Source organism: Hemiscyllium ocellatum, chromosome 34 (genome assembly GCF_020745735.1).
Source record: "Hemiscyllium ocellatum isolate sHemOce1 chromosome 34, sHemOce1.pat.X.cur, whole genome shotgun sequence".
NCBI classification, from domain to species: Eukaryota; Metazoa; Chordata; class Chondrichthyes; order Orectolobiformes; family Hemiscylliidae; genus Hemiscyllium; species Hemiscyllium ocellatum.
Window position 1 is genome coordinate 22,633,577 of NC_083434.1, and position 72,089 is coordinate 22,705,665.

Sequence of the window (72,089 nt, forward strand, 5' to 3'; positions counted from 1 at the left end):
CTGCTGTTCCTGTGTGCTAGCTTTCCATGGATTATGCACAAGTAGCCCCAAGTCCTTTTGAGTAGCACCTTCATACTGATTGATTGTTTGATTGATTGATTTATTTGTTGTCATATGTACCAAAGTGCAGTGAAAAGTTTTGTATACGAGCAGCACATGAAGAGCATAATAGGCAAGGATATATAGACTAAAAAGACTTAAACAAAAGCACACAAGTTCAATTGTACAGGGCATGCCCTACGTGACACCACTGTTAGCAAGGTCAGCATTATTTGAGGCTTGAGATAATACTGAAAACATTTGGCAGCTTTGGAGATACTTCTTCTCTAGCTTGGCTGATCTTGGGCTAAAGATTCCCAGAGTCAGTGAGAATTTAGCAATTCTTCAAGTAAGCTTTGAGAACATTCTGGAAGTATCCATAACTAATCCAGTAAGAACAGACACCAAACTCCATTAAGGAACGAATCATAGAATCCCTGTTGTGTGGAAGCAGACCATTCGGCCCATTGAGTCCACACTGACCCTCTGAAGAACATTCCACCCAGATCCACCTCCCTATCCTATCCCTGTAACCCTACATTTCCCATGGCTAATCCACTTAGGCTGCATATCTTTAGAGACAAAATTGGAGCACCCAGAGGAAACCCACGCAGACACGGGAGCATGTGCAAACTCCACAGAGTCACCTGAGGCTGGAATTGAATGTGGATCCCTGGTGCTGTGAGGCAGCAGTGCTAGCCAATGTGTCATCCCATGTTGTGAAGTAGTCTCATTGGGCAATATTTATAAAGGGGACAGGGGTCTAATCTGCTGGCTGGAGAGCAGGTGAGAGCTCTTCAGTACCTCTTTCAGGGATTGCCCATTGAATAAGACACTTGACAGGTCAATGAGATTGAGGGCCAGGGTCAGATTGCCACTCACCAAGCTGACATCGTTATTGAGTGGCAGCATCACAGGTGAGACCTTTGACACCAGTCACACAACCTGTGATCCTGGATAAACCCAGGCCAGAGATGAATGACTTGGGAAGGCTGTGAGGAGGGGAGAGTGTGTCACGGCTTGGTTATGAGATGATGGTGGTGTGGTTGACGCTGCAAGTTTAAGGGGTGTAGCTCTCAGCAAACCCGTCACTGTCCAATGCTGGAATTCTCAATCAGACATTGAAAGCTTTCTGAAGGAGGGTTGTCCCTCCAAACCAGCAAGCAAATATGTCTGGTTTTGCTTCCTGCGCATGCCCCACACACTCACAGTCATACAGCATAGAAACAGTCCCTTCAGCCCACCATGTCCATGTTGATCAAGAAACACCAAACTACACTAATTACATTTACCTGCAATTTATCCGTAGCACTCAATGCCCTGGCATTTTAAGTGCTCAGTCAGATGCTTCATGAATATTATGAGAGTATTTACCTCCACCACCCTCTAAGGCAGTGTGTTCCATATTTCTACCACTCTCTGGATCAAACAATTTTTCCTTGGATCTCCTCTAAACCACTTGCTCCTCACTTTAAACTTATGCCCTTTGGTCTTGGACCTGTTTACCCTGGGGAAAACGTTCTCATGATCTAATCTATTTATGCCTCTCCTAATTTTGTATACTGTTGGTTCTGCTACAACAATGCAAATTGGCTTTAACGTGATTGAAGAATTTAGACCTGTTATTTATAGAAAGTGAACTTTCCTTATCTGCATTGGCTATAACACAATTCTGGCTTCATTAGTTTAAGTGGCATGGCTATTGTACGATTTTCTTATAACGTGAGATTGCATGAGAACAAACTTACCGCATTATGTCAGAGTCGATTGAATCTCAATCAAGTTCCCCTGTCCCACCTCTACACTCAGTCTCCTCTGCTCGAAGGAAACCAAACCCAGCCAATCCGGGCTCCCCTCAGAACTGAGACTTTTCATCCCAGGCAACATTGTGTTGAATCCCTCTGCACACTCTCTAGTGACGAGAAGGTATTGATAAGGTGGGAGCAAGAGAGGCGAGTGAAATTGTGTCATCTCTCGACAATGGCCAGTCCTGCACCCATCATCAGTCCTGCACCCATCACCTATCACCAGCTAATACCAGCGGTGACACAGAAGGAAGCGGGTCCATGGACTTCCCAGCACAGACATGGTCAGAGTGAAGGTAGGGCAATGATGAGGTCCCCAAATGACAACTTCCCACCTGTTTAAATGCATCCATGCCACTAGAATTGTCACGAGGCGGGTATTAAATTCCACCAAATGTGTACATTTGCCTTCTCAGGAATGTTAGTAACAAACCACCCAGTTTTGCCACCTCTTGCCACCTGGATGAATACTGCTTGTGTTCTTGAGAAACAGAAACAGGGTGGCATTGTGCCTTAGTGGTCAGTGGCATAGTGGCTCAGTGGTTAGCACTGCTGCCTCACAGTGCCAGGGGTTGAGGTTCAATTCCAGCCTCGGGTGACTATCTGTATGGAGTTTGTATATTCTCCCAGTGTCTGCGTGGTTTTCCTCCCACAATCAAAAGATATGCAGGTTAGGTGAATTGGCCATGCTAAATTGCCTGTCGTGCTCAGAGGTACAGGTTAGGTGCATTAATCAGGAATGGGTTGGGAGGGTCAGTGTGGACTTGTTAGGCCAAATGGCCTGTTTCCACACTGTAGGGATTCTATGATTACCACAGATAATCTGCCTTAATTATTGAAGAGGATATTTGCTAAAAACATGTGGAATTTCAATGGTGTTAAGTATATTTAGAATTCTGTTTTACATGGAGTCATAGTATCATACAACAAGTAAACAGATCCTTTGGTCCAACCAGTCCATGGTAAACATAATCCCCAACCAAACTAATCCCATCTACCTGCTCCTGGCCCAGAACCCTCCAAACCTTTCCTATGTATGTACTTACCCAAGTGTCTTCTAAACATTGTAACTTTAACACAGCAATGTTGCTTATTCTCACATCCCTGTAGGTAGAAGAGCAGGTTAATTATATTGTTAGGAAGGCATATGGCACACTTGCCTGTATCAGTTGAGAAATATATTATGATAACAGGAAATTATGTTCGAGCTGCACAAGACTTTAGTTCAGTCACAGATGGAGTACTATGTGCAGTTCCTTCATAGGAAGGATGTGATTATACTGGAGAGGGTACTGAGGAGATTCACCAGTATCAGGCCTGGGATGGAGCACTTTAGTTTTGAAGAGAGGCTAGATAATAGAGGCTAGATTTTTTTTGAGGAGGGAACGTTGAGGGGGTCTTGAAAGAGGTGTATAATATTACGAAGGGCATAGATGGAATGGATGGTTGGAAGCAGCTGGTTCTTAGTTGAAGGATCAATAACAAGAGGGTATAACTTTTGCTGAAAGGCAGCAAGTTCCAAGGGGACTTGAGGAAAAGCATTTTCATCCAGACAATTAGAATGTTAAATATCATTTATTGAAAAAAATTGGAAACGGTGGAAGTCTGGAAAGCGCTACCTGGGAGGGTAGCTGAGGCAAGTAACTTTACAACCTTTAAAAAGAACTTGGATGTGCACTTGAAATATCGTAACATTCAAGTCAAATGGGCCTTGTGTTGGAAAGAGGGAACATTGTCCATTTAATGTAACTTTGGCAGTACAGATTCGGCAAGTCAAAGGACCACTTCTGTCTTGTGTGAAAAATGTGTTGCTTTATTGTTGGGGCAAATGTGAAACCAGTAGCTGTTTTCATTTAGAGCTACAAACTAGTGCAATGGGTCAGACGGGATGGGCACATAGCAGGTTCCATATTGCTGACAAAGCTGTTGCTAAACCAACCAATGGGAGGTGCACCGGTTGGTCTGAGGTAACATAGCCCCTCAGTTTTTCTTCCATCCCTGAAAATTGGCCATTTCAAAGAATTGTATCTAATGTATGGAAAGGAAAGTATGGTGAAGGAAGCAAAGAAATAAACTACTGTGAGTCCATAATATGAAGCTCGCCAAGGTCAGCTGATTAGCCTTAAACAATTCTATCATTTGGCGTAGGTCAACATTTGCAATGTATCTGCAGAGTCTAGTGTAGCAGTCCTAGGTGACTTAATCACATTTGACATATTTATTGACAAAACCTAAATGTCAATACACCTTGGCTTCCTTTAGTCAGTTGGTATTCCAGAAGTGGATTTTTAACTCCCAAAGCCTGCTCGTGATTTTAGATGGACATGGATTATCAACATTAGTATGGTGCTGGAAAAGCACAGCAGGTCAGGCAACATCCAAGGAGCAGGAAAATCGATGTTTCGAACAAAAGCCCTTCATCAGGGAATGTTGAAGGGGTCTTGAAAGGAGGTGTATAATATTATGAAGGGCATAGATGGAATAGATGGTTGGAAGCAGCTGGTTCTTAGTTGAAGGATCAATAACAAGAGGGTATAACTTTTGTTGAAAGGCAGCAAGTTCCAAGGGTACTTGAGGAAAAGTCTTCTCACCCAGACAATTAGAATATTAAATATCGTTTATTGAAGCGATCGTTTTTTGCCCGAAACGTCAATTTTCCTGCTCCTCGGATGCTGCCTGACCTGCTGTGCTTTTCCAGCACCACTCTAATCTTGACTGTAATCTCCAGCATCTGCAGTACCCACCTCCACCTATGGATTATCAACAGCTGGAGAAATAGGAAAATAACTCAGATTATGTGCTGACAGTTATATAGGATGATAAAGTCCTGTTGGTATCCTAAAGTAAATTAACTTTTACTTGTTAGAAGTTAATTGATGGCCCCACGGTTCGGTTACATTATGTTAATAAAACAAGTCACACTGACTCTTTGAAGAATTCAATGTTTCATTCTCATTTGAAAAGGAGTTAATTATTCAAAAAACTGAAAAATCTGTGAATGCTGAAAATTAAAAACAAAAACAGAAATTGCTGGGAAAACTCAGGAGGTCTGGTGGCATCCGTGGAGAGAAAACAGAGTCAATGTTTTGGCTCCAGTGATGCTTCTTCAGAACTGATGATAGCTAGGAAAGGGTTGGTATATATGTGCTGAAAGTGGTTGGGGGTAGGGAAGAGGAGTAAATGACATGCGGAGATGGAACCTAAAGAGAGAGAAAAACAGTTGGACAGACAAAGGAGTGGGTAAAGCTCAGCCTGGGAGAATGAATAGCTGCTGATGGGGTCTATTAGTGACTGGCAATGGGTTGAACGTGGTAGCAGCCCATGTGACAACAAGGCTTGGTTGTGTTTGGGTTGGGGTAAGGAGATGCGAGAATGTGCTGAGGCCCTAAAACTGGTGAACTCAATATTGAGTGCAGACGGCTGCAGAGTTCCCAAGTGGTAAATGAAGTGTTGTTCTTCCAGCTCGGTACTGAGCTTTGCTGGAACACTGCAACAAGCCTGAGACAGAGATGTTGGTCACAGGACACGGTAGTGTGTTGAAGTGACAGGCAACTGGAAGCTCAGGACTGAACATAGGTGTTTTGCAAAGTGATCGCCTAGTCTGTGCTTCATTTCCCCAGTATAAAAGAGATCACATTTCAAGCAGTTAATACAATAGATTAGATTAGATTAGATTACATTACATTACAGTGTGGAAACAGGCCCTTCGGCCCAACAAGTTCACACCGACCCGCTAAAGCGTAACCCACCCATACCCCTACATTTACCCCTTACCTAACACTACGGGCAATTTAGCATGGCCAATTCACATGACCTGCACATCTTTGGACTGTGGGAAGAAACCAGAGCATCCGGAGGAAACCCACACAGACACGGGGAGAACGTGCAAACTCCACACAGTCAGTCTCCTGAGGCGGGAATTGAACCCGGGTCTCGGGCGCTGTGTGGCAGCAGTGCTTCACTAGATTAAGTGAAGTGCAGGTAATGCACTTTTATATCTGGAAGGTGAGGAACTGAGGAGGGAGGACCTAAACAGGCATGTGTTACTCCTTCTGTCATTGCAGGGGAAGGTGCCATGAGGGTGTGGGGATGTACTGGCAGTGAAGATGTCCCAGAGGGAACCTTCTCCTAGCTGCTATCAGTTCTGAAGAAGGGTCACACATTTATTTTTAACATTTAATGTGATAACGGACACAGATTTTGTGATGGTTTATAAAGCAGTTTTTCCAAATGGTTCTTGTTTATAGTTCCCTCAGCCAACTGAGAAGTTAGAAAATTAGCTAACCACTGTTTAAAAGATCAGGAGGTTTATTGTTATGACGTGTAGGGTGGAGACCTCATTGGCACATTTGATAAAATGCAGATGAAAATTCAAATAAATCCCATCTCCATATTCGCCTGTGTAATAAAGAGAAGGGAAAGCTCTGCAGTTTATAAACTGCTTTTTTGGCAAAGCAAAATGAATGGAAAGATGTTTGAGCCTTGAATTAATTGATTCCTTGCTGAAAGGATAAAGATTGCATTTAATAAAAAACACCCAACCCTTTTGAGTTTCTATAATTAACATTTGTGCATTTGTTTGTTCTAAAGTTTATGAAGAGTGTAGATGTTAAATTTAGATGGAATAATAAGTTGAAGCTTATGATGTTCAAATGAAGCCACTCAATCAGCTACTTTGTCAGAGATGTAAATTCAATGTTATGGATCTTAATTTCAATACAAGTAAAATCAGGTAGAGGTTATCGGATAGAAAACAAAAGTATTCATTCATCGCAAATGCAGACCAGCCAACTGTTCAACCACTGAACATATTCAAAAATGAAGAAGTCAATCTCAAGGTGTTTAAGAAATGGCTATAGGTGGCAGTTGTGGGAGAAAAGTGTTTGAAAGAAACCACAGGGACAGTGGATATACGCAAAAGCTATCAAAGGATTAGGGAAGTAAGAGTTCATCAGGCTCATTTAAAAGGGACAGCAATGAGTAAAAAGGTGATAACAATTTTAACTGTTATTTCAGTAATGGGGAAGTTACATTTCATGTATGAAAGCTTTACAATAAACACTTTAGGAGCTATCAGGAATTATCACAATCAGGAGCTAATTGATGCCATGCTGATATTTCAGAATAGACTGACTACCCTGTAAAAGTAAAGATTAGAGTGAAGCTGATAAAGCACAACAGGTCAGGCAGTATCCGAGGAGCAGGAAAAATTGATGTTTCAGATAAAAGCCCTTCATCAGGAATGGTTGCTTGACCTGCTGTGCTTTTCTAGCACCACTCTAATCTTGACTCTAATATCCAGCATCTGCTATACCCACTTCTGCCTACACTGTAAAAGTAATATGAGCTGGGAAGAGATCTTATTCTGCAGTAGTTACAACTGACATTTGTACAAAGTACCAAAATGAAATAGTCACCAACATATTAGAGATCTCCAATATGATATTTTCAGAGCGCATTAAGTCATTGTTATGGAGAAAGTACTTTCCAACATATTGCTGATAATGTTGGTGAAATTTCCAGAATTCCATAGAAATATACAGTATAGCAAAGGCTCTTTGGCCTATCGAGTCTGTATTGCCAAAAGGTACACTATTGCACACACTGGTCTTACTTTCTAGCACCAGACCCATAGTCTTGAATGTTATGACACTTCAAAAGTCCTTTTTGTTAAGTGAGTGTCGATTGAAGGACATAGCGTATTAAAATTGTGCTGGGCATTTTGTCCACTTGAAAGGTTTCATGCACCCATATAACAGCAAAGGGAGTTTTGACAGAAATGAAAGGCACCCATGTTTTATCTGTATGTTCAATTCTCATTCTGTACTATGTTCTATGTTCTATGTTCTCCAATGAATCACCATTGACCAGCTAATGGTGCCCATGTCACAAGTGTGAATATAAAAATCAATTACTGTTTCTTCCCAAGAACTGAAAGCAAAAGGGCGAGTGTTTAAAAGTGAAAAGAATAAGGTGTCTAATGCTAGGGTAGAGGGAAGGAAAAGAATTGGAGGACAAAGAATAAGTAGTTTCAGCATGTACAGAGTGCCCAAAACTGAGTGAAAAAAAGAGTAGAAAACCAGAGTCTCCAAGCAATGTAAGCAACCAAGGTAGTTTCAATTTTGGAATTGGATCTGGCAGATTAACAGAAAAGATTGGACAAATTAGAAATCTTACAAATGTATTATAATTTAGAGAAAATAATATTTGTATTACTCTGACCTTTTTCATTGGAGAAAAGGAGGAGGAAAGGGGACCTAATTGAAGTATACAAGATAATGAGAGGCATAGATAGAGTCAATAGCCAGAGATTATTTCCCAGGGCAGAAATGACTAACTCGAGGGGTCATAGTTTTAAGCTGGTTGGAGGAAAGTATAGAGGGGATGTCAGAGGCGGGTTCTTTACACAGAGAGTTGTGAGAGCATGGAATGCGTTGCCAGCAGCAGTTGTGGAGGCAGGGTCATTGGTGACATTTAAGAGACTGCTGGACATGCATATGGTCACAGAAACTTGAGGGTGCATACATGAGGATCAGTGGTCAGCACAACATCGTGGGCTGAAGGGCCTGTTCTGTGCTGTACTATGTTCTATGTTCTAACATGCGAAACTAGTGGAGAATTATGCAATTTAGTAGCAAGAAAGGCTCTGACCGTGACATCTTAGGTTTAGCAGGGTAGAAAGATAGCAAGTTGTAGAATCCAATTGACCAATGGAGACAGAAAGTGGAGGCGCTGGTGGCGATTGGAGAAGCCACAACTTCAAAAGTTGAAAAGGAGACTTTGGGGAAGTGCATGTGACCACAATTCTCTTGCAAATCACCTTTACTGTCATTGAGTACCAAGCACAAATGGTGACTGTTTGCTAAATAGTAGAATTGGATAAAGCCCCTTCAGCTCTTCAGATACCTATTATTTCGGAATACCATGTTTGATTGCCTGGTAACGTAAAGACTGAGCAAACATATTCAGGTGGACATGGCAAGAAGCTGACCATCAAACTTTCATTCCTTATACAGCTGTGAAGGTGGCTTTAGAGATTTCTGAAATGAGTCAGGACAGATGGATGGATATAGGTCATGGATGGAAAAAAAGAGATGGTGTTGTAAACCCTGCGGAGACTGACAACTTCCAAAACAAAATTCAAACTTCCAGTGACTAGCTGAAAGGATGACATGCTAAGGTTTTGTGTTTTAAGCCTTAAGGGTTTCATTGGAGGTTTCTCTTCAGAAGCCCAAGGGAGTTTTCACCTGTTATTTTACAAAACATGCTTCATTTGTCACCTACCATGCTCGGATAGTGCCCCTCCTGTCTGATGCTACTCTGATTCTACTACTGTCTGTAGCCAGAATAGTTCACCATGCTAGAATGTTCCAGAATAGATCAGCATCCATGTTTAGCTATTTTTTAAATGGCCTCTGCACCCAAACAAGCACTGTAAGTCAGGTGCTGCTCAGAAAACTTCCTGCTATTTCACCCAAATATCACAGATAAGGAGAATTATCTGCCCTGTTTTGCTGACAGGGATATGGAGGCACTGTTGATCATGAGAAAGGATGTCCTTATCCCCGAGAAACTATCAGAGGAGTCCTTGCTGCCACACCATGGCAGGCTGGTCCGAGGTTGCCACCTGGGTGAATGCAAAATGGGGCACCAGTTTCATCCAGTCTGCTGTGTCCAAGGAAAATGCCAGGAGTATGGTGTGTGGGGCTGATAATACTTGTTTGTGTGCACAATGGTCTTTTAACAATGGCATACGCGCAAGTGATGCTGGTCAATTCTGGGCTATCCCAATATTGACAAGTTGTTCCTGATGTGATTAATTGGGATGAAATTGGATATGAAAAATTACAAAGAGGTGAGGAGGTCATTAATGAGATGTGTTTGGTAAGAAAATGTGTTCTCATCTGTGATGAGATAATCTGTGGATCTCACAGCGAAAAGACCCCCAAAAAGCTCAGTGCAACTTGTTCTTTGCCAAAAAATGGAAGCTTTAGCCCTCCATCAGTCCAGAAACTCCCATCTGTACTCTTGCATGTTGAACCCAAAAGATGCACAACCACTATTTCTCTGCTGTCTTCCTCCTGTGTTGCTACAGATTGCATTCTCTCTGAAGTTCGAAGGTATTTGGACACGTAATTAAGATCACTGGTACTGCATCAGGCTATTACATAGAAACACAGAAAATTAGAGCAGGAGTAAACCACTTGGCCTTTTGAACTTGCTCTGCCTTTCATTATAATAATGGCTGATCATCTAACTCATTGGCCTTTTACCACTATTGCTTCATATCCTTGATCTCAGATGCTAGATCCAATTCCGTGACATCAGGCAATGTTTCTGCCTCTGTTGCTTTGCCGTGATTGGAGGCAATGGGGATGGGCATGAATAGTGGCTGGACAGTGATGTCTGTAAATCATAGATAAATTAAAGAAAGACTGAATCAGTCAAGGCATTGAAGATGACATTGGAGTATTATCTAAAAGAGAGAATCTGCAGGGTTATGGGAGATGAGAGCGGATATGTACATTGTGATTTGCTTCTTCAGAGATCCAGCAAAACCATGATGGATCAGATGACCCCTTTCTGTAATGTGACAAATCTCTGATTCTGTGCTTAGGGAAAATGATTTGGAGGAGAAATAACTGAATTAAAAAGGTTTGTTGCAAAGGTTAGACTGTGATGAAACTTCTTAGGTGAGATGTTCTGTTTTTAAGGATTTTGATTTCAGTTTCTGAGTGTGTATTACAATCGTGGGAAAGCTTCCTGTTCTGTGAGTGAAAATCTGTCTGAAATGAATTTGATACCGTTAGTTTCATTTGTGTATCCTGAGTTCTTGTATTGTCAGTGTAAACATCAGTTAGTGTTTCATTTTATCCATTGTAGTTGACAACATGTGTACTGTTTTGTTAACTGTTTGGCCTAAGTATGCATACACATATTATTTTTGGAAAAATTCGATCATGATTTGTGTCTGATCTTCCGATGAAGTTAGACAGGATAAGATCAAGTAAAGCAGAAGCACCAACATGGGATGGATTCCCCAAATCAACTAATTCTCTGCTCTGTGTCATTATGGAATTTGATGAACTCATTGAAGCTATGACCTTGACTTTTGACAGAATTGAGAGGGTCTCCAAGGCAGGGAAAATGCTGGAAGATGTTGGAAACCAAAGTCCCACCTTGGACCCATTTCTCATTTTTGTGGAGTCAGGATTAGTGTTCATCTGTGTGCAGTTCCTGAGTCAGCTAGTCATTCAAATTATCATTTATCTCCACTAAAGTCAGATTTTGGAGCTCCTCGTATCTGGAGCCAGGAATGTTGGGATTAGACCAGATAAGGGCTAGGTATTTCTTAATGGCATTACTTTGGGATAGCCAGGGTTCATCTTTAGAGAGTTGACATCCGTGCAGATATGATCACAGAATATCTTGGAGCTGGGAATCAGGAATCCTTCAGGCCATGGTCAGCTTCCCTTTGGGATTGCTAACTATGCAGAAGACAGCGTGTAAAAGGTCTCAGACCTATCAAGACATGTCAAGAATATCAGCAAGTGTCAAGATCTCTTAAATGTATTGACAAGTGACATGTGTCAAACCACCAAGAAGTGTCAACCAGGGTCAAAATGTGAATTTATGAATAAGGTTGCTTTCCTTATCATTGTGTTCTCTGCATTATAGAATGTTAAGTAACAGGATTACTTCTCTTCCATGTACATGGACTCTTATGGATTGACAATGATTTAGCATCGTAATCAATGGGGAAAAGGTGATTGGTGGGAATAGGCTCTAAGGTGGCAAAGGGTATGAATGTTTTCACTTTTGCAGAGAGTAAGATACTGCTTTGGATCAGGTACTGGAACACCCTTGGTGGAGCTAAGCCACCCTTTGGGAAAGATAAACACACTTTTGGGTTTGTGAACAACTATGCATGTGTATAAACACATTGAACTAGCTAGATATCAAGAAACTGTCCAAAAATAGAGTTGAAATAAACTGTTTCAGAGTGCTTGTTTGTGTAAACCCATTGTAGAATCTATACTGCAGAATTAATTTCACTGATAATCATGTTCACAAAGGGATACCTTATGATGACTAGGTCCAGTTGCTTGAATGGAAATATTCATTGCCATAAGGCTTTAAGCATTTAAGTGAAATATTTGTTTTAAAAAGAGATTAGTTGATGTAATTTCAATTTGTTGGTTTGTTTTCTTTTAAATTGAGAGTAGTTTTTCAATACTGACATCATCAATATGCTGATAAACTTATCATGACACCTTCTGACGTTGGATAATAGTGAGATGGTATGCAGAGGGAAGGGTAAAGGGTGATGCATGGGACATCATTTCGCACTGAATTGGCGGAGGAGCTATAAAAGGCCATTAGGATCATTGGAAGGGTAAGAGATGAGAGATGAATTGATTACCATGAAAGTACCATGCAACATTTAAGATGGAGGTCAGCATAAAGAGGTAAATGGATACAAGGTGCCATGGGGAATAAGTTGAAATTGGATGGGACAGGGATAGTGAGGAGAGAGAGTGAGAGAGACAGTGGAAAATGGCATTAGAATAGTTTGGCAGTCATTTTTGACTGGTGCAGATGTGACGGGCCGAAGGATCTTTTTCTGTGCTGTAGATCTCTATGACTCTATGAACATTGGTTCTCATTAGATTTATCCAGTCTATATGCTGTTTGAAATTATCCATGATTACTGCACTCCCATTGCTACACATACCTCTGATTTCCTCATTTATACCATGCCTTAAACCATTGTTTGGTGGAGTATAAATCACTGCTCCCAAAGTTGGCTTCACCTTTCTGTTTCATAACTTCATAAAAACAGGTTCTACATCCCATTTTTCCAATCAGAGGTTGTCTCTCACTAATACACTAATCCATCGCTTATTATCAAAACTACCCTCACTCCTTTTTCTTTTTGACAGGCTCCTATTAATGTTGACCATTCCTTAATGTTTAGTTCCCAGTCTTGGCCATAATGACAATGATATCTCATTGATTTGTAGATATTTAGAATAAAGCAGGAGACTGTTCGGTCCATCATGTCTGTACCAGCCAACAGAGATCGGAGTACACTCATCCCAATTTCCTCTTCTTGGACCATAGCTCTGGGAAGTTATTGCAACACAAGTGAATATCTAAATGCTGTTTAAATGTTACATGAATTTCTGATTCAAATACTTGCTTAAGCAATAAGTTTCAGACTTCCTCCATCATCGAAACCTTCAAAAAACTCTTAGCCTTCTATGTCTTACCTTAAATCTACGCCTCCTTGTATTGATCTTTCGACTAATGAAATAAATCAACTTCCTCGCTATCCTTCTATGCCCTTCATAATTTTATCCACTTCTATCTTAGAGTCACTGAGTCATACAACTGTACACCATGGAAACAGACCCTTTGGTCCAATTCGTCCGTGTCGACCAGATAGCCCAACCTAATCGAGTCCTTTTTGCCAGCACTTGCCAGCACCAAATCTCTAAACCCTTCCTCTTTATATATGCATTCAGATGCTTTTTAAATATTGTAATTGTACCAGCCTCCACCACTTCCTCTGGCAGCATATCCCATACGTGTACCACCCTCTGTGTGAAAATGTTGCCTTTTATGTCCATTTTATATCTTTCCCCTCTCACCTTAAACCTATGCACTCTAATTCTGGACACCCCACCCCAACAAAAATACTTTGTTTATTTACCCTATCTATGCCCCTCATGATTTTATAAACCTGTATAAGGTCACCCCTCTGCCTCCGATGCTCCAGGCAAAACAGCCCCAGCCTATTCAGCCTCTCCCGATATCTCATACCCTCCAATCCCGGCAATATCTTTGTAAATCTTTTCTGAATCCTTTCAAGTTTCACAGGTCCCCTCCTCAACCTTCATTGCTCCAAGGAAACAACCCCAGCCAATCTAATCTTTCTTCATAATGTCTAACCCAGGCAGCATCCTGTTAAATCTGCTCTGCATCCTCTCTAGTGCAATTACAATCTTCCTACAATGTGTTGCCCAGAACTGTACATAGTTTTCCAGTTGCGGCTGAATGGTATTTTGTACAGTTTCAGCATAAGCTCCCTGCCCTTGTATTCTGTGCTTTAGCCAATAAATACAAGTATCCCGTATACCTTCTTAACCACCTTATCTACCTGCCATGCTACCTTCAGGTATCTGTGCAGATGCACACCGAGGTCTCTCCTGATTTTCAGTAGCTTCCAGGGTCCTACCATTAATAGTACATACCTTTAGACCTCCTCAAATGCATTACCTCACACTTTATTCAGGTTGAATTCCATTTGCTACTGCTCTGTCCACTTGACATTCTAGTGATATCGTCCTTCACTTTGCAGCTAATCTCCTCAATTCATACTCTTTCATTCCAATAATATTATCAATTCACTATTTATTGAGAATACTGGATGGAGTGCTGTTAATTCTATCTTTTTAATACTATTCTATAATATGATGCTGGTTGATTTAAGATTTTTCTCTCCAGCTCCCCACTTTTAGTTACAGCTTTTCTACTTATCATAACTAATTCCGTTTTTGCTCTACCTGAATTCCCTCTGAGGTTCCTATCACTCTGACAAACTGGTTGAAACCCTCTTCAACAACACTAGCAAATCACCCCATGTAGATATTACTGATGAAGGGCTTTTGCCCGAAACGTCGATTTCGCTGCTCGTTGGATGCGGCCTGAACTGCTATGCTCTTCCAGCACCACTGATCCAGAATCTGGTTTCCAGTATCTGCAGTCATTGTTTTTACCATGTAGATATTAATCACAGCCCTCTTAAAGTGTAAACTGTCCTCCTTGCCTCAGAACTGGTCTCAGCACCTCAGAAATCTGAAGCCCTCACTCCTGCAAACGTTTCAAGCCATGTGTTCCTTTTCTCAATCTTCCTATTTCAATGCTCACTAACACGTAGTACAGGGAGCAATCCTTAGAGTCATAAAGATGTACAGTATGGAAACAGACCCTTTGGTCCAACTTGTCCATGCCGACCAGATATCCCAACCCAATCTAGTCCCACTTGCCAGCACCCAGCCCATATCCCTCCAAACCCTTCCAATTCATATACCCATCCAGATGCCTTTTAAATGTTGCAAATATACCATTCTCCACCACTTCCTCTGGCAGCTCATTCCATACGTGTACTACCCTCTGCACGAAAAAGTTGCCACTTTTATACTTCTCCCCCTCACCCTAAACCTATGCTCTGTAGGTCTAGACTCCCCCACCCCAGGGAAAAAACTTTGCCTATTGATCATATCCATGCCCCTCATGATTTTATAAACCTCTATAAGGTCATCCCTCATCCCCCAACACTCCAGGGAAATCAGATCCAGTCTATTCAACCTCTTCCTGTAGCTCAAATCCTCCAACCCTGGCAACATCCTTGTAAATTTTTTCTGAACCCTTTCAAGTTTCACAAGGAGACCAGAACTGCACGCAATATTCCAAAACTGGCCTAACCAATGCCCTGTACAGCCGCAACATGATCTCCCAATTCCGATACTCAATACTTTGTCCAATAAAGGAAAACATACCAAATGCCTTCTTCACTATTTTATCTCCTGCAACTCCACTTTCAAGGAGCTATGAACCTGCACTCCAAGGTCTCTTTATTCAGTAACACTCCCCAGGATCTTATCATTAAGTGTATAAATACTGCTAAGATTTGCTTTCCCAAAATATAACACCTTATTTATCTGAATTAAACTCCATCTGCCAATTCTCAGCCCATTTATCCATCTGATCAAGATCCCGTTGTAATCTGAGGTAACCTTCTTCACTGTTCACTACACACCTACTAACTATACCTCCTGTGTTCATATCCAAATCATTTATATAAATAACAAAAAATAGTGGACCCAGCACCGATCCTTGTGGCACTCCACTGGTCACAGGCCTCCAGACTGAAAAACAACCCTCCACCACACCCCTCTGTCTTCTACCTTTGAGCCAGCTCTGTATCCAAATGGCTAATTCTCCCTGTATTCCATGAGATCTAACCTTGTCAACCAGTTTCCCATCGGGAACCTTGTCGAACGCCTTATTGAATTCCATATAGATCACATCTACTGCTCTGCTCTCATCAATCATTTTTGTTGTTTCTTCAAAAAACACAATCAAGTGCATGAATCACAATTTCCCATGCACAAAGCCATGTTGACTATTCCTAATCAGTCCTTGCCTTTCCAAATATGTGAAAATCCTGTCCCTCAGGATTCCCTCCAACAAATTGCCCACCACCGACATCAGGCTCATTGGTCTATAGTTCCCTGGCTTGTCCTTATCACCCTTCTTAAACAGTGGTAACACTTTAGCTCGCCTCCAGTCTTCTGACACCTCACCTGTGACTATCGATGATATAAATATCTCAGCAAGGGGCCCAGCAATCACCTCCTTAGCTTCCCATAGAGTTGTCCAACTTTATGCATTTCAAGACATTCAGCACTTCCTCCTCTGTAATATGGACATTTTTAGAGCTTTTGCTTTTCAATCTCTCTAAACTCTATTTTCAGGACGTCATCCCCTCAAAGAGCCATGGAGATGTATTGCACTAAAACAGACTTTACAGTCCAACACGTCCATGCCAAACAGATACCCTAAATTAATCTCATCACATTTGCCAGCATTTGGCTCATATTCCTTCCTATTCATGTACCTATCCAGATACTTTTTAAATGTTGTAAGTGAACCAGCCTCCACCACCTCCTCTGGCAGCTCATTCCATACATGAACCATCCTCTGCATGAAAACGTTGCCCCTTAGACCCCTTTTACATGTTCCCCTCTCACCCTAAACCTATGCCCTGTAGTTTTGGACTTCCTACCCTGGGGAAAAGGCCATGACTATTTACCTAATCCATTGCCTTCTTGATTTTATAAACTTTTAAAAGCCATCTACCATTGGTGCTGATTTCAATGTGGACCAGAACTTTGGTTCTTTATCCCCCCCCAGACAAATGACACATGAGGCAGGTAAACCATGCACTTATGCCTGTTTCTATGGCTATCTGGTCCTGGAACAGGTTGCCAAACTCTGTCCAAAGGCTAGTGCTTTCCTCACCAGAATCTCTGTCACTCTTACAGCCAGCCACAGGCAAAGTGGAAGAGCTTACAAATTAATCTGCTGAGCAACATTATGAATACACCTTTTATGGCCATCAAGGCCTAGAGTGGGACTCGAACCTGGAGCTTCTGTTTCAGTGTAGACAGGCAGGAGGCTTGAAGCACACAGCAAGCCAGGCAGCATCAGGGGGTGCAGAAGTTGATGTTTCAAGTTCTACCCTTCTTCAGGACTAGGAGTGGGTGTGGGGAACTGCAGGGAGGTGAAGTGGGGATATGTGAAGACAGGTAGTGGGTACGACCTGGTTGGTCAGTGGGAGAAATGAATCCGGTTGATGGCAGGGAGCGTGTTAGGAAGGGGAAAGGCTGGGAAGGGAGTCGGGGGATGGGGAGGGAGATTATTTGAAATCGAACTCTGGGCTGTACGTTGCCCAGGTGGAAGATAAGATGCTGTTTCTCCAATAGGAGCTATGGTTTGTTTTGTCAATGGAGGAGGCCAAGGATGGTCATTTTGGAAAAGGAGTGGTTGGGGGAATTGAAATAGACAGTGACTGGGAGATCTAGTCGGCCCCTGTGGACCCAGCTGCGATGCTTGGGGAACCGTTTCCTAAGCTTACGTTCAGTCACCCCAATGTAGAGAAGACCACACCGGGAGCATCTGGTGCAGTAATCTAGGTTGGAGGAGAGGCAGGTCTCACCTGGAAGGACTGTTTGGGCCCTAGATGAAGGTGGTGGGAATGGTTTCCAGCAGGTTTTGCATTTTTGCTGGTTGCAGGGGAAGGTACCTGGGGGTTGAGATGCCACCCAATGCCTCCTGTTTAAAATATTAATCCAAATTAAATTGGATTTATTTGAGGTTGATTCACCAATTTAGTTTGGAAAACTCAACTTCCCTTCCAACCAATGTGAAATTCTGGCTGTTGTAAATTGTGGGAGATTTTCTCCTTCCAGATAGGGTGGCTAATGTTGTGCCACTGTTTAAGAAAGATGGTAAGGACAAGGCAGGAAACGAGAGACCAGTGAGCCTGATGTCAGAGGTTGGCAAGTTGTTGGAGAGAATCCTGAGAGACAGGATGTACATGTATTTGGAAAGGCAAGGACTGATTAGGAATAGTCAACATGGCTTTATGTGTGTGAAATCTTGTCTCACAAAACTGATTGAGTTTTTTCAAAAAGTGACAAACAGAATTGATGAGGGCAGAGTGGTAGATGTGATCTATTTGGACTTCAGTAATGCATTTGACAAGGTTCCCCCCTGGGAGACTGGTGAACAAGGTTAGATCTCATGGAATACAAGGAGAACTCGCCATTTGGATACAGAAGTGACTCAAAAGTCGAAGACAGAAGGTAGTGGTGGAAGGTTGTTTTTCAGATTGGAGGCTTGTGACCAGTGGAGTGGCACAAAAATCTGTGCTGGGTTAACTACTTTTCATCGTTTATATAAATGATTTGGATGGGAGCATAAGAGGTACAGTTAGTAAGTTTGCAAATGACACCAAAATTGGAGCTGTAGTGGACAGCGAAGAAGGTTATCTTAGACAGCAACAGGATCTTGGTCAGATGGGCCAATGGGCTGAGAAGAGGTAGATGGAGTTTAATTTAGATAAATGTGAGGTGCTGCACTTTCGGAAAGCAAATCTTAGCAGGAGTTATGCACTTAATGGTAAGGTCCTCGGGAGTGTTGCTGAACAAAGAGACCTTGGAGTGCAGGTTCATAGCTCCTTGAAAGTGGAGTCACAGATAGATAGGATAGTGAAGAAAGCTGTTGCAGCTGTACAGGGTATTATTTAGGCCACTGTTGGAATATTGTGTGCAATTCTGGTCTCCTTCCTATCGGAATGATGTTGTGAAACTTGAAAGGGTTCAGAAAAGATTTACAAAGATGTTGCCAGGGTTGGAGGATTTGAGCTATAGGGAGAGGTTAAAAAAGCAGGGATTGTTTTCCCTGGAGTGTTGGAGACTGAAGGGTGACCTTATAGAGGTTATAAAAATCATGAGAGGCATGGATAGGATAAATAGACAAAGTCTTTTCCCTGGGTGAGTCCAGAACTAGATGGCATAGGTTTAAGAGACCTAAGAGGCTCACTCAGAGGGTGGTACGTGTGTGGAATGAGCTGCCAGAGGAAGTGGTGGAGGCTAGCATAATTGCCACATTTAAGAGGCATCTGTATAGGTTTATGAATAGGAAGGGTTTGGAGGGATATGGGCCACATGCTGGCAGGTGGGACTAGATTGGGTTGGGATATCTGGTCGGCATGGACAAGTTGGACTGAAGGGTCTTTTTCCGTGTTGTACATCTCTATGACTCTATAACTCTATATGAGTTTCTCAGATGAATAACTGGTGTTTTTGAATTTCTGACCAATTTAGAAGTATCTGCGTAATTTACACCTTTGTCATAGATTTGTTCCTGTTTATGATGTCTTACGACATGGGATAAACCCTCCTGCTTCATTTAAAACCAGCAACACAGAAAATATTTATCCCATGCTGTAATCTGTAAAAATTGAGTGGCCAAAAACTATTTAAAGTAAAAATGAACAACTTTATTTCTTAAAGTATAACAGAGAATAATTAATTAACCACTATTTACAATTTATTTCTCTATTATATCTTTAAGCTTCCCTTCTATAATACTAGTCTGATAAATCTCCCAATTAAAATTTACAAAACAACCCTTCTTATCTCAAAGGCTGAAAGGTCTTGTCTTCAGATCTTTCTTGGTCTTCTTTTCTCCTTGTTAGGAATTTCTGCATTACAGGTTAATGATTGAAAAGCTGTCTGTTTACGTGCTGGGTTGAGGCAGTTCTCCTCTCAACTGTTCAATTTTCCCCCGGTCTTATACCCCAGGGCATTGGATTGTGTCATTGGCTTTTAAGATTTTCAACATACTCAATTAAAACTTGATTGGAAATTGGTATTTTTATCAGGGAATCATTTAAATTGATTGGCCGAATTCAAACTTGTTTTTGTCTCCAGGCAACAAACTGCTCGAGTTGTTCAGCCCAGTGTAAAATATATTGTTGCCTTATTGAGAACATTAAGTCCTTTAAAAGTGCACCCACATCTTTATGATGGGTGTGATACAGATGTACATCTAGAAGTTGGATCTTATTGTTCTAATCAATCTTCTCATTGTGAATGCAGTTGTTGTCAATTCCATTGACACAAGATGCTCATAGATGAGGTTCTGTTAAAATGGAAAAAGAACATTAAAGTTTCCTGCAACCCTATTTTGACCTTAATTCTGTCACTATCTGGAAGAAGGGAATGCAGAAACAAAGCACAAGTATCAAGGGTTCATTGTTGGAATTAAGTGATGTAGGCATTAATCATCACAGTGCTGAAAATTAGAATATTTATTGAATGTTGGATCAGTTTACATATAAATTGCCAGGAGTCATTATTGTGATGGAACCCAACTGGTCCTGGGATGATAAACATGGTGTTACACCCAGTTCTGATGCTGGTTCAGTGAGTTGTGTTGGTAAGTTATGTTTGAACATGCATGATGTATTCAAAGCTACAATTACAACTGGACAATATGTTTGGGCTGGAACTATCAACATTTTGGGCATTATCACTGACTAGAAATTCAACTGGTCTCACTGCATAAACACAATGGCTACAAGACCTACAAAGACTAGGAATACTACAGCAACTTTTATTCCTGAATGTTCATCATCTACATATCACAAGGCAGGGGTGTGATGGAATATTCCCCATTTGCTTGGATAAATGCAGCTCCAACAACACTCAAGATGCTTCACACCATCCAGGACAAAACAGCCCAATTGATTGGCACTATATCCAGAAGCATCCACTCCCTCCAGCACTGACACTCATTAGTAGCAGTTTGTACTATGTACAAGATGCACTGCAGAAATTCACCACAGATCCTCAGACAGCGCCTTCCAAATTCATGACCACTTCTATCTAGAAGGAGAAGGGCAGCAGATACAAGGGACCACCACCACTTTCAAGTTCCCCTCAAGCCACTCACTATACTGACCTGGAAATATATCAGTGTTCCTTCACTGTTGCTGGGTCAAAATCCTGGCACTCCCTCCCAAAGGCATTGTGAGTCAACCTACAACAAGTAGACTGCAGCAGTTCAAGATGGCAGCTCTCCATCATCTTCTCCTGGGTAACTAGGAATGGACAATAAATGTTGGCCAACCATGATGCCCACATCCCACAAATGGATAAAAAAGCTGAAGAGTATAAAGTTTTGGCTAAGTATCAATTTCTTTGAGTTTCATGGAGAGTTTCTTTCCACAAAACCAAATGAGTTTTCTCAAGCCATCATCCTAAACTTGCCTCATTAACTTCCTAGCTGATAGCTCTGACAAACCCCTTATCCGATACAAGCATGACTTTCCCACTTGACATACTTGGAAGAACTCACCGCTACCCAAATATCCTGGAAAGGATTGGCAGGTGCCATCTTTAAAAAACAGCTGTGCAACCAAATGCTGTCATATCCAGTTTATGATGTTTGTTCACTCATGGCAGATAAGGAGAATTTTGCCGGCTGTTTTGAGTATAGGTACATATGAATGTCTTTGTGCATGGGGTAGGGTGAGGATGGCTATTAAGATCCTGAAGACTGACAGAAGAGGCCATGATACAAGACCCTGCCAGCCCAGTCGGACATTGTTCCCCAGGTCACAATGCTCTCTGCCATTTGGAGGAACATCCAGCAGTAGGAAGAGGCCAATGACTTACTCCTCAGTGGGGTCAATACAACCATTTTTTCTTTCCCTCTGTTCCCTCACACTCATCCTATTTCTGCTACAGCATGTATTCCCACTGAGGTTCATGCTCTACCAATTTTACCAATCCTGGCAGCATCTCACCTAAATCACTTTCACCCAGCCCTGGCTGCCCAGCCCAGTGTCTGCACTGCCCCTTCATGTATATGCAGCAGCACTAAAGCTATGTCAGCGGCTTCCATCTCTCTTAATGCTTCCCTTTCTCTCCTTCCAGGAGAGAACAGCCTACAACAGGGCAGAAAGAGCCAGGGCAGATCCTTGGCTGCCTAAAATTCAGCTCCTCACCCCTAACAAGGAGACAATCCTAGTCCTGACAGTCCCAAGTGGCTGACTGAATGTCCTCATGCCCCAGGAGTGTGTATTGGATCTTGCTTTTAACTTATTATGCTGGGACACCCTGGCTGAAGGTATTTCTCTTGACTTGACTGATGACAACTGATAATTATGACAAGCTGCATGGCTTTATGTCTGGGCTAAATGGAAAGGAAAAGCACAAGTACTATGAGCTTAATAGTTCTGGCTGACGTACAATATCCGTAGACATGGTGTGTATGTAGTTGCTGTCCGTAAATGTTCCCTGAGATGCTAATACTGGGTGTCCAAGGTGGAGGTCCTTCCCCATAAGCAGTGAGCTGGAATTGTCAGTTACCTTCTCTAGTCAAGAATTCTTCGCATCGAGTTTCTTTGAGGAATAGGGGGGCTGCATATCAATGAGGCAAGATGTGCAGCCATTAGGCTGACAACAAGCAATAATCCCCCCTTTAATTACTGCCTAGTAAAAATCTCATTTCGATACCTGGGCCCCTGGAGGTAATATGATTGTTGCTTCTGACAAAGATGATGTGAAACTTGAAAGGGTTCAGAAAAGATTTACAAGGATGTTGCCAGTGTTGGAGGATTTGTGCTATAAGGAGAGGTTGAATAGGCTTGGGCTGTTTTCCCCGGAGCGTCAGAGGCAGAGGGGTGACATTATAGAAGTTTATAAAATCATGAGGGTTTGGATAGGATAAATAGACAAAGTCTTTTCCCTGGGGTGGGGAATCCAGAACTAGAGGGCATAGGTTTAGGGTGAGAGTGAAAAGATATAAAAGAGACCTAAGGGGCAACTTTTTCACTCAGAAGGTGGTACGTGTATGGAATGAGCTGCCAGAGGAAGTAGTGGAGGCTGGTATAAATGTAAGATTTAAAAGGGATCTGGATGGGTATATGAAGAAGAGGGTTTTGGAGGGATAAGGGCCAGGTGCTGGCAGGTGGGACTGGATTGGGTTTAGATATCTAGTCGGCATGGAAGAGTTGGACCGAAGGGTCTGTTTCCATGCTGTACATCTCTATGACTCTATTGAGGTAGGCCTTACTTGATTTCTCAAATGTTTCTTCCAGATTTCTCATCATAACCCACATAACCTACAGGTCCCAGTAAGATTCTGCTCAAAAAGTCACTGAAGAGATCAAATGGGCTACATAACCATTGGAAGAAGTTGAAGAGATAATTACCTTCTTAAATCAGTTTTTACATAATTATCATTCATGGGATGTAAGCATCATCGACTGAGCCAGCATTTTGTTACACATCCTGATATGCCTTTGAGAAGATGGTGATGAACTGCCTTCTTGAGTCATTGCAGTACATTTGGGGCAGGGTCACCTATAATGCTGCTAGGGAAGGAGTCCCCAGAATTTTGACTCAGAGACATTGAAGGAATGGTGATGTATTTCCAAGTGACTTGGAGGAGAGGTGGTGGCATTCCCAGGTCTCTGATGGCCTTATCCTTCTGGATATTAATGGTTATGGGTTTTGAAGGTGCTTTCTGAGGAGCCTCGGTGAATTTCTGCATTATATCTTGTGGATCACACTGCTGTAACTGAGTGCCACTGGCGGTAGCAGTGAATGTTTGTGAAACTCAATCTAGTGGGCTGCTTTGTCCTGGGTAGTGTCAAGCTCCTTGTGTGTTGTTACAGCTGGACCCATCCAGGCAATTATTTCATCACATCCTGACCTGTGCCTTCTGGATGTTGGCTAGACAAAGGGGAGACAGAAGATGAGTCAGTCACTGCAGGGCTTCCAGCCTGTGACTCACTCCTGTTAGCTACAATATTTACATGGCTAGTCCAATTCCATTCCTGTTCAATGATAACCCCAGATAGCGTTCCTTCTAATTTTCATTCCAGCAGCGGCTTTTGGAATCAGATGTCAATGTGATGAAGCCAATTGTCATGGTGGAACCTTGGCGCGGCTATGTGTATGCTGTTTAGATGGAACATTGCCTCTAGGATGTTGATGTTGATGTGTTGTATATCACTGACTGTGTTGTGTATCTTCTGAGGTTTTTGAGGTTTAGTGGTAGTATGTGTAAAATGTTGAGATCAAAGGTGGTATAACTGTTTTGAGTACACTGCAATAATCTTACAATGAATCAGAAACTCACAAAATGAATTGTATAATCGTGCTGGAATTGTATGGTATGATTTGACTGAGTATTTATGTTACTTCGTGCAACATGAGGTTAATTCTGTGGTTATTACAATGGATATCTGTGTAAATTATCAACATTAAATGGAAGAGAAAGAATTCCCAACGTCCTTATCCTCTTGCATGTAAGTGACAGTGGGTGACTGGATTTCCATGCAAGTCCTTACCTCTGAGATTTATGGTAAAAACATCTCAACAGAAGTAGATTTAATATGTCGCCTTGCTGCTTTGCTCACATTTCTTTCCTAAGTCTGTTGCATTGTCCAGTGATACCCAACGCATAAAGTTGGAGGAATGACACTGCACATTCTGCTTAAGTTCTGTACATTCTTCAACACTGAGTTCAACAACATCAGATCCAAGTCTAATCTTCATTACATTTTGCAGAGTCTGTTTTCTACGATTGCATTTTCATCCTAGCTGATCTGTATTCAGCTATTAACATTTACTGTGGCTCTCTCTCTCTCTCTTCACCACATGTCTTTCTGCTTCCTTTACCTTTTGTTCTGTGATATCTGTGATCTTTAATTTCCCTTACCTTCTAACCAGCCCTGACTCTCTTCTGTTTCACTTGCTGCTCCTTTTCTACAGTGTAAAACACATTTAATTTCCACCTCGTTCCCTTTCCAAAGAACATTGGAGTCAAACTTTCTCTGTCCACAAATCCAACTGAGTTCCTGAATTTCTCCAGCACTTGCAGTTTTTAGTTCAGAAGAAGTGGGATTGGGGCTGGTGGATGTTATGACCTTCCATTTGGAATGTATCTACGGGACATGGTAAATATAAACGAAAGTGAGGACTGCAGATGCTGGAGATTACAGTCAAGAGTGTGGTGCTGGAAAAGCACAGCAGGTCAGGCAGCATCCGAGGGGCAGGAGAATCAATGTTTTGGGCAAAAGCCCTTCATCAGGAAGGGTTTTGCCTGAACGGTTGATTCTCCTGCTTCTCGGATGCTGCCTGACCTGCTGTGCTTTTTCAACACCACACTTTCAACATAGTAAATATGTTTAGCTCATGTGAATCATAAGACCAAAGACTTCAAAGGCTCAAAAGGATGGCCTCCCATGCTTTTTCAGTAACAAAGGATAGGGCAAATGCATCCACATTCACAAACTAAGTGAAATGTCTTGCTTAGAACAAGAAAAACATTGAATCCAAAGTAAAACATTTCTGGTTAAAGGAGGCTATATCAACCAAATGTTCATATGATAATCCGAAATAGCACTATTCTCCATACTCCATGTTTTTTTGTAGGCATTTAACCACTAATTGTTAAAGCAAAACCAATTGGATTTACTACTGTTGAATATAATGTTCAGGCAACAGCAATAATTTGGTTTTATGTAGCATCCTTAATAGGGTAAAATGTCCCAGTACAGTTCACAGGAATGTAATTAGGGGAAAACAATCAATACAAATATAAAGAATGAAACATAGGTCAAATCACCAAAGGTCTGGGCACAGATGTAATTTTAAGGATCGAAAAAGGAGGAATGAGAGAGTCAGCGAAGTTTCGATTGGAGCCTCAAAGCTGAGGGCCAAGGCAGCCAAAGATATTGTCATAAAGAAAGTTGAGGAGGTACAACAAGCCAGAATGGGAAAAACACATTGATTGTGGAGCATTGTCAGCTTGGAGAGGTCTGCAGAGATAAAGAAGTCAAGGAAATAAAGATGTTTGAACAGAGGATGAGAGTTTCAGAGTCAGGGCACTCACCCTGGAAGCCAATGCTCTCTAGAAACAAAGAATGCAGCCACTTGGAGCAGAGGGGCGATGGACAATTGACACTTGGTATGAAGGTGGGATAGAGAAAGAAGAATTCTGGAAGAACATAAATTTGTACAGTATAATGGGTGAGAGCTCAGCCAGGACAGTATTTTAATAGTTGACTCCGGTGATAACCGAGGCATTGATGGCAGAGACCGGCACTAGATTTTCTGTTGTGTTTAATAATCATAAGTTGAGCATGGCAATTTTGCATTGTTCCATGTATGTCATTGTCGTGTCTCTCGGTGACATAACATTATTGTATAATGTCAGGAGAAGCATAATATCTTCAACAATTTCCTGACTTTTAGAACTTATTATTATATTTCTTCCTAATATTATTCTGTACCCAGGACAAAAGAGGACTTGATGCATACAAACATGCTATCATGTCAATTTGATCCAATTTACTATTGAAGTGGGACTATCTTCTGTACAAAGCGGAAATAATTTCATAATGTCATAACAAATCATGATGTTACATAGCTGCTAAGTCACTTGAGACATGGGAAAGTGATTCATTACAGAATTTGGAATTAGCCAGTTTTCCAGCAAGGTCAAACAAGCATCTCCAAACAGCAAAAGCGACAGTATTAAATTTTGAGACCTTTCAAACTCCTCATTTTTGCCTTCATCAGGTGCAGTAGTTGAACCACACTTCCCTCAGTCCGACATACTCGGATACATTAGAGAGTGACACCTAGAAAATGCACAACAGCCATGGCCGTGACTCACATAATGACGTATAGTGATGAGGACTCTAGGTGTTTGGCAGGCAAATTACAGACGCACCTATAAAACATGCAGGAAGCATTTTATAGATTTATAAGTAGTAGAAATGCCATTCAGTTGAATTCATCCAAATATTTCCTGTGCAACATGTATGCCCTCACAGTCAATTACAAGAAAATCCACCCTCAATAATTATTATTCTAAAGAGAATTTGCCCTTCTTTGACCAAGAAGAGATCTGTAAACACTTCAGGAGGAGAAACATTGTCTCTGAAGGTAGATGTATACCATGAAACATACAGAAAAGGAGGAGGTAGCTGACAAAAATAAATAATTGCCTAACTAGTGTTAAATTTTACTGTTTGAAGAAATAGATATGATCCATATTTAAGTTTATCAGTAGATCGTTAAAAAAACATAAGAAATGTAGAATTAACATTCATTTTAAAATGTTAATTAATAATAAAATAAATTAAAATGAAAACTTACTTTCATAGTTGCTACACTGAAATTACATTATTTCATATTAAAACATATAGTAAGTATATTGAATTTATTAAATTTATTGCCAGAAGGAGATCAAAAAGCGATTATTCAATAATTAATTTGTGATACTTCTTTGGTGATAGCTCTTACACATTCCAGTAATGTCAGATTCCAAATAGTATGCTTTGCTTTGCTCACATTAATCATATCAAGTCTCTGTTTCAGTGCAGCACGACTGAGGTCACTCTGACCTGTCAGTATAGATTTCATCTACTCAAACCACTGCTGCTTTTTGATTCATGTGTTTTGGGTGATTATGACAAGACATCAAGAAAGTGAAGAAGTTAAGCTACAAGAAAGCAACTTTCAAATTTCACAAATCAATCCTATAGAATTAGGATAGCAGAAGATGCCCCTCTCACCTTGAAACACAGAAAATCTTCGGAAAATCTAGCCTGATAGAGAATCATGTTTGTGGCAGCTATTGAGGCAAATTTATGATTTTATTTTACAGCTCTCTCCAACTGATTGAGGAGCATTTAACACTAATATTGAATGCAACAGGAGAAAAAGAATTTAATTGTTGAACACGGACAACCACAGCAGCCACAAAATCTCCCTCCAATCCCAACAATTGTCATGAAAATACAATCTCAATCTAGAAATGGAAGTGTAAAGCCAAAATAAATAAACTTTAAATGTGCCTTCATAACTCATATTCTTCCATATTGTTTAATCATGCTGCAACCTGAATGAAAGGTAATCTTTCAACATAGTGTACTCAAATATGCACAAGGGGAGAGTTTATTTTCTGTATTCAAACAGCTGTCATCCTAAAATGAGACAAAACTAACAGAATGAAGTGGATAATCAGAGGGATTTACTTGATGATAAATAAATTAAATCATTTCATTTGTTCATAGGAGGTTGTTGTCAGAAATACATGCAATTCAACTCATTGATTTTAGAGATGAATTATTGGTCTTTTAGAAGATCTAGTGTTCAATCTTGGTTTTCAAAGGCTTTGGTTTGGTTTTCAAGGGCTTTCTAAAATGGCTTTAGAAAGGGCTTCTCAAGGGCTTTCATATGGTTTCTGTCTCCTGTTTACTGTCAAAATTATTGAGCGAAATATGCACACAAGCATATTACTGCAATTGCTGGTATGTAAAATAAAAATAGGAAGTGTTGAGCATCTGTGGAGAGAGAAGCAGATTTATTCAGTGAATTTTTCAGGGGCTTGCCGTGGACCATAGTGAAAAATATGACAGAATCCAGCCTGGCCTATCTTCACATTGGGAGCAAATCCCTGCATCTGTAAGATTAGTCGCAGGTGTCAAGGATAAACTCCCACAAGGCAGCAGTGAGTTACCTTTATAAAGGGGGATTGTTGCTCAGTAATGACCTTATTAGGTGCAGATCTCACCTCACCAATATGCTCTTTCCTATCTTCCCACTCATGACAAGCAAACTAGATGCCTCGAATTCTCGACAGTGGCTATGAAGAACCTTTATGTGGGTCACCATCTAACAGCATCACAGAGCATGATCCATGCACACCTCCCCCCGCCCCCCCCCCGCCCCACTCCACCTCATTCACGAACATTGGCATTTGATAATTGCTAAACACTCACGAAACTCACAGCACATCTCCAATCCATATGAAGGTTGCTTTGGAAGCACTTCAAGAGGCAGCAGCAACTGTATATGGTAGGGCTCATGCAAAGGCACTTAACCTGCAGGGACAGGCAGCTAGCTCACAGAATGGACCAGGGCAGCATCTCATTGCTGCTCACTTGCTTTCTTAATGCTCACTCACTTTGAGCTTACCTGCATGCTCACAACATTGTTGCTTTGCTGTGCACTGTCTGTGCCTAAAGGCTTTCATGTACAGCAGTACAGACATGTTGTTTTTCAGCGATATGTGGTAGAGATCTATCGCGTGTCTGTGGTGGGCGGAAGCTGGTGCCAAGATCTTGCGTATAATACATTTGACCTGAAGGACCAACCAAGCCCTCATCCATAGAATTCTAGGACATCAATTTGTGAACTATTATCAGACCATGTATCTGACATGACTTTGGCTAACCCTCTCTAATGTAATCAGATGAATCCCTTGATTGACTTTGACTAACTGCCAGATTCACTGTAGTTACCCCTTATTTTACCAAGGACTCTTCTCCTTTGACTTTCACACACTCTTACTTAGTTGCATCACATGCAGTGTGTTTACTGCATAGACTGCAGGCAGTGCTGCAGGTCAGACTTCAATGTAACCTGGTGCTGTACAGAGACAAGTCCACTCTCTGTCTAACTGATACATTTGCTGTTCAGTGCTCCCCACCATCCCAAGCCGCCTGCCTCTCTGACTGCACCAAAAGCCATTGCAAACCACAGGTACTAGCAGCCTGCAACTGAGCACTACTGTCAACATGTACTGAGAAAGCAATGTGACCCACACAGAGGCTGGATGCAATTAAATAAATGCTGAAGTTGGTGAACATTAAGAAAGCAAAGTAAGAGGCAAAAGCTGGGTGTCTCCATATCAACATAAAGAATTCCATGTTCACGGATGAGTTGAGTTGCTATCCCTACGCAGAAAGTATCCTAAAGAAACACACAAGTTATAGGCATCTCAAAATAGAGTATTGAAAGCATGTAGTGGAGCCCGAGTTGGTGCAAAAGCAGGTATGACAATATGGTGAGGCTGGCAGTTTGCTGATGCTGAGTTGTGTGGATGAAGAGTCAAGGGTGATGTTGGTCATGGGCAGAGCAAGATAGAGCAGGTATATGACGGTTGGCACAGGCATCCACCCACTCAGTTTCACCTTGTGAGTTTGTGCATTATCTGGTTCCCAGGAAAGAAGACAACTGCACACTGACGTAAAAAGGATGAATCAGGGTAGTAACGATATGCGAATGCACGGACATAAAGATGTTCACCACTCAAGGGCAAGATTCTGAAGTTGCTATTCAAAGTTTGAGGAAAGCAATAAGCAATGTTTTTCTCCACATCAATAATCTGATTAAGTTTATTTTCCACACTATTTTGTCACCTTCCTCCCCATTACACCTGTCGTAAGGGGGTTGGTTTAGCTCATTTGGTTGGATAGTTGGCTTGTGAAGCAATATGATGCCAACAGCAGCAATTCCATTCCCATTAATGGCTGAGGTTACCATGAAAGACTCTCCTTCTCAACCTCTTGCCTCCCTAAGGTATAGTGTCCTTCAGGTTAAACCACCATCAGTCACCTCTAATGAAAGAACAGTCTGATGGTCTGGTAAGACCATGCTGATTTGACCTGACTCCTATCACATCAGGGAGGGGCAAGTCCTGCCCAGAGTGTTTTATAACTGCTATTCTGAAATCCTACCAAAATGGATTCTGTGTTGAACAACAAGTTATTTCTTCTGACTTGTATTTTGTTTCACTCATTTGTGTTGGCAACGGGAGGTTCTTGTGTTGTGGGGGCGCATTTCATTCACTGCCAAAACTCCAGAGGCTGCCAAACACAATGAATATTACTGTTTGACAGGGAGTATCAGTTTCCATGTAGAATAGCAGCCATTTTATTGGACAAATGGAATGTCAGCAAGGAACTATTTCAACCTTTAGGATCCAGACAGTGATTCAGTACTAACTTCTGCCATTCAGCAAACCTGTGGCCACACTGTGCCTGTCACTAATAATCAATCTAATGAATAACACACTGTGATGTGAGAAGGCACAATTTAGGCACACTCCACATGCATGCAGAGAGTGCTATCTCAGCTACAACAGCTGACTTTAATCATAATTATTCATCTCTTTGAAATGAGTGAATATTTTCTGGGGTTCTGCCCTTATTCCTAATTTTAGTTCAACAGATGTTCAGAACTTTCCACTTAAACTTGTCTCTAATATGATGTCTTCAGTGACTTTTAAATTATTCAGAGGTTTTATCGCCATTTTGATACAAATGTGTTTTTTTGTTCTGATTTCGAGGCTGTGTGTGATGTTATGATCTTGATTAATGGAAATGCTAGATAAGTCAGGTCTCAGAGTGAAATCTGACTTGATAGATCATAAGTTTTACCTTAGCAATTTGGCTACCATGGTAGTCAGTCACTAAATATATTCATCCAACTCTGCCAATATACTTTTAACAAAAGAAGATAAGCTTATTACACAAAAGAAAAAGAAGTCTATACATAGATGCAAATTTGGGGGAAAAAAACCTGAACAAAAACAGCAAAAAGAAAGATTTGACCTTTCTGTCTCTAAGACACAAATGTAAGCTAATTCACTGACTTTTCTAAGGAAGGCTCAAGGTTTTAGTTAAAAGCCCCCAACTACTTGGACTGCTAAAACAGCTTAATACTTCTTTCCAACTCTAATTGCCAACACTAAACTGCCTTCTTCTGGTTTGGATTTTTTTTCTGGCTTCTGTCCTCTGTTGTAGTAAAATGAATAAAACTCAAATTTAGATGCAAGTCAATCAAATTTATTAAATCAAAAGCTTTTGTGAAGGGAAGTGTGATTCTTAACCTCACCACAGGACCTGACCATGTCATCCCTCTCCAAACAACAGGTACAACAGTTTTTATAGTCTGGATGACGTGTACAACAAAAGTCCGTGAAAGGCGGTTTTTGTGTTCTGCACATGTGCATGCAGAGATCACTGGTTCCGGAGACAGCATAGCATGACGTTGTGTTCTCTAAGTGTTTCTTCTTTAGTTAGTTTCTGTTTTCACCTCTTTCTTGCTAGGTCATAGCAGCAACTTATAGTGAACCCTTCACCAAAGATCTCACTAGGTAGCTTATCTGGTCATTTAAGTTGCCACTGATTTCCTGGAACAGCTGATCTGATTCAATGAATTTCTAACCTCTAAAAAGAGTCATATTCACAGAACCAAAAACCAAAAAAATTTTGTTTATGTCTATTTTATCTGTGTTCTCCAATCGTAATAAAATGCTATTAAACCTTCCAGTTATTTCAGTTTCTAACCCTATAGTTTCTTTAATCTGGCAACATATTTAAAGATCCATGAAAAAAAAATTGGTTAATTCCATCCAAAATATCACTACACAGCTTCATACTGACACTCTCTCTTTCATACAATCTATCTGCATTCCTTTGTTGGATGCATTGTCACTTTATCCTTTTGCAAAATTATCCAAATCATTGAGAAATGCACTGATTGGCCTCCGATGTTCATTACTTTATGTACTGCTAAACACATTCCTTTACTACATTTTGAAAATTCTTCAGTTTGAACCGCTATGGTTCCGTTGAACTCTTGCTTTATGGGTCCTCCCCTTTAATCCATAATGTCTCTGATGTTAGTGACTTTTATTAAATGTACATTTTTCATCCCATTTCTTCCATATTCCATTTTTATTGACGTCAAATATCTTTTATTCATTTCCAACCACTTCTCATTTCCTACATCTTTTTGCATTAAATAAAATGAGGTACATCATTAAGAATCTTAAAACTAACATTCCACAACACTGCTTCCATGAATTTCATTTTTTGTTTGAAACCTATTTTGTTCCTTTTGATACCATTTTAAATCAAACTTGAGGAAAATGTCATAACTACTTTTTTCTTATGGTTATTGAATATTTACAATATAAACAATAACAATTCACATTGTAGAATGCCTTGAATGCAGTAAAAAATACTTGAAGGTGTTGTGCAGGAATGTAACTAGACAAAGCCTGATAATGAACTACACACAAGATAAATGAGTGTGAACAACAAGATTTTACAAAAGCTGTGAGTTCAGCTAAGTATGGGAGATTAACAGTATAAATCTTAATTTTTTAAAAATTGCTTACAGTGTGGAAACAGGCCCTTGCCCAACAAGTCCACACCAACCCACAACCCACCCAGACCCATTCTCCTACATTTACCCCTTCACCTCACACTACGGGCAATTTAGCATGGCCAATTCACGTAACCTGCACATTTTTTGGATTGTGGGGGGAAACTGGAGGAAACCACACAGACAATGGGAGAATGTGCAAACTTGAGTCGTCTGAGGCAGGAATTGAACCCGGTTCTCTGCTGCTGTGAGGCAGCAGTGCTAACCACTGTGCCACCATGCCGCATTCTTAAAGTCTAAAACTGTGGGTAGCGGAGCGGTAGACATTTAGGGTTTTTTCCTTTCATGCTTATGGAATATTTTAAACAAGCTCTCCTCTTGCTCTAGCTACTTAATCTAATTAAGCTAGTTAAGTAAATTGGTTAGATCTGGTTCTTGCAAGCGTTTTACTATAAAAGCGAGTCTATAGTACTTCCAGCACAGAATGTATCTGGCAAGAATGTGCTAACACTGGGAGTTGAGCTAAGTGCAGAGGCTTGGGTAAGTGAGAGAGAGGGACATTGCTGTGTCTCGTTCCAGCCATTTTTGCAAGGGGCTGTTTGCTCACTAATCACTAGATAGCCTCATGTCAAAACAAAAGCAAAGGAGGATTCGTAGCAGCAAACTACATTGAACTCAATACCACCTATTGGTAGAGGTGGCGAATATCACACTGATCCAGGAGTGGCTATCTGGGAAATACCACACCAATACATAAACTTGCCCACTTTACAAGATAATAGCTGTTAAATGCAATTCTATAATCATGTGATATTGTTGTCAATGGTATCATCATAGAAACCACCAACTGACTGCTGATTGACAAGCTCATTCTCACACCACGACCTTCCTTCATCAATTACAGAGTGAACAGATTCTTTTGGATTTGGAATAATTGGATTACTTAATATGCTTAGTTAAGCAGCATTCCCCTCCCTCCCACATCTTTAATGATTCTATAACTAGCTGTCAAATAATTTCCCTCATTTTTATTTTTTCTTTATATCACTTCGTTTATTCAACATTCTGCATTTTTAAAGTAATTAGTTACAAATCAGTCTGCAGTTAGCTTTTTCCTTAAGTCAACTCACTGCAAGCACACCTAGTGGACCAACTCAAAACTAGTAACCTGTCGTGGAGATAGTGGACCCAAATACTTAGTGAAGATAGACAAGTTGCACCTCCTCCACAATAACACTTAACATTGGAGCCCCCCCAGTGATGCGTCCTCAGCCCCCTACTATACTCTCTGTATACCCACAACTGTGTTGCCAAATTCCGATCGAAAGCCATCTAGACTTATGCTGATGACATCACTATATTACGACGGTTACCTAACAATGACGAGTCAGAATACAGAAAGGAGATGGAGGGCTTGGTGACGTGGTGCAATGAGAACAACCTCGCTCTCAACGTCAGCAAAACTAAAGAACAGATCATTGACTTCGGAAAGAAAGGAGGAGAACATAACCCCGTCTACATCAACGGAGCTGAGGCTGAGAGGGTGGAGAGTGTTAAGTCCCTCGGAGTGACAATAACTGACAACGTGTCCTGGACTTGCCACATAGATGCAACAGTCAAGAAGGCACAACAATGTCTCTTCTTCCTCAGGCGGCTCAGGAAATTTGGCATGTCCATAAGGCCCCTCACCAACTTGTACAGATGCATCACAGAAAGCATACTGTCTGGTGCATAATGGCCTGGTACGGCAACTGCTCTGCCCTGGACTGTAAGGAACTACAGAATGTGGAGTGCACAGCCCAAACCATTATGGAAGCCAACCTTCCATCCATGGGCTCCATTTACATGGCTTGCTGCTATGGAAAGGCAGCAAACATCATCAAAGATCAATCGCACCCCAATAATGATCTCCTCCAGCCACTTCAGTCAGGCGGAAGATAGAGAAACCTGAACACATGCATCAGCAGGTTTAGGAACAGCTTCTTCCCAGCCATTATTAGACTAATGAATGGATACTCCAATTTCAAACAATACTGATCTTGCCTAGCGCACATCCGGTGCAATGTAACCTGTATGCCTCTGTATAAGTCTCTTTGATCTGTATATCCTTGCTTATTATGATCTGCCAGTACTGCTTGTAAACAAAGCTTTTCACTGTACTTTGGTGCATGTGACAATAAATCAATTAACTCAGGAGTGGGAGATTTTGTGTCTGAGGTAGCAATCTTGCCTTAGGTAAATTCAGTATACCTCCTTTTTTTTAAGCTTATTTTTAGGTAGGGTTGAATATTTAGATTATATGAAGTAAGAACTTGAAATATCTGATTGATTAGCAAGACACAAAGTCATAAAACTGCAATGAGTTTGTATTTTTAAAAATGTGCTTGTTCTTGCATGATTGTACGACTGAGTTTTCAATTAAAAGGCCATAACCTTAAGTTATTTAAATCTTTGCATATTTAGGCTAATACGATATATCACCTCAGCTGTGTAACACTGCCCCAACCCAAACCCCTTCCCAGTTCTTCCTGGCACGTGAAATATAGTAATATTTCTTCCAGAGATGCTGGAAGAAAATGGGAAAAGCATACACATTTTTGGAACTTCCAAGGATTTTTCTTGTTCCTTGCAGGAGTGCTCTGGAAATTAATCTTCAATTCCTGAAAAATCTAGATAAATCCAAGAGAGTTGCGAGCCTTAACAAATAGATTGCTTATTCTTTCTCAGTCCTTTTTACACTTGGAGTGTTGATAAATTTCACACTGACTGACTTTGGATCATTCAACTATGTTTGTTTGCCATATTGTCACAAGTTCTATTAACAAAAGTGATGCGTTAAAAATAACATCATTTAATGGCACTGGTCACATCAATATATGAAGTCAAATAATTGCCTGGTGAAATCAAGTAGGAAAATGTGAAGGCATTTCCTTAAAAATGTTTCTTAACATGAATAGTCCCATCCTCTTTATCTGACATATAATGAAATGCACAGTGAGTTATCTTTGTCTGACATTAATTATATTTCAGTAAAGAAATGGAACAACATCATACACAGGGTTTAGCCCTAATTATAGCCTTGACATTTATTCTGTGTAGTTTGTGCTAATCATGAGTGCTTGGATGGATGTTGTAGTCTGCTAGGCTCCAAAGGAAACTTGGTGCTCGGTCAGAGATTAAAACAGAATATTGAGTATAAAATCATTTCTCAGAATTTCTTTAAATATTCTTGCATTTTAAACAATTCTACAATATTTATCAAATTGAGATAATTTCTTATGAATTTGGGGAGGGAGTAAATGAAGGTTCACTTGTGAGACTGCAAGTTAATGTTAGTTGCCTAAAAAGATTTGGGATAGGTGTGTATGAGGTGTGATAACGGTGGCTTCATGATAATGTTGAAAAATTGAAACAAACTCATTGACAGACTTAGCAATGCAATAGTTGAATCAGCTGAGTCTGCAGCTCTCAAGGCCAGGCGATTATTCACAATTTGGTTTGCAGGGTTATCCAAAGCCACCATAGGTCAAGTTGATTTCTGATGCTTATTTTTCTGGTACTCTATCAAGAGCCTTGGGTTTTTCTTATAGGGATGACATTCATAAATTGCTGTAGTTAGTTAAACTTCATTAAACTGTGTACATTTGGGAATCTCTAACTCTTGACTTTTACAGCCTGCATTAAGTTCTTAAGATTTAGTTATTTTGGGTGTTCCCTCATACAGGAGTATAAGAAGCATGAGTAATAAAGTATAAAACCAACTCAATCACCTTCTGCCATCCTGATAATTACATGATGCAATGATAATGGAAATACCAACGAAATACATTTCTGTCAATTAATATCCTAGTGGCAGATTGGTTTAGTGATCAAATGTCCAAAGTCATCAGTTTCTTCTTTGTTCTTTACATGTGCTTCACCTTGTCTCATATTGTTCATACTGTACCTGACAATGTTATTTTCTGAAAAAAATCTACCTACTCTGCACTGGAATGAATTAATACAAAATTTTTCCCTCATTTCACTAGACATCCAGTTACATTGACTCTCTGAAATATTGGCTTTGATATTAGCTGGCTGGTTGAGACAAGACTTGTAACTATGAGCCTAGAAGCAGATGATAAGATCTGTGAAGTTGGAGATTCCGAAGTTCTCTCTATTCTCTCACATCATCAGTGCATTCTACAAATATGGGACAGGTTGTCTTCTCAAGTTTTCCCAAAGATCGATCGATCAGTGGGTTTGGAAGGTCAGGAAACTCTTGAGCTGCTGAGAGGCAAATGCCTGCTTCACAAGGAATCAAAAAAGGGAAATCCAAAAGAACTGCAGACGCTGGAAACCAGAAGCAAAAACAGAAATTGCTTCAGATCTGGCAGCGTTTGTGGAGAGAAAACAGAATTAACATTTAAGGTCCAATGACCCTTCTTCAGAACTGAATTAAAAAAGGGAATGTTCTAAAAAGCCATTTGTCTCTGGTCAGTTGACTCACTGGCTATTATATGATGGGATGCAGCTTTAAGGGAGCTAAACTAAATTACTTTCAAACTTGATAAGATAAATTAGTCCCATGACTTTCAGTCAGTCTGTGACCAGCAGTGGTAAAAGTTAGATATACTATGTGAAGTTTCCACTGAACGTTATTTGTGCATAACTTTATATTCAAATAAAGAACTACATTATGGTTTCAGCAGTTCTTGTGAATGATTGATATACGAAAGATATAACATGGTGCCAATTGATGGCAGCTTGTGGTTGCTGAAGATTTTTGAGGGTTACGAGCATCATTTGTAATATAGCGTCAGAATGATTTGGCAGAGGAGAATATTAACCTCATTGTACAATGACAGAAAAGAGCTGGTATGAAAGAGAAAAAAAATCAAGACTTCTGCTATGTTGTTGGGATTCTACACATTGTAACTTCTTTCTGGGATGACACCTTGTCCTAGCCAGCAGGTATCAGTTCCTGGTAGGATTGTTCAAACCCAGGAGGGTTTAATTAATAACAGTCTAACTGCTGCAAAGTTTAAACAGGAACAGAGAGTAAACAGGAAGTTGAGGTCTGGTTTTACTTTCAGTAGAATTGCACAAATAGGAAAAAGTCCATTACGCTCGATGTTTTGTCAAGAGGGCAGGAGAGAGTTAACATCCTGCAAACTGGGCTCAGAAGACAGATCCATCTGTTAACAGTCCTTAGCAACCAAGAGAAGCTTGAAATAATTTTTGAAAAATGTATTACTGTCTTTCGTTTTCTGTGCTGCAGCCCTGTTTCTCATGAAAATAACTGCCTTATGGATGAAGCTTGGAGTTAAGCTGAGAAAAAAGACATAAAACTCAAAAGCCGGAACATTACAATTGAGTGATAACCTCTGACTAGATAAAGGGCATGGTGACACCTCACAAGATCATTTCTGCTGATGACATTTGTATGTCACCCAAGCTCCATTCTTCTTTTGATTCTATTTTGATTTGATTTGATTTATTATTGTCACATGTACCAAGATAGAGTGAAAAGTATTGCATTGCATGCTACCCAGACAAATCCTACCTTATGTCAGTACGTTAGGGTAATCAAACAGAATGTAGAATACAGCATTACAGAGCAGGTGAGAGAGAAGGATCAACATTACTATATGAGAGGTTGGTTCAGAAGTCTGATAACAGCTGGGAAGAACCTGTTCTTGAATCTGCATCCTGGACCAGACCTTTAAGTTGATGGAGTACACATTGCCTAGTGAATCCCTCTGAAACCATATCCAGTGTATTCCATCTCCACAATGCCAGAGAAAAAAATAAGTTGCATATCTATGTCGACTCTCAGAGAGTAAAGCATGATCCTGAACTAACATACTTGGAGGTGACCCTAGATAGGATTTGCATGATCATAATAAATTATTTGTAACAATGCTTCAGACATAAGTCCTCAAGAAATTACCAGTAATGGAAGCATTTTCATAACAGCAGGCTCTAATGTCTCCTAGATAGGCTAGTCTACTAAAATATATTGTGCTCAATTATGTTCTGGTATGGAGTGATTTGTCATATAAACTTGAATTGTATGTGCAATGTGTAGAACCTTTAGAGCATAGAACAGAGAATAGGACAGACCCAGAACAGGTCTACCATGTCTGTGCTGATCATGATGCCATTCTTAACAAATCCCACATCCCTCTACATAGTCTGAATCCCTCTATTCTCTGCATGTTCATGGGTCTGTCTAAATACCTCTTAAAAGTTGCCACTTCATCTGCTTTACCTTCAAATTCTTTGAAGAGGTGACAAGTAGGTTAGACCAGGGAAACCCAGTGGATGTGGTCTATCTAAACTTCCAAAAGGCCTTTGATAAGGTGCCACACGGGAGGCTGCTGAGCAAGGTGAGAGCCCATGGTGTTCGAGGTGAGCTACTGGGATGGATTGAGGATTGGCTGTCTGATAGAAGGCAGAGAGTTGAGATAAAAGGTTCTTTTTTGGAATGGCAGCCGGTGACAAGCGGTGTCCCACAGGGTTCAGTGTTGGGGCCACAGCTGTTTGCATTATATATTAATGATCCGGATGAAGGGACTGGGGGCATTCTAGTGAAGTTTGCAGATGATACAAAGTTAGGTGGACAGGCAGGTAGTACTGAGGAAGTGGGGAGGCTACAGAAGGATCTAGACAGTTTGGGAGAGTGGTCCAGGAAATGGCTGATGCGAGGTAAGCAAATGCGAGGTGTTGCACTTTGGCAAAAAGAATAAAAGCATAGACTACTTTCTAAACGGTGAGAAAATTCACAAAGCCAAAGTACAAAGGGATCTGGGAGTGCTAGTTGAGGATTCTCTAAAGGTAAACATGCAGGTTGAGTCTGTGATTAAGAAAGCGAATGCAATGTTGTCACTTATCTCAAGAGGGTTGGAATATAAAAGCACCGTTGTGCTACTGAGATTTTAAAAAGCTCTGGTTAGGCCCCATTTGGAGTACTGTGTCCAGATTTGGTCCTCACACCTCAGGAAGGACATACTGGCACTGGAACGTGTCCAGCGGAGATTCACACGGATGAACCCTGGAATGGTTGGTCTAACATATGAGGAACGGCTGAGGATCCTGGGATTGTATTCATTGGAGTTTAGAAGATTAAGGGGAGACTTAATAGAAACGTATAATACATGGCTTGGAAAGGGTGGACGCTAGGAAATGTTTGGGGAGGAGACTAGGACCCGTGGACACAGCCTTAAAATTAGAGGGGGTCAATTCAGAACAGAAATGCGGAGACATTTCTTCAGCCAGCGAGTGGTGGGCCTGGGGAATTCATTGCTGCAGAGTGCAGTGGAGGCTGGGACGCTAAATGTCTTCAAAGCAGAGATTGATAGATTCTTGATATCATGAGGAATTAAGGACTACGGGGAGAATGCAGGTAAGTGGAGTTGAAATGCCATCAGCCATGACTGAATGGCGGAGTGGACTCGATGGGCCGAATGGCCTTACTTCCACTCCTATGTCTTATGGTCTTATGGTCTTATCTCCCCTAGCACCTACCACCTTTTGTTAAAAAAAATGTTGCCTCGCACATCTCCTTTAAATTTTCCCCTCTTACCTTAAACCTATACCTCGTAATATTTGAAATTTCCACCTTTGGAAAAACACTCCGACTCCACTCTATCCATGACTCTCATAATGTTATACACTTCTATCAGATCAATACTACCCCCCCATCACCCCCTTCCACACCCCTCCACACCCAGCCTCTGACAGTAGTGAAAACAAACCAAGTTTGTTCAACTTTTCCTGTTACCTAATTGACTACAATCCAGGCAGTGTCCTGGCAAACCTCTTTCTCACCCTCTCCAAAGCCTTCATATCCTTCCTATAGTATGGTGAGCAGAATTGCACAAAATACCGCAAATGCAGCCTCAATAAAGTTTTACATAGCTGCAACGTGTCTTGCCAGCTTTAATTCTCAGTGCCCTGACTGATGAAGGCAAGAATGCTGCACACCTTCTTTACCACTTTATCCACTAGTGCTGCCACTTTCAGGGAGTTATGGATTTGCACCTCAAGAGCCCTCTCTATATCAATGTTCCTAATGATACTGCCATTTACTGTATACTTTCCTTTTGCGTTTGACCTCTCACATTCATCACCTCAGACTTAGAGTCATAGAGTCACAGAGATGTACAGCATGGAAACAGACCCTTTGGTCCAATCTGTCCATGCCGACCAGATATCCCAACCCAATCTAGTCCCATTTGCCAACACTAGGCCCATATTCCTCCAAATCCTTCCTATTCATATACCCATCCAAATGCCTCTTAAATGTTGCAATTATACCAGCCTTCACCACTTCCTCTGGCAGCTCATTCCATACACGTACCACCCTCTGCATGAAAAAGTTGCCTCTTAGGTCTCTTTTATATCTTTCCCCTCTCACCCTAAACCTATGCCCTCTAGTTCTGGACTCCCCAACCCCAGGAAAAAGACTTCGCCTATTTACCCTATCCATGCCCCTCATAATTTTGTAAACTCCATCTGACATTTCTTCTCCCAATGTTCCAATTAATTTATATCCTGCTGTATCCTTGACAACCTTCTTCACTATTCACAACTTTACTAATTTTGGTGTCATCTGCAAACTTACTAATCTGATCACCTACATTTTAGAACATAGAACATAGAAAAATACAGTGCAGTACAGGCCCTTTGGCCCTCGATGTTGCGCCGATCCAAGCCCACCTAATCTACACTAGCCCACCATCCTCCATATGCCTATCCAATGCCCGTTTAAATGCCCATAAAGAGGGAGAGTCCACCACTGCTACTGGCAGGGCATTCCATGAACTCACGACTCGCTGAGTAAAGAATCTACCCCTAACATTTGTCCTATGCCTACCACCCCTTAATTTAAAGCTATGCCCCCTCATAATAGCTGACTCCATACGTGGAAAAAGGTTTTCATGGTTAACCCTATTTAAATCCCTAATCATCTTGTACACCTCTATCAAGTCACCCCAAACCTTCTTTTCACCAATGAAAATAGCCCCAAGTGCCTCAGCCTTTCCTCACACGATCTTCCTACCATACCAGGCAACATCCTGGTAAACCTCCTCAGCAACCGTTCTAGTGCCTCCACATCCTTCCTATAGTATGGCGACCAAAAGTGCACATAATACTCCAGATGCGGCCGCACCAGAGTCTTATACAACTACAACATGGCCTCCGGACTCCGGAACTCAATTCCTCTACCAATAAAAGCCAGTATGCCATATGCCTTCTACACAGCACTATTTACCTGGGTGGCAACTTTCAGAGATTTTCATCCAAATCATTTACATACATTACAAACAACAGAGGTCCCTGCACTGATCCTTGCAGGTCACTACTGGTCACAGACCTCTCGTCAGAAAAAACCTCCTGCAGAACTACCACAACTGATCACTCACTGTGGATCCCATGTGACTTAATCTTTTGGACCTGCTTACCACAAACAACTTTGTTAAATGTTTTAGTAAAGTTCATGTGGAGTACATCCACTGCCCAACCCTCATCAATCATCTTCATCACTTACTCAAAAAAATCAATCAAATTTGTGAGACATGACTTCCCCTGCACAAAGCCATGCTGACTGTCCCTATTACGTCCATTCTTCTCCAAATGGAATAAATCCCATCCCTAAGAACCTTCTTGAATAATTATCTTACCACTAGTACACGGCGCACCAGCATTTAGTTTTCTGGATTTTCCCTGTTGTCCTTCTTAAACAAAGGAACAACATTTGCTATTCTCTTGTCTTCTGGCATCGCACATGTGGCGAAAGAGGATATGAAGATCTCTGCTAAGGTCCCAGCAATCTCCTTCCTTGCCTCCCTTAGTATCCTGTGGTGGATTCCATCAAGCCCTGGGGACCTATGTACCTTAATGTTTTCAAGATACCCAACACCACCTCCTTCTTAATATTAAGATGCCCCAGAATATCAACATGACCCTCCTAATCTTACCATCATCCATGCCCTCTCTCTTGATGAATACCAATGCAAAGTGCTCATTAAGGACCTCAACCACTTCCCCTGGTTCCCTCCTTTGTACTGGATTGGACCTACCCTTTCCCTAGCTACCATCTAGCTCCTGCTACACATGTAAAATGCCTGTAATTCTCCTTAATTCTACTTATCAAGGACATCTCATAGCCCCTTTTAGCTGTCCTAATTCCTTGTTTAACTTCTTTCTTGCTTCCTTTACATTCCTCAAGGCCCTTGTCTGATTTTAGTTTCTTAAATCTTAAATATACTTCTATTTTCTTTTTGAGCAAACTTTCAATATATCTTGTCATCACGAGTTCTGAAATATTGCCATTCTGATCTTTTATCCCCATAAGCACATGTTGGTCTTGAACTCCGATCAATTGGCATTTAAGATGTGGATTTATCTTCTAATAGCTGCTGTCAATCTAATTTCTCCAGTTCCTGCCTGATACTATTGTAATTAGCCTTCCCCCAATTTAGCACTTCCACCCAAGACCAGTCTTATCCTTATCCATAACTACCTTAAAAATTATGGGGTTATGATCACTGTTCCAAAACTCTCCCTCACTGAAACTTCAATCACTTGGCCAGGCTGTTTCCTCAATCCAACATCTCGTACAACCCCTTCCCCAGTTGGACTTCCAAGAAATTCTCTTGGATGCACCTAACAAATTCTGACCCATTTAAACCCGGGCACTAAGGGAGTCCCAGTCAGTATTGGTGAAGTTAAAACCCCCACTATAAAACCCTGCCATTTTATACCTTTCCACAATTTGCTAATCTATCTGTTCCTATATGTTCTGCTCTCTATTGGGAGGCCTTGCATAACCCCATCATAGTAATTGTACCTTTCGTATTCCCAAATGGCCTTGCTGAATGAGTTCTCCAAGGTGTCCTATCTCAGTGCAGCTGTGACATCCTCTTTAATCAGTAATACCCACATCCCTTTCACATCCCTCTCTATCATGCCTAAAACATCATAACCTGAAACATTGAGATGCCAGTCTTGTCAATGTCTTAACCAAATTTCTATAATAGCTATAACATTGTGGTTCCGTGTATCATCTGTTTCTGCTTTATTCTTTTAAAACATGAAGTGAAGAAAGGTTCAGAAAAGACTATTACTATGATAGGGCAGCACGGTGGCTCAGTGGTTAGCAATGTTGCCTCACAGGGACCCAGGTTCAATTCCCGCCCCGGGCAACTATCTATGTGGAGTTTGCACATTTTCCCAGTGTCTGCATGGGTTTCCTCCGGGTGCTCCAGTTCCACAGTCCAAAGATGTGCAGGTTAGGTGAATTGGCCATGCTAAATTGTCCACAGTGTTAGATGTAGGGGAATAAGTCTGGGTGGGTAGCTCTTCGGAGGGTCGGTGTGGACGTGTTGGGCCAAAGGGCCTGTTTCCACACTGTAGGGAATCTAATCTAATCTAAAAAATGGTGAAGTTGAGTTAAAAGCTGTCCAAAACTTCCAATATTAAACAAACATAATCTTGCTCGAACAGACAGATGTTGGATGTTACATTTGAAGTTGAAAGGAGCTGGGGGAGCATGTAGAAAAGATTGTTTCAATCATAAATGGCACACTTGGCCAAAGAATGTGAATATTTCTTGACAGGCAGAAGAGATTTTATTGTTAGCCTAGGAAGACAACAGTGAGAATCTAAAGTAAATCACATTTTTCACTGAGATACACTGTACCATTCAGGGGATTATCACATTGGATGTGGTAATTTTAGACAATCTGGTTTCTCAACCTCAGTTCTGAGAGTGTTTCTGCAAGCAATGACCCAAAAAAAAGTTGTTTCTACTCCTTTTAAGGCCAAGCGCAAGGTAAAGGTCAGTAGTTCAGTGTAAAGGGGAATGTTCTAAAGTTCAGAAGCAAATTCCTTGTCTATCCCCAAGTTTACAATGGGTCAGAGAAAGCTGAAAGAGGAGAAAAATTAGCTTTGGAAAGTAAGTTTTACTGAAATCATACTTCTGTGTCTTTTCCATCACTACAACTATGATTTTGCAAAGCAGCCGGGACTGATCTTTAATGGTCATAATTCATTTCTCTCTTTTTGTTTAAAGTCTTTCTATCTAGTTCCTGGTATAAGTATGATCAATTCAAAGCATCACAGACAGTCCAGCTGAACTTCAGTTGGATTTCATCACTGCAAATTCTCATTAATACTAGCTTGTAGCTCCTAGTCTAAAACAATGGAATGAAAAATGTAATTAAATCAACGCCCTCCTTTGGCTGAATCTTGTGCTCTGCTGCTGGTGAGTTTTGCGAGCGGCGGAGAGGGAAGCTTGTTAAACCCAATGGGTAGTCTGCCACCTATTTATCCACCCACTTCTGCCACCAACTGCGTTCTCCAAGGAGTTTGATTAGATTACTTACATTAGATTACTTACAGTATGGAAACAGGCCCTTCGGCCCAACAAGTCCACACTGACCCGCTGAAGTGCAACCCACCCATACCCCTACATTTACCTCTTACCTAACACTACGGGCAATTTAGCATGGCCAATTCACCTGACCCGCACATCTTTGGACTGTGGGAGGAAACCGGAGCACCCGGAGGAAACCCACGCAGACATGGGGAGAACATGCAAACTCCACACAGCCGGTCGCCTGAGTCGGAAATTGAACCTGGGTCTCAGGCGCTGTGAGACAGCAGTGCTAACCACTGTGCCACCGTGCCGCCCATGTTAGGTAGTCTGCCTGCCATCGGACCAACTGGAGTTCTTAAATGGGTAATTCATCCCTGTTTAAAAGGACCTCATACCACCACTAACCATGTTTAGCAAGCATTGGTCAGTGCTCAAACCAAACAACCAGTCTGGCATGTGTCCCTGTGCCAGCTGGTAGTGGGATATGCCTTCCTAAATGGTATCCTGTGCGCATCTTAAAGGAAGAGATGAGTAATGGAAAGAATTAGAGAATGATTCTAGAATGGTGTGCCTTAGCAGCTAACAACACTACTATCAATGGTTGGAAATTCACAAAAAACATTAGGAGTGAACAAATTTCTTAGAGGATTGTGGGACTGAAGAAGGTGACAGAAGAAAGCTAAACCTGTTGCAAAAGGATCATCCTTATATTGTTCTCGTATATGTCATTTCGAAGTTAAAGGTCATTTTAAAAAGAGGTCAGAAGTGTGCAATTGGTTTTTAAAAATCAACACATTGAATACATTTTAATTCTATTTCTGGTGTATAACATTTTAGTGTTTGAAATTACAATCACAAATTAATAATTGAGCTGGCACATACATTTGACAGTACAACTAAAACCAGTTTGAATTTTCATTTGTCCATAGAACAATATGATAAAACAGTAGACAAGCAAAAACAGAAATAAGATTTGTCAAGGTAAAGGTTTTGATGAAAGTGGTATTTTTAATTTAGTGCTGAAAAGTTGGTCACAGGTTTTAGGACAATATTTCCTGAGTCTTTGTTAAGATCAAAAAACCTATGAAGTAATTCAGAAAACATGGTTCATAGGCAACAAATGTAAATTCTGTAAAGCTACATCCGATGAAGATTTTGGAATTAGAATTTTTTTAAAAAGTTCTTCCTGCATTTTAATTTTGGATATCATAAATAAACTCTTATGAACCATTTGTTGTCATTTTAAATCTGTATCTAACAAATGGTTGCACAAAGTTTGAGCATCACAGATTGAAATTTGTTACTTTCCTCTGTATATTTTAGTTTATATGTGAGTAAAGCTCTTTCTATCTTACACTTATTTACTTCAGTTACATATAAACAGGAATATTCACATGAAGAGCCACGTACAGTACAGCAATAATACACAAGGATAATGCAAACAATCAGTCTATTTGGAAGAGGTAAATGCTTTCAATATTGATCCACTACTCTTCACCCAAAGCAGTTGGGTCAAGGCAGCTAAAAAATTTAAAATTTTAAATGTCTTTCTCCTTCAAGTTTGTAGAGGCAGGTTATTTTAAATATCAAAATCAAGTTCCTGTAGCGCAATTAGTTACTTGATTACATCTAAATTGTTCTGTCTAATGAATCATTAAATGACCAATCTAAAGCAGTGCAACATGGAAAGAGGTATGTTCCAGGAAATTATAACATAAATAACATATGGGCAAGGAAACATATGCGAAACAGAAATTATATCATACTTAGTTTCAATGTAAAAGATGAAGCCAGTGGGTACAGTCAAAGGTAAAATATATTTTCTTGCAAGAGACAATTTGAAAGAGGTGATGAAGGAATCAACTCAGAATGGGCAGGAAAATTGCAAAAACAGTGAACATTCAATGGGGAACAATGTCACAGAATCAGACAGCACCGAAACAGACCCTTTGGTCCAACCAGTCCATGCTGAACATGTTCCCAAACTGAACTAGTCCCACCTGCCTGTGCTTGGCCCATTTCCCTCCAAATGTTTCTTCCCGTCTGAGTTTTTCCTTATTTACCTTTTTCAAATATTTCTTGCAAGAAAATATATTTTAATTTTGACTGTACCCATTGGTCTCAGCTTTATCGTTGAAACTAAATTTGATGTAATTGCTGTTTCCCATATGTTCCCTTCGGCTTGTGATATTTATGTTATAACTTCCTGGAATATGCCTCTTGAATTTATCCAAATATCTTTTAAATGTCGCAACTGTACTTTCATCCATCACTTTCTCTGGCAGCATATTCCACGCACGAACCACTCTATATGTAAAAAGGTTGCCCCTCCTGTCCTTTTTAAATCTTTCCCGTCTCTCCTTAAAATTTTCCCTCTGACTTTGACTCCTCAACCTGAGGGAAAAGACCCTTGTCATTCACTTTATCTGTCCCCCTCATGATTTATAAACCGCAATAAGGTCACACTTCAACTTCATATGCTCCAATGAAAAAGTCCCAGCTTTTCCGGTCTATTTTTATATCTTAACCCTGCATTCCCAGCAACATCATGAGAAATCTTTTCTAAATCCTTTCCAGTTTAATAATATCCTTCCTATAACAAAATGACTAGAACATACTCGAGGTGAAAATTAAAGGTGACGGCTAAAATTGTTAAGATGGGGTAGAAAGGAGAAATAAATAAAAAAGCTAATAACCTTCAAACAGTTCTTAAGAAGGATTCTAGGGTCTTGAAGATCTTTCAGATGAGGCTTTCTCGGACACAGCTCTCCAGTTGTGTGCAGAGGTTGGTAATGTGTGTTTAAATGCCCTTTACACAGCCAGGGGCTTGCAGGAGATCTAACAGAGTTACTCAACACTGAAGAGCTTTAATAGAATAAATAGGCAGAAACTGTTTCCTCTGGCAAGTGGGTATGTTGGCCCAGACATTAATAATTGTCTAAAGATGAAAGCAGAAATGAGGATTTATTTTCTCTATAAAGAAGTTTGTTCTGATCTGGAACACTAGCTAAAAGGGGGAATTATAATCTGTTGAAACTTCTGAATTGTACATTTAATTTTAAGAGAATTAGTTTGAAAGTTAAGGGAATAACATTGGGTCATGAAGCTAAATTTCACAATTCTTTCAAAGAGTGAGCACAGAGACAACATGGGTCAAATGGCCACTTCCAGTGCTGTAAGATTCTCGGAAATGAAGGCACATTTACACGGATAGAGTGAGAGCAAAACTAAAAACAAAAGTGGGAGATAATGTGAAAGAATCTATGCAATCATATAAAAGGCAAGAAATCATATAGTTGATGCAAGATGCAAAAGGAAACACTGGAATACTTTGAGATATTATTTGCAGAAGATCTGCTAATGTGATTGAGACGGTAGAAAAGAAAGCTAGCAGTAGGAGTAGGCTATTCGGCCTTTAAGCCTGTTCATTACTCAGAATGATTGTGGCTGATTGTCCAAGTCAGTACCCTGTTCCTGTTTTCTCCCCACATCCTTTGATCCATTTAGCCCTAAGAACTATATCTAACTCATTCTTCAAAGCATTCAATATTTTGTACTCAACAGCTTTCTGTGGCAGAGTTTCACAGGCTCATCACTCTCTGGGTGAAAAACTTTCTCCCCATCTCAGCCCAAATGGCCTAACTTATGTTCGTAAACTGCAACCCCCTGGTTGTGGACTCCTTGGTCATCAGGAACATCCTTCCGGCATCTACCCTGTCTAGTCCTGTTAGAAAGGCCAAATTTTGTACAGAAATCAGATGAGAAATTAATACCGATAAAATTGCTTTTTTGCAAACTGGAAAATGCTCTTAGCCTTTATGGCATGCAGCCTAAATTAGAGAAGAAAGTCAGGGAAAAAAATAACTAGCAGATGTTCAGATTATAATCTTCCAACTGTGTTTGCATTTGCAACAAAAGTTATGTAATTGTGATTTGTAAAGGATTTGGAACAGATTCTTGCCATCTCAGAGTGATGGGCCTGGAGGTGGTGAAGCAATTTAATTTTGTGAGTTGATGGTGTATTACACCCCTTCACTTTCTAGCCTCTGCACAAATTACATTCTGGGCAGGAAGGTCCAAGCTCAACTTTCCCACTTTGCTGTCAATTGAGGCCCTTAATGATCAGTTAATGGCCACATATGGGTCTATTCAAGCAAGGCTGTGATTATCTTAGCTCTGGGGTGGGCTAGGGGAGGGGGTGGTGGTTGATAACAAGTCAGACCACTCGACGTTAATCCACGGCAGGAAGGCTGCCTTTGGCTTGCATGGTGTTGCTTGACCTTCATGAGTTGGACGCTCTCTTGGGACTAGACACAGGGCAGGGGTGGGGATGTCATGGATGGGATGTTTGGTTGCTGTGAACTGCCCACCTGGCCTTGAGTCTGAGACCCTTGCCCCCTCTCCTTGTGTCCTCCAACCCCAGAAAAATGTCCATTAAGAGAAAGCACTTACCTGTGATCTTTGACACTTACAATGTTGCATAACTTTTTAGCAGCAGTCTCAGCATTCATAACAATGGCACTAAGTGCCAGCTTCTGATTGGCTGGTAGCTCTCACTCAGCAGGATTTCACTTCAGGGAGACTGGGTTTTGAAGGAAGTCCTGCCACTGCCTTCCAACCTTCCTGATTGGAGGAAGATACCTCTAAAAAACACAGGCTGAGGAGCTCATCACTTTTTCAGCAAGTGACTAAGACATCAGATGAAAAAAGAAAATCCTTCAACAATTGCATTTGGCTTAAATGGCTGTAGAAATAGTTACCATAGTTTTTAAACACTATTTACAGCAGCAGTTAACCTAACTCATCAACTCTGTTGATGACTCATTTGGTGGCAAAATGAGGAGGTAAGAGTGGAGACACATTCATATCTGTAGTTAACTGCTTAATTAATTGTCTGTGTGCATAAAGGGGGAACAGGCCATACTGATTTGTGGAAGGAGCTGTGAGACTGCATAATTAATAAATGTGACTCACATTGAAAGGTGTCCTCGTTTGCTGTGTCCATCACTGGCGTGGGTAAAAATTGACATCGGTAATGCAGTATGGTTGCCTAAAGATGAATATTAGATACAAGGAATTACTTTCAGACCGAATGGTATAATTCTAGCTATTTTGGAGAAAAATGGCTGAAACAAAGTCCAAAATAGCATGTGAAGTTAAAGCTTGCAATCATTAGAAAAATGAAATGGATATATTTATAGAATCATAGAGTTTTACACCATGGAACAAACCATTTGGGCAAACCAGTCCATGCCAAACATAATACCAAACTAAATGAGTGCCATCTTCCTGCTCTTGGCCCATATCCTTCCAAACCTTTCCTATTCATGTACTTATCCAAATCTCTTTTAAATGTTGTAATTGTACCCACTTCAACACTTCCTCATGATCCCAGCTGATGGTAATGTTGGAGAAGTCAGATTCCAGAATGAAAACTAACTTGATAGACAGTAAGTTTTATATTTCTTTTTTGTTTTCTATGGACATCAGTCACTTAACATATTTAGAGAGGCTACCAATGTACTTTTAACAAAAGAATGTTAAAGCTTATCACAGAAAAGTGTATACCTGTATATGCACGTATGATGTATATGTCTATATTACAATATGCAAGTATATTGAAATGATTGTATTATGAGTAGCAGAAAGAAAGGTTCATTCCTTCTATCCTAAAAATAATCTTACAGGCACTAAAGCCTCTGTGAAGATTCCCCCTATCTCTGTATAAAAGCTTCTTTCTCAGCACACCCAGTTGTGATTGTTTTCCATTGATCAAATATTTGTGCATTCACTCAATGTGATTTTTTTTTATTTAATGTATCTCTCCAAGACCCTTAAAACAAACTATTGGCTCAACTCACTTACTGCTTAACATGGGTTCGCTTAAGTCAAGTTTTCAACAACATTCTAGGATGTCTTTTTGTCTGTCAATTCCACATGGTGGCTGGCATGGTGGCTCAGTGGTTAGCACTGCTGCCTCACAGCACCAGGGACCCAGCTTCAATTCCAGCCACAGGTGACTGTCTGTGTGGAGTTTGCACATTCTCCTGTGTCTGTGTGGGTTTCCTCTGAGTGCTCTGGTTTCCTCCTACTATCCAAAGATGTGCAGGTTAGGTCGATTGCCCATAGTGTTCAGGGGTGTGTAGGTTAGTTGCATTAGTCAGGGGAATGGGTCTGGGTAGGATACTCTTTGGAGAACCATGTGGACTTGTTGGGCCAAATGGCCTGTTTCCTCCCACAGTCCAAAGATGTGCAGGTTAGGTGAATTGCCCATACTAAATTGCCCATAGTATTCAGGGGTGTGTAGGTTAGTTGCATTAATCAGGGGAAATGGGTCTGGGTGGGATACTCTTCAGAGGACCATGTGGACTTGTTGGGCTGAATGGCCTGTTTCCACACTGTAGGGACTCCGTGACAATCCTTTGCCTCTGAAGTGTTCATTCCACTGATGTGTCAGCCACTCGTGTCTTCACCTCAGCTTGATAGCATGGAGATGGCAAATAATATAACTGTGCTGTTAAGAATTATATCTCTTTGAATGAAATTGTTTTTGTCCTCTGTCTGTCTGGGATTTAAGGCTCAAGTCAGTCAGCACACCATCAATTATCCCCACAGATTGCCTGCATATTGATTAATTAAAGCTATGGGAATTCAGAACTGTGAAGCTAAAGTTGACATTTCGTCCACCTTCGAATGCATGTTATCAAGTCATAATGACACATATGATGCTTGATAATGTCGTGGAGAAAATATAGAGAATCACCAGGAGACACAGAGAGTTCTTCAAGCAGTAGGTCTTTTATTTGCAAACAAAAAACCGTGACACTGAGAAAGACGATTTTTGCATGCCCCCAACCCTCAGGATCCGGGGTTTTTAATATCTTTTTATCAATCATGTTTCTGTTAGCTTATCAGCATATCTAATTAAATTCATCAAAGTACCTCACTCGAGCTACACAATAAACCAGAGATGTTAGTTCCCATGATCTCTTTAGTTGTGCCCCTAAAGAGTTTCCTACATTCGACTTAATGTTATTCTAATGTCGCGGTTAGATATTTAGTGTCAGCTTTTGCAACAATGTTCTTTCATTCCAGACCCTACTTAATATTTTCCTAATGTCATGATTAGATAGTTATTATCAATAGTCTCAAGCAGGCTGACTCCACTAACTATTAATTAGATATTAAATGTCACGTCCCAAATATTTATGGTCCCAATCTTATCATAATGATACTCAACAGGTGAGGCTAACTTTACTAACCGTGTTATCTCATCTCGCCATAGTGACCTTTCAGCATCAACCTTACTCTGCTCATTGGTGTAAGAGCATCCTGCATTCCACAGACCCCTTGCAATAGATCAGCAGCGGATTCCAAGCTTTAACCCTTCCCCGCTTTCATCCTCTTTATTTTCCATAATAACAACATGTAGACATCGGTTATGTCCTTACTTAAGTAAGACTTAGAAATGTCACTTCCTACTAGAAGCAGGATCAAGTGTGAGTCATGTCAGAATTAAAAGCTCAACAATTGTAGGAAAGTTTGAAAATGTTATTAAAATTTATGCGCAAAATGCATTAAAAAGTTGACCTAATAAATATTTATGAGGTGTGATCAGACTTTGATAATGTTAGAAAGCAGAATGGATATTCAATATGAGAATGTAAACTGGAATTTAACATTAAATGCACGATTGCAAATGTTTTATTTGGAGATTCCTAATTCACTGCTTACCTTTAACATGTCAGGCTGAACTCAGCTATTCAATATGAATTGACTCCTCGTATTATCTGGAATTAGAATTATAGCGAGAAATAAATATCAGGAATCTTCAAAAAATTCCAAGAAAACATTTGGACAGAATCATTCCAGCCCCTGAATACCATGGGGCATGGAAAGGTAATTGGGAAGTTCACATTAAATGGCCAGTGTAGAGCTTCTTGATATTGAGAGCAAACGGTCCCATTCTCCAGTCAAGTGTGGATGGGAGAGATGTGATTCTCGGGGGTGAGGGACATGAGGCTTTTTTGTCTAAATCAGTTAACTTTAATACTTTATTATTACTTAATTTCACCTTATTGGTTTGCAGATTCCCATACTCATATACTCCCACCACTGGATTAATGGCAGCATGAGTTTCAGAGGTTTATTTGGTGACTCCAGTTCATAATTTGCTCCTCTGGACCTTCATGTTGACACCAGGCATCAAAATCTCAGAGCATGCTTAGAACAGCGATCACACATGGCTAGTCAGCTCCACATTCTGTACAGGCAACCAGATGCTCACACACCTGAGGTAGCCTGGTCCCAACAGTGTTCCTGATCTCCTGGAGACTTTGTCAGATTGCCCAGTGCCCCTGACAAAGCTGACTGCTACCCTTTTGTCTATTTGTGCATGTTAATGAAGTCATGCATCGCTGATACCATGGGCACTTCCCTTGCCTGGGGCTCAGCAGCTCCTCCCACCCTCTAGGGTCTCAAAGCCCCTGTCCCAACTCTGGGATGCCAGCCCATGACTGAGTGTGCAACAGTCATTTCTCCAAAATGGCGCAAACACCAGGGATCTGGGGTTGGCTTAGCAGTAATGTTGGCTACAACAGCTGGGAGAATAGGATGAGTTGGGTGCCAAAGACGTGTGACATATAGTTATTGAGGCAGGCTTGGAATGAAAGGACAAGAAATCCAGCTAAGCCACACACTGAGAGACCCTTCATGAAACTCACCAAAAATGATACTTCACCCAGTTTTGTTGCGCAAGGCTGTCATGGTCCAACTGAAATACTTAGCCGTAACACCAAGCAATGGAGGGTTCAATGGCGGCAGCAATGCAAGACCATCCAGATACAGACTGAAAGCATCAACATGAAAGAAAAGCATATATCAAAGAAGTGAGATAGAGAGATCCCTGGCAATTCCAATGGTTGACAGAAATTAGGGAGTATTGCAGAACAACCCTCAAGAATGTCTAGGGTGCAGTCAACATGTGTTTTTGATTCAACTCAATACCATTGTGCAATGGATGAGCTGGCATGATGATGTAGTGACATTATTGAGGAGATAAGGTAGCTTGTGGATGGATGAGTATTTGTGGTTGAAGTTCGGGTGATGTGCGCATGGACGAATGGGGTGAGGTGTGGATTTGGGTGTCAGATCCAGTGTTTGTTGGATTAAGTTGGGGTCATACAGAGATCCCAGGGAGATTGGATCAGGGCCGGAGAGATCTGTTTGGGGTGTTCTGTACACTGGGGCTGGGACAGTTAGATTGGGAGTGATAAAAGAGGTGGAAGAGTTGCATTACTATTCAGGAAGAATGTCACATCTGCATTCAGAGGACATACTGGGGCAATACGGGTACACATCAAAATAAGATGGGTGCATGGAATTATACTATTGGCCCCCTAACATTGAGGACCAAATATATCAGCAGATTATGGCAAGATGCAATAAAAACAATTATCATAGTGGGTGACTTAACTTCCCCAATATTGATGAGGACTCCCTTAGAGCAAAAGGCTTAGACAGGACAGAATTTGTAAAGTGCATCTAGGAGGGTTTCTTGAAACAGTACGTGGATAGCCCAAGCCAAAAACAATGACTGCAGATGCTGGAAACCAGAGTCTAGATTTGGGTGGTGCTGGAAAAGCACAGCAGTTCAGGCAGCATCCGAGGAGCAGTAAAATCGACGTTTCGGGCAAAAGCCCTTCATCAGGAATAAAGGCAGAGAGCCTGAAGGGTGGAGAGATAAGTGAGAGGAGGGTGGGGATGGGGAGAAAGTAACATAGAGTACAATAGGTGAGCGGGGCAGGAGATGAAGGTGATAGGTCGGGGGGGGGAGGGTGGAGTAGATAGGTGGAAAAAAAGATAGGCAGGTAGGACAAGTCATGGGGACAGTGCAGAGCTGGAAGTTTGGAACTAGGGTGAGGTGAGGGAAGGGGAAATGAGGAAACTGTTGAAATCCACATTGATGCCCTGGGGTTGAAGTATTCCGAGGCGGAAGATGAGACGTTTTTCCTCCAGGCGTCTGGTGGTGAGGGAGCGGCAGTGAAGGAGGCCCAGGACCTCCATGTCCTCGGCAGAGTGGGAGGGGGAGTTGAAATGTTGGGCCACAGGGCGGTGTGGCTGATTGGTGCAGGTTCCCTAAAGCACTCTGAGCTTTCCCAGACATGTTCCCTAAAGCACTCTGCTAGGAGGCACCCAGTCTCCCCAATGTAGAGGAGACTGCATCGAGAGCAACGGATACAATAAATGATTTTGGTGGATATGCAGGTAAAACGTTGATGGATGTGGAAGGCTCCTTTAAGGCCTTGGATGGAGGTGAGGGAGGAGGTGTGGGCGCAGGTTTTACAGTTCCTGCGGTGGCAGGGGAAGGTGCCAGGATGGGAGGGTGGGTTGTAGGGGGGCATGGACCTGACCAGGTAGTCACAGAGGGAACTGTCTTTGCGGAAGGCAGTAAGGCGTGGGGAGGAAAATATATCCCTGGTGGTGGGATCTGTTTGGAGGTGGTGGAAATGTCGGCGAATGATTTGGTTTATGCGAAGGTTGGTAGGGTGGAAGGTGAGCACCAGGGACGTTCTGTCCTTGTTCTGGTTGGAGGGGTGGGGTCTGAGGGCAGAGGTGTTGGATGTGGATGAGATGCATTGGAGAGCATCTTTAACCACGTGGGAAGGGAAATTGCAGTTTCTGAAGAATGAGGCCATCTGGTGTGTTCTGTGGTGGAACTGGTCCTCCTGGGAGCAGATACGGTGGAGGCAGAGGAATTGAGAATACGGGATGGCATTTTTGCAGGAGGTAGGGTGGGAAGAGGTGTAATCCAGGTAGCTGTGGGAGTCAGTGGGTTTGTAAAAAATGTTGGTGTCAAGTCAGTCGTCATTAATGGAGATGGAGAGGTCCAGGAAGGGGAGGGAGGTGTCAGAGATGGCCCAGGTAAATTTAAGGTCAGGGTGGAATGTGTTGGTGAAGTTGATGAATTGCTCAACCTCCTCGCAGGAGCACGAGATGGCACCAATGCAGTCATCAATGTAGTGGAGGAAGAGATGGGGAGTGGTGCCAGTGTAATTACGGAAGATCGACTGTTCTACATAGCCAACAGAGACAGGCAGAGCTGGGACCCATGTGTGTGCCCATGGCTCCCCCTTTGGTCTGGAGGAAGTGGGAGGATTCAAAGGAGAAATTGTTAAGGGTGAGGACCAGTTTGGCCAAACGAATGAGAGTGTCAGTGGAAAGGTACTGTTAGGGACATCGAGAGAGGAAGAAACAGAGCGCTTGGAAGCCCTGGTCATAGCGGATGGAGGTGTAGAGAGATTGGATATCCATGGTGAAGATGAGGCATTTGGAGCCGGGGAAACAGAAGTCTTGGAGGAGGTGGAGGGGGTGGGTGGTGTCTCAAACGTATGTGAGGAGTTCCTGGACTAGGGGGGATAGGACAGTGTCAAGAAAGGCAAAAATGAGTTCAGTGTGACAGGAGCATGCTGAGACAATGGGTCGGCCAGGGTGGTCAGGCTTGTGGATCTTGGGAAGGAGGTAGAACCAGGCAGTGAGGGGTTCCTGGACCATGAGGTTGGAAGCTGTGGGTGGGAGACCTCCTGAGGTGATGAGGAGCTTTTCCAGCACCACTCTAATCTAGACTGTGGATGGTCCAACTAGAGGAGGGCCATACTGGACCTTGTCTTGGTTAATGAGCCTGGCCAAGTAACTGACCTTACAGTGGGTCAGTTATTTTGGAAACAATGATCACAACTCCTTAAGTTTTAAGATAGCTATGAATAAGGATAAGTCAGGAACTTGCAGGATGGTACTAAATTAGGGGAGGACAAATTACATCAGTATTAGGCAGGAGCCAGGGAGTGTTATTTGGGAGGAGTCGTTATCAAGCAAGTCACCATTGGACACAGTTAAACACCTGCTGGGGACAGTTCAGGACCGGCATGTTCCAGTAAGGAGGAAGGGCAAGGAGGTTGTGAATTTAGTCAAAAGAAAAAAAGAAATATTTGTAGCTTTGGAAGCTAAATTGGAGAGGGCCTGTGAGGAATATAAAGAAAGCAGGAAAGAATTCAAGCAGGGAATTAGGAGAGCAAGGAGGGGCAATGAAATGACCCTGGTGAGTAGGGTTAAAGAGATGGGTCATTTTAGCATGTTTGCAGATGATACAATAGTCGGTAGAGTTGAGAACAGTGTAAAAGGTTGTCAAAGGATATAGTAGGATATAGATCAGTTGCAGGTATGGGTGGAAAATGGCAAATGGAGTTTATCTGGGTGAGGGTGAGGTGCTGCACTTTGGGAGATCAAATGTTAAGAAAAGTATACTGTAAAAGCAGGAAAAGCGCAGCAGGTCAGGCAGCATCCAAGGAGCAGGAGAATCGACGTTTCGGGCATGAGCCCTTTTTCAGGAATGAGGAAAGTGTGCCCAGCAGGCTAAGATAAAAGGTAGGGAGGAGGGACTTGGGGGAGGGGCGTTGGAAATGCAATAGGTGGAAGGAGGTTAAGGTGAGGGTGATAAGGTGAGGGTGATAGGCCGGAGTGGGGGTGCGGGCGGAGAGGTCAGGAAGAAGATTGCAGGTTAGGAAGGTGGTGCTGAGTTCGAGGGTTGGGACTGAGACAAGGTGGGGGGAGAGGAAATGAGGAAACTGGAGAAATCTGAGTTCATCCCTTGTGGTTGGAGGGTTCCTAGGCGGAAGATGAGGCGCTCTTCCTCCAGCCATCGTGTTGTTATGGTCTGGCGATGGAGGGGTCCAAGGACCTGCACGTCCTTGGTGGAGTGGGAGTGGGAGTTGAAGTGTTGAGCCACAGGGTGGTTAGGTTGGTTGATCTGGGTGTCCCAGAGGTGTTCTCTGAAACGTTCCGCAAGTAGGCGGCCTGTCTCCCCAGTATACAACCAAACAACCTAACCACCCTGTAGCTCAACACTTCAACTCCCTCTCTCACTCCACCAAGGACGTGCAGGTCCTTGGACCCCTCCATCGCCAGACCATAACAACACGATGGCTGGAGGAAGAGCGCCTCATCTTCCGCCTAGGAACCCTCCAACCACAAGGGATGAACTCAGATTTCTCCAGTTTCCTCATTTCCTCTCTCCCCACCTTGTCTCAGTCCCAACCCTCGAACTCAGCACCACCTTCCTAACCTGCAATATTTTTCCTGACCTCTCCGCCCCACCCCCACTCCGACCTATCACCCTCACCTTAACCTCCTTCCATCTATCACATTTCCAATGCCCCTCCCCCAAGTCCCTCCTCCCTACCTTTTATCTTAGCCTGCTTGGCACACTTTCCTCATTCCTGAAGAAGGTCTCATGCCCGAAACATCAATTCTCCTGCTCCTTGGATGCTGCCTGACCTGCTGCGCCTTTCCAGCAACACACTTTCAGCTCTGATCTCCAGCATCTGCAGTCCTCACTTTCTCCTGTAATAGCAGGACCCTGAACAGCATTGATGTGTGGAGAGATCTTGGGGTTAAAGACCATAGCTCCCTGGAAGTAGCCAAGCAAATAGATAGGATGGCAATAAAGGCATATGACATGCTTATTGGTCAGGGAATTGAGTACATGAGCCAAGATGTCATGTTGTAGATTTATTAGACTTTGGTTAGGCAACAGGGGTATTGCATTCAATTTTGGTTACCACATTACAAGAAGGATGTGGAGGCTTTGGAGAGGGTGCAGAAGAGGTTTAACAGGATATTGCCTGGATTAGAGGGTATGTGCTATTAGGAGAGGCTGGAAAAACTCAGGCTGTTTTCTTTGGAGCAGCAGAGGCTGAGGGGAGAATTGATAGAAGTCTGTAAAATTATGAGATGTGTAGAAAGGATTGACAGTCAGAATTTTTTTCCCAAAGTTGAGATGTTTAAAACTAGGGGCCATGCATTTAGGGTGAGAGGGGGAAAGTTCAAAGGAGGTGTGAGGGACAAGTTTTTACACAGAGAGTGGTAGGAGTCTAGAAGCACTGCCAGGGTTGGTGGTGGAGGCAGATGTATTAGGGGCAGTTAAGGGACTTTTAGATAAGCACATGAATATGCAAGGAATGGAGAGCTATGGACCTAGGGCAGATAGAAGGGATTAGTCCCTTTGGTATTACATTCAGCACAACATGAGCAGAATGGCCCATTCCTGTGCTATACAGGTCAATGTTCAAAATCTCTGACTTTAAGGGGCTGTTTGCAGGGTTCCAGATAGAGTGCAATTACCCATCAGAGCTTTCAGTTTCCTGGGCTAGTCTCTTGGAGTCAGCTGCATTTGGAATTCCACATGATCAGAGATTTGCAACACTAATCTACACTGCAGAAGTCATCAGTCATCAGAATATCTTGGTCAATATCATTTTAGGTCTGTGATCATACTTCAGAACTGGGAAAATGTTGAGATGCGATACATTTTGTGCAAAAAGTCAGTGGGCCAAGGACAAAAGGAAGGACTCTGATGGTGTGAAAGACAGGAGCGATTGAATGATAGAACATTTTGGATAATTGCTAGGAAGTTGCTTTCCACTAAAAATGACTAACGTGGATTAGACTTCGCGAGAGATTAGTGAAAGAAGTGACTATTATAATTTTTTTCCTGTTATGAACTTGCCCATAACTGATTATGCATACAATCACGGGAATCGCCAACTCTGCTTTAATCGATGGTTGGCGGTGACACCAGGTTTTGCAGTTTCTGAAGAAATGCTTTCTTTTTTACTGTCTTGCAGAATTCTATAACCTACAGATTTATGATCACAGCACTAACAATGAGAGTGGAGTATGATCACTTGACACAGTTCCCCATGCTGTATATCTCTGGGTCTTGACAACACTCTTCTCCTGCCAGCAGGGATTTGTGTCATACCCACAATTTAAAACATTGCTCTGTTGCTATTGAGCAAACAACAATATCAAATATAACACGTTTCAAATTGCATACCAATCCCAAAGGAAAGTCTTCGCTCATCTAGGATCATGGAAAAACGTCACTCTCTGAAGTTTTAAGTGAATTATGCACACTTCATCCTGAGTAAACTTTCTCATTGTGACCGCTAATGTGCAGTTTCGTGCTGTCAGAGCATGGCATGTTCTGCTGTTTGCATGGTCATCGGGTGTGTATGGGTAGGAACCATTATCCTTTTCATTTGGAATTTATCATTAATTTGATAATTGGTTTCCCTTATGAAATGTTATTGCTTGTTTTTAGCATATTTGCTATTACGTGATTTGCCACTTTTGAAGTAGGAACATTGTTTGGATTGAAATGGATTCACGTACAATGGCATTCCTGGGCTGGTGTAGTCATCTGACCTCTATTGTGAGGCTCAGGCACTGTGGGCAATCGCCTTACTGACAACGTATCAAAAGTCACTGGTGTATCCTTTTAACATATGGCCTTTACTGACCTTTGCAAAGAGCTCAACATGGCTCCTCAAAAATCAACGAGGAGAAAGTAAGGACTGCAGATGCTGGAGATCAGAGCTGAAAATGTGTTGCTGGAAAAGCGCAGCAGGTCAGGCAGCATCCAAGGAGCAGGAGATTCGGCGTTTCAGGCATAAGCTCTTCTTCAGGAATACGTCAAATCTCCTGCTCCTTGGATGCTGCCTGACCTGCTGCGCTTTTCCAGCAACACATTTTCAGCTCCTCAAAAATCAAGCCATTGACAGCAGAGTTGAGTCCATATAATGCCACTATACACATGCACAGGGACAGTTAACTCTGTGGGCCCAGAGAAGGGCAGTAGATACATGGGAGCACCACCAGTTGCAATTCCCCTCTAAGCCACTCACCATCCTGACTTGGAAATATATCAGCACACCTTCACTGTTGCTGGGATAAAATCCTGTAATTCCTCCCTAACAGCACGGGGGCTGCAGTGGTTCAAGAAGGCAGCTTACCACTACCTTATCAAGTGAAACTGGGGACAGACAATAGACACTGGCCAGCCAGTGATGCCCACAACTAGTCCCACTCTCCAGCCATATCCCTGTAACTCTCTAACTTTATCACTTTCAAATATAAATCCAGCTCTCTTTTGAGACTTCTTATGGAATCTGCCCCCGCCACTCTCCCAGGAAGCGCTTTCCAAATCCTTACTATTCAAAGTAAAGACGTTTCTCCTCATCTCAATCCTAGCTCTCTTGCTGACAAATTGAAATTGTAACCCCTAGTTACATTTCCTTCTTTACTACTCTTCCAACAGCAAAAAAAAAGTTACTGCAATCAGAAGAATAACTAGATAGATGTGAATGACAAAAACAAGGTGAAATGGCTGAAAGCTAAATTAAATTTTGACAAGACTGCCGAACCACAGCTGGAAATGAGGATTGGACAACAAGTCAGGGCACAAACCTTCATCAAAAGCCATACTTGGGACCTGTGTCTAGCAGAAATCATTAGTAAAGAAGAAGCTCAAAATCAATTTGTGAGACTAAGCCTGGAAAAAAATCGCTGGGACATGATTAGATTCCCTACAGTGCAGAAACAGGCCCTTTGGCCCAGCAAGTCCACACCAACCCTCTGAAGAGTAACCCACTCAGACCCATTTCCCTCAGACAAATGTACATAAGACTATGGCCAATTCACCTGACCTGCACATCTTTGGACTGGGGAGGAAACTGAAGCAAACCCACACAGACACAGGAAGAAAGTGCAAACTCCATACAGACAGCCACCCTAGGATAGAATTGAACCTGGATCCCTGGTGCTGTGAACCACCATGCTACCCCTAATGTTGGGGGGCATAATGTTAATGTTGAAAACCTGGAATTTTGGGAACTGTTTTGGTCCCCTTATCTAAGGAAAACTACCATTGGAGGCAGTCCAGAGAAGGTTTACTGTGTATAGAGGGATTATCATATTGGGCCTGTACTCAAAGAAGTTTAAAAGATTTAGAGGTGACCTTTTTGATTTTTAGGGAATTTGAAAGGGTGGATACAGGGAGGTTGTTTTCCCTTGTTGGAGAGTCTAGAACCAGAGCTAATATTGTCAAAATAAGAGCTCATCCAGTTAGGACAGAGGAGGAATTCCTTCTTTCAGAGGGGAGTGAATCTGTAGAATTCTTTACCACAGAGGGCTGTAGTGGTTGAGTTGATAAATATATTCAAGGCTGTGTCGAATCTGATGTCTCATTTGGACCACATAGCTGCTGATGAGCATCACTGTATTCTCACAGGCAGGGCAGAAGACTGTCCACTCAAAAGTTGAAAAGCTGCAGCTGCATTGTCTCTTGATCTGCAACATTCTCTGTGAGACAGAGCAAACACTGTTCCATGCTCCATCCCAACTCACAGCCAAACCCCTCCACATTCTTTGACATTGCCGGATGGATGTTTTGCAGTGCTGCCAATGCATACAGTGTCCAGCTGTCTTCTTCTGCATGCCACCTCATTGAGGTCTTCATCTGATTCCTTGTGCAGATCTTGTCTGTGACCTCACTCTCTAAATAACAGAGAAACAGCATTTCCTTTTTCCCTGGTCTGGCAGCAGCTCAGTCATGCCAGGCGGTTCAACATTTGCAGATTTCACAACTTGATACTTTGATACTACTTCTGAATGTAGGCCCAGTGTCAGTCTCTTAGTTTGTGAGTATGAATGTTTGATCAGATGATAGGGTCGCTTTATCAATGCTGCGCTGGCACTTTTCTGTGGGCTACACATCTGTGGGTATCTGAAAACAGGGAATCGGAAAATGAATAATTCATTGAGGGAAACGGGAGTGGGCAGCAAGCATCTATAGTCACCCCATTAGCAGCTTGTCCACCTGGTCAGATAGCAGCATGAAGGTATGCTCAAGTTGAGAAGAGTCATAAGGCAGATCTCATCAATGTTCTTATTGATGCCACTGCTACAGCATCTGATGCAGCCAGCGATGGGCTAGAAACCTTCTCTCTGAAAGTCTCAGGGGATCGAGTCATCCTTTTACCTGCAAAGATTATGAGCTACCACTTCCTATTTTGTGTCTGTCTGGCCTGCAAGAGAGAATGGACAGAATGTCAGTGATTGCCTCGCATTGTATTGGATGATGTGCTTGGCATGGTTGAAATGCAGGCTGAATGCGAAGGCTGTGAGATGCGAGTGTAAAACTCGCAGCATTAGTAAGTGAGTGCAGGTGGGGTGGTGTATCAGGCGTGAGTCCTGAATGCTGTGATATCAATTTAAGAAAGAACATGCTAACGAGAATGTAGCCAGCATCTAATCGGCAGCCATTTCGCAGTTCTGCTTGCAGGATGTAGTGTCTCAGAGTAGCAGCTCTGCTCTCGTATTTCATTGGTTACTTCCTGTAATCTTAACGGAACGTATACTTGCGTTAGGGTTATTAATCCTGATTTAAGTTTGTGTTGAGCAAAAATAAAACAGCAACAACGGAGATGGCAGTGGTTTGTCATTGATAATGGAATTGTTATTGATAGTAGCAGTGAAAGAGCCTTAGACAAGATTTGAAATAGCACAGAAACCACAAAAACAGCACCGGCTGAACAGTGAAAACAAGAATTGTGGACTGGCTGGAGGTTTGGTGATTCATGCAAGCAGTAAGTTGGTTTTGGATTAGGATAGGAGGCTGTGGGACTATGGGACATCCTCAGGTGGGATCCCCTTGCAAAAGAAAAAGAAGTGCAACTTGGGAAAAAGCCTGAACTGTGGCCAAAAAACAAGAGCAGGGAACAAAAATAAAACAGCAGCTGCTGAATCTCCCCAAAGAGCAGGAAGACTAAAATTCCCGACACATTAGAAGATCTTGCAAAAGACAGGAAACTGCAGGAAGGAATCTATTACATTTCTTAGCATGATTGGAAGGGCACAGATGTTGTCTTAAAATTGAGGCTTTTGAATAAAGAACAGAGCTATGTCTTTGCATTAATTGTCAAAGAACTGGATAAACAAACAGAAAAGATAAGGATAGCCATTGGAAACAAGGAGTTGCACAAAGTCAACACTTTCAACCTAGTCTCAGGGGGATCAGAAAGAAGCTGCTAAGTTATGGAACATGTGTCACGATCAGTTGTTTTGAAAGAGTGAGCTTCAGGGTTCACCCTTTCCAGCTGATGGCTTACAAACACCTGCCACAGCATTCAATCTGTCAATTCATCAGCTGATATCAATCTGAGAGCAGAATGAAATAGCTTATAGCTTTAACACTTATCAGAAATTTCCAAACAGACGCCCCACGGAAAAAGAAAGATCGTAATATTGACACACTGATCAAAGATTACAGAAAATATGAATCCATGATAGGTGGACAACAATATCTGCGAACAATAGGCACAGCTACCAGCAATGATGTGACAATCAGAATGCAGAAAACAAGAAACATGTGGGCAGCATGATCTGTGCACCTACTATAGAGATGTCCTGTTTTCCTAAATCTTCTTAGGTCATGTGGTGCAAAAAGACATTGAATTTGACTGCATGGAAGGTATCAGAGATTTTATCAAAGGCAGCAAAAAATGTAACCAAACAAAAAAAATCTGTAGTAGATAGCCAGCAACAACAGGGCGTGTACCAGAGAGCTGTGTGAACACAAACACATTTGTGTGGTTAGTGGCTTGATAAACCAGAGTGATGATGCAATGTGGAAAAATCTCCAACTGGTAAGTGAACAGGCTTTCCATATTGGGAATGTGATAAAATGTGTGAATTAAGTCATGGGAGCAAGTGTGAATATCTTATCTGTCAGGATCTTGACATAGTATTGGGATTGTTAGTTGCAAGGGATCTACATATTTTATTTCAACTCATTATGTTTCTCATCATCTGTGCCTTTTCTAAAATGTTGCTGATTTTTGCCATCTGAACTCTCTTCAGTGTTGATAGTCCTGAAAAATATTTCTCCCAACCTTGTGTAGTCACAGATTTCCATCCTGTTGATAGAAACAATTCCCTTATGCCAATATGGATAATCTCAATGGACCCTGTTTTCCTTTTGGCTTCTGTCATGAATTTAGGGAGCTACTGAAATCTACTTGTGGTCTTCTTTTGCCGGGTTGTTCAATGACCTACAGTTATATGACTGGCTTTTACTTGACCAGTTATTCTATGACTAGCGTTTCCTTGAATGTCTATGCCATGACGGCCTGTCTCTTGGCCAGTTTGCTGTCAATTGTAATGAATGCAGCCCCTTCTGCCATTTGAAGAAGGTTGAAGTCAAGATACACATTCATGCTCAAGAGTGACAATTCTTGATTGTGAAGTATATTTATATTTTCTTATTTTTGACACCTATTGCAGGTTGCTTGGAGTAAGTTTTTCATCTTGAGATCAACACCTCCTGGAGCATATATTTTTATTACTATAGACAGTAGCCTCTGTTTCTTGTGTCATTTACCTTAGTATGAAACTTAAAATTAATGAAAAGTCCACTGATATAAACCATTTCTTGTTAAAACTAGTTTAGAATATGAGTTTCCCTTAGGGATACAATGGATTTCTCTTCCACTGTAAGTTGCTCTGCCTCATCAACAGCTCTGTATATGAATAGCTAATTAACCTTTTGTTGCTCAGTAACTGTATTCTATTTCTGCACATGACCTGGAGGTGATCCATTGTTTTACAGATGTTCAGCTATTTTTAATAGCTGGGCACAGCTTATGCCTGAGGGGATTTCCTTGTTTCATGCTGCTGAGTCTGGCTGTTAGAGCTTAATCTCAGGTCATTTTGGCTAAATTAGAGTTGTTTCAGGTTTTTAGAGTGGTTCTCACTAACAGGCCTAGCAGATTTTCTTGGCAAACTTACCTTGCAAACCTCGCCACATTAGTGACTTACCCTGCCCCTATGGTGTTCCCCAAAGTCCAATTACAGCTCCATTGTACCACACCACTTCACAAATATGCTGGAATTCCCGATATCCCTTGGACCTATCTTTAAAAGGTTGTAGTGCAACTGGTCAAAAACTGTCAGTCTGGATATGGCAACAGGGGGATGTTGGCAAGTTAGGCTGTGGGCAGGGATCTGGGAAACCTGCTGGATGGAGTGTGCATAATAGGGACTTGCTTTTCTGCCAGGACCAGCCAAGGCATACAAGAATGTGGGTCAAGGATCGGAAAATGAAATCAGCATAATTATTTTGACAAGCAGAGACTTGATGGGCCAAAGGGCATTTTTCTGTGCTATTGAGCTCTATGGTTCCAAGACAATGATCAGGCAGTCAAATCTGAAAACAGCCTCCACTAAGACAGGAGTTGAGATTGGCGATGGGCTGCTCAACATTCAGCTCCTAACCATGGTGTCGAGAGCATCCCCATCATAACCATCCTGAATGTTTCACGGACCATGTCCATACTCCTAAGAACTGGTATCAGAGGCTGCCCTTGACTTACTGTATTGAAGGTCCCTGAGTGAAGGTTTGACCGAGGTTTGCTGACAACAATGACAACCTTCCTTCCAATGTGTCTGCACTAAATGTTAAGGCAAGATAGTAATCTCGGGCTAGTACCTGAGGGATGAAGCAACAAAAGATGAGACAAGACAAAAACATCCAGGCTACGAGGCAATATGCATTATGGCAGTCAGTGAAGAGCCAGAGGTGAAGCCTGGTCCAGTTCACAAGCTGGATGTGTGTGCCTGAATGCACAGTGTCCTTGCTGTAGAATTACAATAGGTCCCGATGTAGCCATTGTATGCGTAGGTGCTTTAAGTGGATTGGAGATGTGCCATGAGGATTTTTGATGTTGGCACGTCAGGTGTCAATGTCCATGGACACGGTTGTATGTGGCTAGTACCACTCCTGGACTGAGCCCTGAGATGTTGGCATCTGCTGGCCAACGTGGAGGTCCTTTACAGCAAACCGTGAGCTGAATTCATGAGGAAACCATTTGGGTCTCCAAGTTACATTTTCTCAATTTTGAGTGTGTTTGGCAAGTTTAAGTTAGAAAGTTAAATATTAATGACGTGAATTGGGCTATCAAAAAGGTGCTTAGGAAACTTTAAACATGTGCAAATACCAATTCTCTATTGCCCATTAAGAGTCATATCATGGTGTTTATGAAAAGCATAAAAGACAGAGCATGATGCTCCCAGTGTCAAGATAGACTTTACCAGACTTCATGATTGGTTCACTCAGAGCCCTGTAGGACTATTCCATAGTATTTGTGGTCTGACAATTCTAGGTTTTTTAAAATTCAATCACAGTATGTCAGCATTTCTCAAGTGCCCTTAGGCTTTTTGCACCTTAAGGATTGAATGGATTATGCTGCTCTGCTGTGGGAAGGTTTTGATCCATCCTCTTTGCATTTCTCTGAGGTTTTTCTGATTTCTGCTTCCAGCAACGTCTGAATGGCTTTCTCTAAAATAAAATCTCCTTTGGGCTGTATTCAATTAGATAACAATTCATCAGCGGTTTAAATTCAGTCTTATGGATATTGAATTCAAAACTTCAGCCTCATTGTTCTCCATTAACCTACAGAAATCATTAATTAAATTATTTATGGATTAATGGATGCTGAACTTCGTTACTAAATCTCGCTCTTTCAAGAATCTAATTTGTTCTCCTATGAAAGCAATTTTCAAAAGCTTGTAGAGTTTCATCAACATTGTCTTTGCTTCCCTTTATATTTTGTTAAGCTATGACTCCATCTGCTATGGTCCCAATTGAATGCATAAGTGCACTTGCTTATTCAACTCCTGATTTGGTGTTTTGTTTGGAAATAATTATATATCTTGGGAATTGTTTTCTTCAAAATGTCCAATTCTTTGTTTTATTTGGCTTCTCTCTGAAACGAAGTCTTCTTGCTACCATTTCTTTCAACATGATTACCATATATACTCATGTAAAAGTCAACCCCTATTTTTGGCCAAATAATCTGGAATTTTCCACATATCTCGGGTAAAAGTTGACCCTAATTCTTCACAGATAACAGATCAACGTTTATGAGTCAGTGTGCCGACCATCACATCCTGCTTCAGCTTTCCAGTTTGCTGTTGTGTTCCACTCCGGGTTTTCAGAATCACCATAATTAGTTTTTTTTCCCCTTTATTCATTTAGAGATCAGTTGCTAATGATATGGTATGAATTTTGATGGGCATGAGTTTCAACCACTCAAAAGTAATATCCATGTAAAAGTAATATCCCATTAATTTAACCTTAAAATGTAGTCATAAAATAGTTAAAAATCACACAACAACAGGTTATAGTCCAACAGGTTTAATTGGAAGGACACTAACTTTTGGAGCGACACTCCTTCATCAGGTGACAATCATCTGATGAAGGAACGTCACTCTGAAAGTTAGTGTGCTTCCAATTAAACCTGTTGGACTAGAACCTGGTGTTGTGTGATTTTTAACTTTGTACACCCTAGTCCAACACCAGCATCTCCAAGTCATAAAATAGGACTTTAACCCAAGTATATATGGTATTCATTCTTCTCATTTTGAAGACTTTCGGTTCTACAGTATATCAATGTTGCTCCATTCCCCTTGCTTAAAAGCTTTTAATGCTGCTTTTTTATACTGCTGTATTGGATGGTTTTCCTTTGCCTTTGCAGACAAATGGAGGACTCCTGCCTCTGCAAATAACATGAAAGATTTCACATTTTCAGCCTAATGAATGATTACCATCATCTTTACATTTGTATTGGATGAATCCCACTGCTAATAGTTTTAAAGCTGAATTCCAATCTCTTACTGGCTTTCCCTAGATAATTCATGCACTCCAAAATGCTGCAAATAATCCAGACTCCTCATACTTTGGAGAAAAGATTCCAATTCTCTTTATCATCTTCATTGAATTAATCTTGCAGTCTTAATGCTTTTTCCTGTGATTAAAGTTGCTCCCTCTCTACAAACATGGTCATGGTAATCACATACAAGGCAATAAGGAGGCTCTAGTATACTTGCATTGGAAATAGCTCCAAGAAGGTTTACTGGTCAAATATCTGAAACGAGTAGGGTGTCTTCGGAGAAAAGTTTGTATCACTGATGTTTAGAAGTGTTTTGGTTAAAACATGTGAGATCCTGAGGGGACTTCACAGAGACAATGTGGATATCTCTTGTGGAATATCTGGAACGAAAGGGTCACAATTTAAAAATAAGAGATTGCCGATTTAAGACAGAGGACCTCAGCTCCCAGAACTCTTTCCCTTGAAAGTGGGGGAAGCTGAGTCTTTGAACATTTTTACGTTGCTGTACCCAAGGATACAATGCATCAATGAAAAACAAACAGGGGATAAGGCACCTCATGTCAGAATTGAACTTAGACTGAATGGTAGGCACCAAGAGATAATGAAATCTTGAGTGCATTTTAGTGGCATGGATGGTCTCTCAATATAGATCTCTCATGTGATTGGTTTAGCATTAGGGTTAGAGTTAACTCTAACCCTAACCCTAACCCAATCAGCAGCAGTTTATTATAGTTAACATTATGTTGCTTGGTGTTGAGATATTTGGGTTAATTTAAGAGAATGGATCATCTTCCCCCATCAGAATCATAATGGTTTTCCATTGATTAACCACTTGACTCTATGACTGTCTGACTAACCACTTATTATCTCACATCATCAGCGATTTGTGTGTGCTTTATGCTGTCCAGCTTAACTAATGAAAGATAGACCTCACATGGAAAGGTTGCAGTTATATTTGACAAAGTTACTAAAAGGGTGTTGGGATGAGTGGATGGGTTATGAGTGAGCAGCATGGGCCACTATCTTCCTTTTTGCAGGAGATGGAGAGACTATTTATGTGAGCTACAAAGAGTTGGGCTAAGATTCTGGTTGGATCTTTTCCCTGCGATTCGTTCCCTGGTGACTCCAGAGTTAGGAGAAACAGTGCCTGACTAAGAAGTCGCCAATATATGATGAAGACGTGCAGGGCTGTATTTGTTTGAGTCAGGGAGAATTACAAGTATTTGGGAGTCTCCAATCCATAGGGTAGTTGGGGTAGAATGACTGAGCATGCTGAACTGAGGCAAGAAGAGATTGCTGGATGAGAAAAATATGGCAGCACATTAGCCCAGTGGTTGGCAGCACATTGGCTGAATGGTTAGCACTGCTGCCTCACAGCACTAGGGACCTGGGTTCAATTCTATACTCGGGCGACTGTCTGAGTGGTGTTTATACATTTTCTCCGTGTCTGTGTGGGTTTCCTCCAGGTGCTCAGGTTTCCTCCCACAGACCAAAGGTGTGCAGGTTAGGTGGACTGGCCGTGCTAAATTTCCCACAGTGTCCACAGGATGTGCGGACTTGGGAAATGCAAAGTTACAGGGGTAGGGTAGAGGGGTAGGTCTGGTTGGGATGCTCTTCGGAGGGTCAGTGTGGACTTGATGAGCCGAATGGCCTGCTTCCACTCTGTAGGGATTCTATGATTATACATAAAGAGAGAATAAAACTCTGGGACAGCCATGATATAGAAGATGGGCAGAGGATGCTGGATCATCCAAACTCTTACTCTTACCAATCATACTCTTACTCCTCTTCCTGAAGTCCAACTTATTTGAAGCAAGTGTCGAGGTGAGATTGGTGCACTAGGATAGTATGTGGCTTTCAGTGCAGCCTGTACATGAGCTTATGTACATAAACATAATTTCCTCCAGGTCCAAGAAGCTGTGGGAGAATTCAGTGTTGTGCAGGTATTGTTGTGCATGCTTGGCACAAAGTCTTTCTGCAATGATTGATGCATGCAAAGGATCACACTATCAATAGAGACAAAGTAAAACTGAACACCCTATATAAGGAAACAGTAACCAATTTAAATTAAGTAACTCAATCATACTAGTTCCAAATAGGAAACAATGGCCTCAGTAAGTGTTGTTAGCTCACTCATTTTAGAATCTGTTAGCTGTCAGATTATCATGGGCCTGTCTGCATTGCCTTTCTGTGGGTCTGGCCTATTCCTGTCCATTCATGATATCCTGATCCTCTTCACTGCCATTACCTTCCTCTTTCTCAGCTAAGGAAGTTCTTCTCCAAGCTGCACACCCATCCTGACCTGACCTGAAACTGTATTGCTGTTCCTTCATCGGTATTGAACCAAAATCCTGAAACACCGTCCCTAACAAGCTCCTATTTACTTGGGATGCCGTTGTCGAGAAACTGACCAGTGAGATTATGGAGGTGAAGGATAATGAGACCCAGGAGAATGAGAAGGCCTGCAAAATTCTTTCCTTCTCCAGCTTCCCATCTGCAATGAAGACAAACTCAACAGGTGACCCCATAGCTCTGGGTGTGGTCCTGCCTAACATCCAGACTGTGTTCTTGCTGTCTTCCATTCCTTCCCTCCTCTGAAACCTTGGATGCAACAGGAAATTTGCAACACCTCCCAACTCAGAAACACAATCCCCTTATCCCTCTGAAGATAATCACTGCCTCTCCACCCCCTTGCTTACTTGCCACTTAATGGAGGCCCCATCACACTAGACTTACCTACAATTCCAGCCAGCACTTAAACTGACTGGTGGGAGGGAGGGAGAGAATGGAGGAAGAGACTGAAACTTTAGAGGTATGGGGATTAGGTGAGTGAAGGGTATGGAAACAGATACAGTGATAGGACAGAAATAAAGGGACGGGATAAATGAGGAAAAGGAAATGTAGCGAGAAAGAATTGAGCTGGATAAAAAATGATGAGGGAGGATGGAGAGAAGGGGAGGGATAGAGGATGTGATGCGAGAGTCTTGGACAGCCAGGGAAGAATGGATGGAGAACAGACAGCAAGTGAAGAGGAAGGAGGATTAGGGAGGAGAGAGAGGAACAGGGAGTAAAGAGGAAGACCCAGATGGGAGCAGGAGTGAAGGGGACATTTGGGAACAAGGGGAGAGAAGCTGAGAGGAGATGGGGACTGTAATAATATATATTATAAGAAAAATATTATGTTAAG